General features: G+C 39.1%; 2 protein-coding genes across 5 annotated transcripts; both read left to right on the top strand.

The window, feature by feature from the left end:
- The first annotated feature begins 33541 nt into the window (after window positions 1–33541).
- LOC105032010 (uncharacterized) lies at window positions 33542–44277 on the top strand. 4 transcript variants are annotated; one of them, XM_073256526.1, is made up of 6 exons: window positions 33587–33824; window positions 39797–39915; window positions 40504–40689; window positions 40853–40892; window positions 42469–42536; window positions 44009–44277. In XM_073256526.1, exons 2-5 carry the CDS (start codon window positions 39913–39915, stop codon window positions 42510–42512), a joined length of 273 nt encoding a protein of 90 aa, XP_073112627.1. In that variant the 5' UTR covers window positions 33587–33824; window positions 39797–39912; the 3' UTR covers window positions 42513–42536; window positions 44009–44277. The 4 variants fall into 4 exon arrangements, with proteins under 4 accessions (XP_010904630.1, XP_073112627.1, XP_073112621.1 ...); XM_073256520.1 differs by lacking the exon at window positions 42469–42536 and adding an exon at window positions 40203–40384; XM_010906327.3 differs by lacking the exon at window positions 42469–42536.
- Window positions 44278–46370: 2093 nt separating this feature from the next.
- On the top strand, window positions 46371–66219 carry LOC105032009 (alanine--tRNA ligase-like). Its single transcript, XM_010906326.4, is given in 23 exon segments — window positions 46371–46444; window positions 46446–46899; window positions 47436–47576; window positions 48774–48920; window positions 49046–49198; window positions 49307–49436; window positions 52400–52496; window positions 53847–53967; window positions 54934–54993; window positions 56218–56268; window positions 56372–56467; window positions 58362–58463; window positions 59145–59267; window positions 60433–60576; window positions 60675–60746; window positions 60824–60899; window positions 60976–61118; window positions 61243–61351; window positions 61430–61617; window positions 64691–64780; window positions 64910–65092; window positions 65601–65771; window positions 65874–66219. Coding segments are annotated over 23 exon segments (2985 nt in total). The 5' UTR covers window positions 46371–46385; the 3' UTR covers window positions 65949–66219.
- Window positions 66220–72089: the final 5870 nt, after the last annotated feature.

The raw sequence follows: 72089 nt of genomic DNA, 5'->3' as shown, positions 1-72089 counted from the left end.
AATCGCTTAATTCTTAATTAAGTTTTGGGCTGATATGAGTTTGGATTCGGTGTTTGAAAATAGTTTTCAATTTTACAAAATATTTTTACAATCAATCATCTAATGATCAAAACTTTAATTTTAGATCTAATATACATTATTTTAGATCTAAAATAAAATTTTAAAATTTTTTTCGTTGTTCATCATCATGGAAAAGACTGTCCAGCATCCCTACACACCATAAGAGATCCCATCAAATGGATAAATAGGATAGTAAAATTTTGATTTCTCCTATGATCGGATGGCTACGAGGATCTATCCAATCAGAATACAATACTACTTAGATTCAAAATTAACTATTTAGATCTAATCTAAATAATTAAAATCAGATTATATGTAAAAAATTTACGTCATAAGAAATCTTGCTCTGATACCATCTGAAGAAAAAATGGATAGTTCAAAGCATGTATTTTTAAAATAATAAAAAATATACTTTTAGATATACCTTAGATATTTTAATCTTTTAAATGATAAAAATTAAATATTTTAATCTTTTAAATATACCTTAAATAAGATCTAAACTACTATTAAGGATCTATAATATAAAAAATTTATATATAAAATTTAAAATAAAATAAAAAACTACATCGATCACATCGATGCCCTGAATTTGATTTAACCTTTAGATTATGTCAGTAGAGTTCAGAACTCATCATTTTTTCATGGGTTGATGATCTTCACTACTGATAAATATGGTATGAAGCTCTCGCTAATGTTGACCAGCCGCACAAACATCCGATCTCTACGGATGGTCCATACGAAGCTTCTCGGATCGATCAGCCCTCCGTGGGAGTGCTAGCTCGCGCAGTTGGCTTCTGATGGCAGATCTAACTTGATCTCCTTCTTCAATCATCTCGAACCATTTTAATGTTGAAGATAGATTAGAGAAGGATGCTAGATGGTAGAGAAAAATCAGATGAAGGCTCTCTTCTCTTTGATTTTTTTCTCATCCAAAAATCTAGAATAGTTCTAAGTCTCTCATCCAAGAGGAGAACGGTCTCCTCTTTTGTTCACACCAAGGAGGAAGGAAACCCACCCAATCCTCACATCCTAAAAAGGTATTTTCGACCCTCTTTCTATCTGATATCTCATGGTGAAAAACTCTTCTCTATTAGTGCACAAAATTATGGTTTTTTTATGGTTGTCGCACAAACCAAATAAAACAGGATAAGGGTTGGAGTTTGTTATAATTCAAACTCTTTTGAATTTCAATTTGACTCCAATTTTTTCTCACCCTTATCCAACTTAAAGAGGAAATTAACAAAGAAAATTAGGCATAAAAATCAATTGAAAAGATCTCTTTTTTTCATACACAATAGACCCCTTCAAAAGAAGCCAACGTGTGGAAGGATATAGATAAGGTTTTAAGTTAAAATTCAAACTAATTTGAATTCAAATCAAAACCAACCAATTTCTATCTAGATAATAAAAAAAGATTTTTTTTTATTTTCTCACATATAAATTAATTTTATGCGGTGAGAAAAGATGTGAGACAATTTAGGGGGTGTAAGAGATAGAGTCCTATTCATTTAGGACACTAAGGTTTAACCAATTAAACCCAATCCAATTAGATCCAAATAAAATATAATAAACTTTATCTAATTAGACTCCTATAATCGCAATTAAACTTGATCAAATCAATAAATTAATTGAGCTATAGATCCGATCAAATCAGGATCATTTCTCCCTTATCGATTAGGTCATTTCATAACCTATTCATACTTGACTTGATTGAATCAAATTCAATTAGACTTGATCCAGACTTTAATACTCAATCAAATTGAGCTAATTAGTGATCTAATCACTAATTAATCCTTCATTAATGATAGAGTCTAAGTCTAGTGGGACTCTTCTCTAGAGTCCCCGTCTAGTGAGACTCTTCACCAGAGTTTTCGTTGATTGAGACTCTTCAGATTATCCATGTGATCGGAGAGAAACTTCTAATGTATGTGACCTCATAGGTTCGAACCTAAGTCGGTAGCATAGAAACTGATTTCTGTACCAATTGGAGTAACCATCTAGCAATAATACCCGACGTCCGGATAGATCGAATGTATGCTAAGCAACACTCAAGAATCTATTTGAATATAGTTACCATATAATTTATCCCTTTGACCCAAATACTTAAGGTGACCTAGGGTTTAACTGCCAACCCTGATATGGTCATCCACATTGTATTTTAATTTTTAAAATCAATCACATAGATTACTCCGATCAAGATTTTACTGAATTGAAACACACTAATATGTTAACTCCTACTTATTTGGAGGGGTCAATTCCATCTTGACTCATACTGACTTTACAAGTACTTGACTATGCCCAAAAACTTTTCATCACTAAATTAGAAATTCAGATAATCCGGTACCAAAGCATAGTGAGTTGCTTGTAAGTCACCGTGATAATCTCATGTCGGAGGGACATTTATACCATATCCCTTTGGAGTGACTCTTGACAGCAAAGTACTTCGAAGTTGGTCACATTCAGTGAAATATACTCCTATATTTTATCTGCATGCCATACCAATGTCTCCACACTCCTTGGTTAAGAGGACAACCAACATATTATTGGGAATAGTGTCCCAAAGCCAATCGTCAGTCTATTGGCGGTTGTGCTCATTTTTATATTTGTACATAAATTATGAATTAATAAAAATTATTTTGATATTTTTCATCACAAAATATTTCATCTTTTAATGAACTCCTATGTTGTGGTGAAGTCCTTAAGACTATTTAGACTCGACAAAGGAGGATTTGTCGTTTAGTCCTTAAATCTGTTCGTGACCAAATGATATGTTGTTATCAAGGATGACAATGTTTATCAAGCATAGGTCGTTGTGTGCCATATAGGTTGGTTGTCCTCTTAACCAATAAGTGTGGAGACACTGGTATGGCATACAGGTGAGATGTAAGGGTACATCTGCACTGAACGTGACCGACTCTGGAGCTATTTCTGCTGTCAAGATTTGCTCCGATGGAATATGGATATAAATATACCTCTGATCTGAGACCGCCACGGTGACTTGCAAGCAACTCACTGCACTTAGGTACTGGACTACCTAAATTTTTAATTCAGTGACGGAAGGCTGCTGGGTGTAGTCAAGTACTTGACTTGTCGGTGCGTGTGTCAAGATGGGATTGACCACTCCAGTTTAGGAGCTGTGTACAGTCGTATTTCAATTTAGCAAAATCTTGGTCAGGGTAATCCTTGTGAGGAGTCACAGGACTATTTGAGTTGAGCACGATTCGGATGATCTGATCAGGGTTGACAGTTTAACCCTGAGTCGTCCTAAACACAGGGGTCACAAGGATGAATTATACAGTAACCATATTCATGTAGGTTCTGAGGGTTGCGATTGTGACTATTCGACCTATCTGAATGTTGGGTACCATTGCTAGATGGTCACTTCAATTAGTACAGGAATTGGTTCCTGTGCTACCGGCTTAGGTTCGAACTTATGGGGTCACACACATTAGAGGTTCCTATCTGATCTGATGGCTGATGTAGAATCCTATATGTTTGAGACTCAGTGATCGAGAATCAAGATTCTCTGATCACAAGTTTCATACATTATGGGTACCAGGGTCAAGAGTCCCACTGGTTGGGATTTTTCGATCAGGGTTACATATCGATGAATTCTGATGCCTGATTGTCCATCGGATTTGGACTCAGTATTTATGAGAGGTTTAATTAATGATTTAATCACTAATTAACTTAATTTGATTGAGTAATTATTTTTGGATCAAGTCCAATTGAATTGGATTCAGTTGGGTTTGACCCGATTAGGTTAAGAGTTGATCTAATCGTCGAGATGGTTTGGTCTCTGATTTGATCAGGGGTTGGGCTTAATCAATTCCTGATGTGATTAAGATTTTATTAAGCTTAATTAAGCCTAATTTAGTTGGATTTAAATTAGTCTAATTGGACCTAACTTATTTGGTTCAATTAGGTTGGTTTAAATAATTAAACCACCTTGACCCAATCTTCATGCACCACCTCACTTCCATTGCACCCATTTGAATTCATGAGAAGAAACTTCTCATGAATTTTTTTCTCACGCCAAGCCCTCTCTAAGCCCCACTTTAATGTGCCATATGAATGGATAAGGATGATTGGTTGGTCATTCAAATTCAAAATAAAGTTTGAATTTGAATGGGCAATCAATCTTTGCACCTTATCCCTTTTTTTACGCCCCATTTATTACATGAGAAAAGATTTCTCATGAAATCACTCCATGCATAATTTAAACCATGCCTCATGCCTTTAGTGGATAAGGGATGAGTTGGTGTCTATTTGAATTCAAAATTTGATTTGAATTCAAATGTGCAATTACTCATCCTTATCCTTTCTTTTGGATAAGATGTTTGACGTTGTTATAAAATGAGGAGAAGAGTGGGGCGTGCAAGAAAAAGATTTTTGAAAAAAAATTTAGGGGCATTAGAAGTCTTGTGCGTGAGAAGAAAGTCCATATCCTTCCAAGAGAAAAAGAAAGAAAAGAAAGAAAAGTGGATGCAAGGTTTTCGATGAGTTCCTTTAGCCTGGGGTTCGGGAAGTGAGAAAGTGAGCTACGAGTGTCGTGAGCCCACAAAATCTCAGAGAGATCTTCAACACCCTCTCAAGCATGTCTGTTGATAATCCAGAGTATTCAAAGAATCGACAGACATCGATCGAAGGAGTTCGATCAGCATCGACCATCAAAAGGGCTCTACAATGAGCTAGCACTCGTGAGGAGTCGATCAGATCGAGAGCTTCGTGTGGACGATCCACAGAGACCAGACATGCTGTGTGGCCACATCACAATGATCAGACTCTCCTGACGGTGATCTGATTACGGCGATCTACTACCCGCATAAAGGTATTGTGTTCTGAACACATTATAATAAAATATTTATTATTCAAATTTGAATTTTAAATTTAAATGAATGCATGCTATATATCATATTTAGATTCTAGTGTAAAATAAATTTATATTAATTAATTAGATTAATTAATAATTTTCACTGTAAAATAGTGATTTTAAAAAAATTTTAAAATTACCATTTTACCCCTGTACTAAATTTTGCTTCAAATGGTATCAGAGCGGGTTCTTAGATATGATATATATATTAGTATGCGTAGATTAAGTTGTAATCTAAAAATTTAAATTTAAAATTTAAATTTTAAAAGTTATTCAAAATTTAAAATTCAAAAATTTAAAATTTAAAATTTGAATTTTGAATTTTGAAAGTTATTCAAAATTCAAAATTCAAAAACTTTGAAATTCAAAATTCAAAATTTGAAATTTATAATTCAAAATTCAAAATTCAAAAATTTGAAATTCAAAATTTAAAATTTGAAATTTAAAATTTGGGTGAAATTTTAAATTTGAAATTCAAAATTTAAAATTCAAAATTTGAAATTCAAAATTTAAAATTCAAAAATTTGAAATTTGTCTAAAATTTAAAATTCAAAATTTAAAATTTGAAATTTAAAATTTAAATTTTAAAATTGGTATATTTAGATATACTTGATCCAAGTAGCAAGTAATCGAATTGGGTTGATTACCATGGCCGTCCGATCATAGGAGAAAAGTAGGGTTTAAAGGCCCTCTCCTCCCATTCGATGGGGTCTCCTATGGCGGTAGGGGTGCCGCTGCAATTATATCCCATGTAGATGAAGCAGCAAAAGGAATTAAGATGTAAATGTTCAATTGTAAAATTTATCATGAATGTATTAGATTAGATCTAAAGGAATATTCATGATTTATTTTGATTAAGTTATTTTCTGTTATGTAATTACCAATAGGATTGCTATTTATGAAATGTGCTGATCTATTTGTGAAATGAGTCAACATATTTGGTGAATAAAAAATAAAATCTTTCAAATTTAAAAATTATTTTTGAAATGCCAAACTCTGACCCATCAGTCCTGTTGGTGCAAAAATCCGTCTGCATCGGAGAAGCTGGAGTCAAGGGAGTCGCTGTCGCTGTTGGGATCTGCAAAAGAAGTCTAAATCGGAGGTGGGGTTACTCCGGCAAGACCCTCCGACGCTCAAGTCAGTTCTCTGCCTCAACAAGAATGGAGTGCTCGAACAAAAATTTTAGTAGAGTTTCTAGGTAAAAAATGAGAGCTTAGAGAATAACGTATCTGGGGTCCCCCTTTTATAGGCGGAGGGAGCAACAGACTGATAATGATATTTGTAACCATCCGACAGTGGGCTGTCCATGGTCAGGAGGAGTTTGTTGTGAAGAGTAGTGGAGTGGAATCATGGCTATCACCGGGACGTGCCACGTGGAGTCTGTCGCGGGGGGTGGAGCGGCGTCCGTTGTCGCGACTTGCCAGAGGATGGAGAAATCACGTGGTATCCATCACAGGAAGTGGGACAGGATCGTAGCCATTATTGCGGTCTGCCAGGGAGTGATGGAGCCACGCGAAATCCATCGCAGGAAGTGGAGCAGAGTCGTGGCCGTTGCTGTGGCCTGCTAGAGGGTCCAGGCCTGTCGGTCGAAGTCCAGTTGGAGTGTCTGGCAGGGAGGGGTGGCTAGTTGCCCATCTGAGAGGAGCTCGGAGTCCGGCTCTCATGGGAGTTCAGACGAAGTCTTCCTTCGGTTGAAGTCAGGGATGAGGTCCGGCTCCCGCGGGAGTCCGGACGGAGTCTTCCAGTAGCTGGAGTCGGAGACGAGATCTGGCTCCCGTAGGAACCCGGGCGAAGTCCACCTGCAATCAAAGTCGGGGGCGAAGTCCGGCACCCTTAGGAGTCTGGACGAAGTTACCAGCAGTCGGGGTCGAGGACGGAGCCCGGCTCCCGTAGGAGTCCGGGCGAAGTCCACCTGCAATCAAAGTCGGGGGCGAAGTCCAGCTCCCTTAGGAGTTCGGACGAAGTTTACCAACAGTCGGGGTCGAGGACGGAGCCCAGCTCCCGTAGGAGTCCGGGCGAAGCCTTCCAGCAGTTGAGGTCGAGGATGAAGTCCGGACGGAGTCTTCCTTCGACCGGAGTCGGAGACGAGATCCGGCTCCCGTAGGAGTCTGGGCTGAGTCTTCCTACAATTGGAGTTGTGGGTGAAGTCTGGCTCCCGTAGGAGTCCGGATGAAGTTTACCTGTAAGTGAAGTCGTGGGCGGAGCCCGGCTCCCGTAGGAGTCCAGACGAAGCCTTCCAGCAGTCGAGGTCGGGGATGAAGTCCGGACGGAGTCTTCCTTCGGTCAGAGTCGGAGATGAGATCCGGCTCTCGTAGGAGTCTGAGCTGAGTCTTCCTACAATTGGAGTTGTGGGTGAAGTTCGGCTCCCGTAGGAGTCTGGATAAAGTTTACCTGTAAGTGAAGTCGTGGGTGGAGCCCGGCTCCCGTAGGAGTCCAGGCGAAGCCTTCCAGAAGTCGAGGTTGGGGACGAAGTCCGGCTCCCATAGGAGTCCGGGCGGAGTCTGGTGGTTGTAGGAATCTACCGTTGGAGAAGTTTAGCCATTGACGAAGTCTGGGGTAGTTCGGATTGGAGTTGAACCTCGCTGGAAGAAGTCTGGAAGGGATTCGAAGAATAGCTGATAGTCGTAGAAAGTCGGCTGGCGGCGGAGCTCAGTGAGCACTTGGGGTGGCTTAATAGATGACTAGGGGAACTCATGTTGAAGGAGCTCGGATGGTGCAGTGGGAGTTCGTCCGTCAGGAGAATTCAGTCAGCACTGTGGGAATCCGGCTGTTGGAGAAGTCCGGAGAGATACCATCTGTGGTCGAAAGCCGAAGGAGTCCTGGGAGGGTCAATCCTGTCAAGAACTTCGGCTGAGGATATTTTATACCCAACACCAGTCCCCCTACTTTCGAGTTCGAATTTTGAATGAAGGAAGTACAGAGAGATTGTCACAGCCGAAGTTGCTCCCTTGATGTCCGTGCGCAATCGTCCTCAGATATTTTGGCATTCAATACGCATGCGCTGGAGTCTCTTCAAATCGAGGTGATCCAAAGAGGCTCTTTTGGAACCTGCAGCGGAACGGTGCTCAAGGTGTGGTGCAATAAAGGCTCTGTCAGCCATTCGCCACTTTTTAACCGCCCGCCGTGGTGAGTGGGACACGCGGCGAAAAGAGATCGGATATAGGAGATTCACAATCATCATTATGCCGGATCTCGGGGCCTATTTAAACCCGCACTCCTCCTCCAAGAGTCCCGCTCTATCCGACGGTCTCGTTCTGGCGCCCTTCTTCTCCCTGAGAATCTCGATTTTTCTCAGCGCCCTTTCCAGCCTTAGGCATTCCTCGAGCCATCCCCATTTCCACACCTTCGCACCTCTCTGAATCGCTTAGGTTAGTCTCGAAACTCCTTCCTCTTTTTGTTCTTCCTTTTGCCATTCGATCTTTCTTCCTCTTGCTCTGCACATCAGTCCCTCGAGACCTTGTCCGCGATTTTCTCCAATTTTTAGGGATTTCGCCTCTGTAAGTGGCCTTCGTGTGATTCTAGATGTATTCCAGGGCTTCTTCTTCTAGCGGCTTTAGGAGTTCGTCTGCCTCGGTCTCTCAGAGTCCTCAGGCGGTAGATGAATCGGTAGCTAGAGCTGAACCTCGTCCGATTTTTGCATCGGACGCCATTCCTTATTCTCTGACTCCGGACGAACTCCAACTGATAAGAGTTCAGTATGGGGTTCCTCTGGAGTACGAACTGGAACTTTCTGGTCCGTCCGATCAGGCTAGTGTCCCTCCCACCGACTGCTTCTGCCTGTACCAGGAAGCCTTTCGTGTCGGACTTCGACTTCCTCTTCCGCCTTTTGTCATTGCTCTTTTTCAATTTTTGGACATTTCTCTGGCTTCGGTTGCACCGAACTCCTTTAGGTTTTTGATAGGATTTCTCTCTCTTTGTCATATAGTCGAAGTCTAGCCCATCCTTTCCTTGTTTAGATACTTCTACACCTTCAAGCGTCATCCCACGACGAAAGATTGATGGTACTTCTCCCCATAGTTCAGTAGAAAGAGGTTGCTGAAAGATGCCCCCTCTTCTATCCATAACTGGAAGGGGAAGTTTCTTTATATTCGATGCCCGATCTTGAGGCTAGAGTTGCCCCCTTGGGGCTCTCCGAAGGACTCCGTCCGCCAGGCACCCAGCTTGGGGGGGGACGATCATCAAGCCTCTCAAAAACTCCTCAAATATCCAACTCTTTCTTTTCCCAACCTCCTGAAGGAGCAGTTTCTATTCAACATCGGCTTGAGCCCCCTGGATCCCGTCAGTATTTCATCTCTCCTTTTCTTTTCTTCTTTTCTTTTCCTTTCCTTTCCTCTCTTTCTCCTACATCTCTTCTTTTCTTCTTTTTCATGCCCTCTTCTCTCTCTTTTTCTCTTTTTTTTTTTTTTTTTTAGGTATGGACGCCGAAGAAGCACAGATGCTTGCCAGGGGCCTGAAGGCTCTCAAAAGAAAGGGCACCGCGACCTCCGAACCGACGAAGAAGACCAGAGTGGAGGGGATGAGTTTGGCCGCGCCCGCCCAAGCGACCTGAGCTGCCGACGTCCTTGCAGACACTGAGCTTCCAGCCGTCCGTGCTTCCTCGAGGGGTTTGAGTTCTCCTACCGAGGTCCCCGCTTCGGAGATCCGCCCTGAGGAGGTGCCAGGGGGTGAGAGAAGGAAGAGGAGGAAGATCTTGGCCCGCAGGGTCGGCAGTCGTCGGGCTGCCACTGAAGAATCCTGCGGCTCTGAAGAGGAGCAGGGGGATGATCCCTTTAGTGACAGGGGGATGATCCCTTTAAAAAAGCTGGTAGACGGGTGCTCATTGCCCGAAGTCGTCCAGAGGATCGTCCGCGTCGATCCTGCACAACGAGTTTGGGACTCGCTGGGGGCCTTCCTCGAGGTAAGCAGATTCATCCTCTTTTCTTCCTTTCGCTTCTTCATTTAATTAACTTCTCAGCTCCCATTCTGACCCTCCAGTCGTCCTTGCAGCTCAGGCACCAACTCCTCGCCAACATCGAGACGACAAACAAGGCGGTGGAAGGTCAGCAGGCCGAGGCTGTCCGCCTTAAGGAAATGGCCCTCGAGGCGGCCGATCTCCGAGAGGTGCTTGAGAGAGAGAGACAGACCTCGACGGAACAGAAGGCCGCCTTGGAGGAGATGGTGAGGAGGGCGGAGGCTGAGGTTGCCAACATGGCGGAATAGATCCCGACCCTGGTCTCGGAGGCCAGGGGTCAAGCGGTGGAGGAGTTCAAGGCTTCCACTGAAATGAAGAAGTTGAAGGTTGAGTTCGGCCAAGCCGCATTCAATAAAGGGTTTGAGCTCTGCCAGGAGAAGATGGTCATGAAATTCTCTGAGCACGACCTTAGCTTCTTGGATGAGGCGTCCGAGGATGAAGCCGGACCCTCCACCGCCGTCGCAGCCACCGCGGACCACCCCCCAGAGGTGCCGAGTCCCCCCGTTGATCCAGAGGTCCGAGACCTCTAATCTTGTATTCTTCCTTTATTGCCATTTTTCTTCTTTCTTTTGTCTTCAAGAAACGTTCAGTCAATAAAATTGGTCTCCTCCTTGTGGGGGATTTTTTTTCTCTTCTTTTTCTTTCTTTTTTTCTTCTTCTTTGTAATAAGCTGCGTCTTAACGCGTTGACCTCCCGATGGCAGTGCCCTGCCGAAGTGCTTCCCTTGCCTCAGGAGATTCCGCTGAAGTCCACGATCCAGCGCCTGAAGAAGGAGGTTCTTCATTTGACGAAAAGGTCGAAGAAGATGGAAGGCGAACTCCGCAGGTTGAGGGAGAGCCACTCTGAAGCCATCGCAGAGGTCACCCACTTTCGGAATCTCCACGTGAAGGGGATCATGGAGTACAGTTGGAGGAAGACGAACTTTGAGAAGGAGCTTGAGGAACACAAGAAGCGCGCCAGCGATCAAATTTGGGCTCAAGCTGCCAAGATCAGTTCTCTCAGGGTGGAACTGTCGGCTGCCCAGGAGAGGATTAGCCAGCTGGAGGGGAGTTCATCCTGGCTTTTGACTCGGGCTGACAGCAACCGAGAGTGGTCGAAGAAGGTCTCCGACCTCCAGCAACAGCTCCAGGATGCCGAGGCGAGCTATGACGCGTACCGGACCGGCTGGCGCAAGCAGGTGGATGAATACAGGGGGAGGCTCCGGATGGCAACCGACGAGGTTGCCCGCCTTTGAAGGCAGCTAATTGAGGGGGCTCAATCTACCTCCGCTCGAGATTCTGACGAACTCCAATCCCTGAGGAGGACCGCAGAAAAACTATCCATCGCTCTTGGGGAGGGAAAGGCCGAGCTGCAGCAATTGAAGATCCAGCTGGTACGCGAGCAGCAGGCCGTCAAGATCGCGGAGGCGGAATCCGAGGTCCTGAGAAAAAGGCATCGAGAGGTGGAGAACGAAAGCCGGCGATTTCACCATAGATACATGGAGATATTAATGAGAGAGAGGAAATTGGAAGCAGAAGTCTAAAGTTTAAGGTGCTCCCTGGCGAGGGTCGAAGCTGAGAGTTCGAGATCGGAGGAAGCCGGGCCCCTTTAGGGCTCTTTTTGCCTTCCGTCTTCCCATGTATATATTTTTTCTTTTGTTGTTTTGTCTTGTTCTTGTTGTTTTGCTTTTCTTCCTTTAGCCTGCTGGGTTTTGTACTATATATTTTGTGAATGAAATGAAAAGGAGATTTTGTGTTACCTCGTCCACGCATTGCATTAAATCATCGTCCGTCGAACTTCTTTTGTCTCTTGACTTGTTCGACGTCGGTGTCGTTCGGAGGTGCCCAGTCGTTGCCACGTTGATTTGCTTTTCTTGTCGTCCATGGCCATAGGCTCGAGCTCGTGGTCTGAACTTCGCATTACCTTGAAGGAGTCATTATTTTCTTGTCCCGTGTCGAGAGTCTTCTTAGAGACCGGGGATGTTCGGTAGGAGCTCCCGTCTTTGTTGAGATGAAGTTCCTTATGTTTTTGGTGTAGTTTATTTTTCATCTGTTGCCGATGTAGTTCATTGCTTTCTTTTTTAATTTTTCTCCTATTTTCTGAGTGAGGATCCTCCCTTTGCTTTTCACGGGGTCGCGTAGAGGTGTAGAGGTGCCGTTGAGGAGACTTTTTCCCTTTATCCGATCATGTTGGGCGATCGGGTTTTTGTCATCGTCAGGATGAGGTTCTCCTTCTATTCTTGACGTAGTCAATCTCAGCTCAAGTTAGGACGAGATTCTCCTTCTGTTTCCAACGGGGCTGTGGGGGCACATAAAGGTCGTTGCAAGGGCCTCTCCCTCCATCCGGTCTAAAAGAATCGGATCTTCGACTTTGCTCATGTCAGGATGAGATTTTCTTCCTGTTTCTAACATGGCTGTGGGGGCACATAAGGGCGTTGTAGGGCCTCTCCCCCCATCCGATCTAAAAGAACTGGACCTTTGACTTTGCTCATGTTAGGGCGAGGTTCTCCTCCTGTCCCTAACATGGCTGTGGGGGTGCATAAGGGCGTGTAGGGCCTCTCCCCCCATCCAGTCTAAAAGAACCGGACCTTTGACTTTGCTCGTGTTAGGACGAGGTTCTCCTCCTGTCCCTAACATGGCTGTGGAGGTGCATAAGGGCGTTGTAGGGCCTCTCCCTCCATCCGGTCTAAAAGAACCGGGCCTTCGACTTTGTTCATGTCAGGACGAGATTTTTCTCCTGTTCCTAACATGGCTGTGGGGGCACATAAGGGCGTTGTAGGGCCTCTCCCCCGATCCGATCTTAAAATAATCAGACTTTCGTTTTGCTCATGTTAGGATGAGATTCTCCTCCTGTTTCTAACATGACCATGGAGGCACTTAAGGACCGTTATATGGGCCTCTCCCCCGATCCGATCTTAAAATAATCGGACTTTCATTTTGCTCATGTTAGGACGAGATTCTCCTCATGTTCCTAACATAACCATGGGGGCACTTAAGGACCGTTATATGGGCCTCTCTCCCGATCCGATCTTAAAATAATCGGATTTTCATTTTGCTCATGTTAGGACGAGGTTCTCCTCCTGTTCTTAACATGGCCTTGTTTTGATTATTTGAAGGGGTTATCCCCAGTCGTAACAAGTCTATACCAAAAGGGAAAGACATGCAAAGTTGAAAGGAATTTTGATTCAAAGCAAAAGTCGTTAGTAGTACATTTACGGGTTCCTCGAGTCCCATGGTCGTGGAAGGTCTGCTCCTCCTTGAGGTCCTCCGGTGATGGAGTTAATGGTCCCGATTGGAGGCCGATCTCCGGGCTGCTCTTCCCTCCTTGACGGTTCAGGTTGCGGCAGGGCCCTTGGCCGATCCTCTCTGCCTTCAGGTCAGCGTCGAATGAACCTATCGAGCCAACCTCGTCTGATGAGCTCTTCGATCTCGTTCTGGAGCTGAATGCACTCCTCTGTATCGTGGCCGTGGTCATGATGGTAGAGACAAAATTTGTTAGGATTGCACTTCTCAGGGTGTGTGCGCATCCTTTCCGGCCTTGGCAGCTGCTCCCTGACCTCCATCAGTATTTGAGTTTTCGAGGCATTAAGGGGGGCATAGTTGCAGAATCTTCCTGGTGGAGAACCCCGCCGAACTCCACGGTCCGAACTTCTCTACCTGCGTACCCAGAGAGGAGTATGGACATGCTTGTGCCCGGGAGGAGTTTGAGAACATGGCCGAGCTTCTCTCGGCCCTTTTTCGACTGCGGGCTTACTCGAGTCTCCCGCCTGTCGCTCTCTCGCAGTCTCCTCTCCTTCATTCTGAAAGCTTCTTCTGCCCGAGCGTACCCTTCGGCCCGAGCCAACAGATCAGCAAAATTCTTGGGGTACTTCTTCTCCAGGGAGAACAAAAGGTCATTCTTCTGAAGGCCGCCCTTCAAAGCGGCCATCGCTACCGACTGGTCCAAGTTCCGGACCTCCAGCACGGCGATATTGAAACGGTTGATGTAGGCCCGAATGGACTCCCCCTCCCTCTGCTTGATATTGATGAGGGACTCCGAACCCTTCCGGGGGCGTCGGCTGCTGACAAAATGGGCCACAAATTGGTGGCTCATCTGTTCGAAGGAAAAGATGGTACCCGACTTCAGGGCCGAGTACCAGTTTCTCACCGCTCCCTTCAAGATGGATGGGAAGGCTCGGTATAGAATGGCGTCGAGTGCGCCATGAAGCAGCATCATCATCCGAAAGGCCTCTAGGTGGTCAACCGGGTCCAAAGTCCCGTCGTAGCTTTCAAATTGGGGGAGTTTGAAGTTTGGCGGGATCGGTTCCTGCATGATCATTTGGAAAAAGGAAGGGTCAGTACAAATATCCTCACCATAAGCGGAGGGTGCATGGCGGAGTTCTTCGATCCGTCGATTCATCTCCTGGAGCCTCCAGTCTAGAAAATTTTCTCGACTACGGGTCTCGAGGGTCCTCTGGTAGAATGGGGGTAGAGATCTTTCAGGGGTGGAATCGTGATCCGACAGAGGGCTCTCCACCCTCGGATTCATCTTTCCGAGAAAGACGGGGCGGCTGGCCTAAGTGGCTCGCCCTACCGTCGGATTCTGGTGTTCCGGTGCGCTCTTTCCAGGCGCACCGATGCCTGTGGCTGCTGCTGCTGCTGTATGGCCTGCACAGCTTCAGTGAGGCCTCTGACCTGCTGTGCCAGCAGGTCAAATTGCTCCGCACCAACCGCCATTATCGGAGGAGGAGGAGGAGGCTGGAAAACTGGAGGTGAGGCCGGAGCCTGAGATCTGGCTGCGGAGGCCGTGGATCGTCGCGTGGATTCCTTGTGGGGAGGCATCGGGCAAAGACCTGATGGAGGAAGGAGGAGAGGATGCCGAAGAAGATGCCCGGGGGCGGTCCCGTTGAGCGCTCCTTTAAGAACAAGGGTACTGCAAAGACACAGGCCCCTTCCTCTAGCGCCAATCCTATTGGTGCAAAAATCTGCCTGCATCGGAGAAGCGGAGTCGAGGGAGTCGCGGTCGCCGCTGGGACCTGCAAAAGAAGTCTAAACCGGAGGTGGGGTTGCTCCGGTAAGACCCTCCGACGCTCAAGTCAGTTCTCTGCCTCAACAAGAATGGAGTGCTCGAACGAAAATTTTAGCAGAGTTTCTAGGTAAAAAATGAGAGCTTAGAGAATAACGTATCTGGGATCCCCCTTCTATAGGCGAAGGGAGCAACAGACTGATAGCGACGTTTGTAACCGTCCGACAGTGGGCTGCCCATGGTTAGAAGGAGTTTGTTGCGAAGAGTAGTGGAGTGGAATCGTGGCTATCATCGGGACGTGCCACATGGAGTCAGTCGCGGGGGGTGGAGCGACGTCCGTTGTCGCGACTTGCTAGAGGATGGAGGAATCGCATGGTATCCATCGTAGGAAGTGGGGCAAGATCGTGGCCATTATTGCGGTCTGTCAGGGAGTGATGGAGCCACGCAAAATCCATCGCAGGAAGTGGAACAGAGTCGTGGCCATTGCTGTGGCATGCTAGAGGGTCCAGGCCTGTCGGCCAAAGTCCGACTGGAGTGTCTGGCAGGGAGGGGTGGCTAGTTGCCCGTCTGAGAGGAGCTCGGAGTCTGGCTCTCATGGGAGTTCGGACGAAGTCTTCCTTCGATTGAAGTCGGGGATGAGGTCCGGCTCCCGCGAGAGTTCGGACGGAGTCTTCCAGTAGCTGGAGTCGGAGACGAGATCTGGCTCCCGTAGGAACCCGGGCGAAGTCCACCTGCAATCAAAGTCGGGGGCAAAGTCCGGCTCCCTTAGGAGTCCGGACGAAGTTTACCAGCAGTCAGGGTCGAGGATGGAGCCCGGCTCCCGTAGGAGTCCGGGTGAAGTCCACCTGTAATCAAAGTCGGGGGCGAAGTCCGGCTCCCTTAGGAGTCCAGACGAAGTTTACCAATAGTCGGGGTCGAGGACGGAGCCCGGCTCCCGTAGGAGTCCGGGCGAAGCCTTCCAGCAGTCGAGGTCGGAGACGAAGTTCGGACGGAGTCTTCCTTCGGCTGGAGTCAGAGACGAGATCCGGCTCCCGTAGGAGTCCGGGCTGAGTCTTCCTGCAATTGGAGTTGTGGGTGAAGTCTGGCTCCCGTAGGAGTCCAGACGAAGTTTACCTGTAAGTGAAGTCGTGGGCGGAGCCCGGCTCCCGTAGGAGTCCGGGCGAAGCCTTCCAGCAGTCGAGGTCGGAGATGAAGTCCGGATGGAGTCTTCCTTCGATCGGAGTCAGAGATGAGATCCGGCTCCCGTAGGAGTTCGGGCTGAGTCTTCCTGCAATTGGAGTTGTGGGTGAAGTCTGGCTCCCGTAAGAGTCCGGACGAAGTTTACCTGTAAGTGAAGTCGTGAGCAGAGCCCGGCTCCTGTAGGAGTCTGGGCGAAGCCTTCCAGCAGTCGAGGTCGGGGACGAAGTCCGGCTCCCGTAGGAGTCCGGGCGGAGTCTGGTGGTTGTAGGAATCTACCGTTGGAGAAGTTCAGCCGTTGACAAAGTTCGGGGTAGTTCGGATTGGAGTTGAACCTCGCTGGAAGAAGTCTGGAAGGAATTCGGGGAACAGCTGATAGTCATAGAAAGTCGGCTGGCGGCGGAGCTCAGTGAGCACTTGGGGCGGCTTAATAGATGACTGGGAGAACTCATGTTGAAGGAGCTCGGATGGTGCAGTGGGAGTTCGTCCGTCAGGAGAATTCAGTCAGCACTGTGGGAATCCAGCTGTTGGAGAAGTCCGAAGAGATACCATCTGCGGTCGAAAATCGGAGGAGTCCTGGGAGGGTCAATCCTGTCAAGAACTTCGGCTGAGGGTATTTTATACCCAACAAGTCCAAATACTTAATTAAAAGAATTAAGTGTTGTCTAGTAGGTCTAGAATTGTGAATTAAGACCTAAGACAATTGCATAAACTTGTGGGTCAATGGGTTAGATGGATTAGGTCCATAATTGGGTTAGACCTAAGGTTAGCTTAAAGAAATGGACTAAATTAGAGTAATTGGTCAAATCTAATCAAAAGTTGAATTAGATTAGGTCAAGGATACTCTAGACTCAACTCCAATAGTTGTAGTTGAATGGGTCCATGTCTTTAACTAGACCAAGATGGACTTAATTCATGGCTACGCGGTGGAAACCTATTTACTAAGTTGATCAAATTAAAACTAATGAACCGGTTGGTGTCTAAGGTAAGTTTGGCAGTTTGACCAGTGATTTTTAAGCGGGAGCTACTCGCAGTGATTCGATCTCTGACGAGTTAATGGCTTATCCCCACCACTGATCTCACTTACCTGGCCAACCTAGTGAATTAGATTTTAATTAGATCACTTGGTGATTAGGGCTCACCCATGTCATTAGGTAAATCAGTTTGACTGATTTAGGTGCTCCTAATACCAGCTTTAATTAAATCTTTTTTAATCTGACTTGGTGAAGTCAGTGGGAGGATTGAAATTGGCTGGATATTTTCTTCTCATGAATTCTTTAATAAAATCCTAAAAAATTATTAGATCCCTAAAAATGATTAAGTTATATTGATAACTAAGTCATAGCCTCCCATTAAGTGAGTGATAATGAGTCCATTAGTTTAATAATCATTGGAGGCCCAAAGGCCTGGTGCTTATTGACTAATGGAATTATCATTCATAATATGATAATTTGGTTTGAGTCTTTCTGATGGTGATCAGGTTGGTCGGCCAAAGTCGGGTCTGATCATTTATTGGTCTGATTCACCAAATCAAATCATGTTAATGATTGGACCTAAGCAGATCTTTTCAGTGGAGGCCAAAGCCTACTGATTAGATTCTAGGGCAAAATCAATTACTAGAAGTTGTTTAAAGAAACAACTGGTTATGAACCTACCCATAGATGCACATGGGTTGACCAACCAAAGTTGGGCTCGTATGTAGTTTGTGTGAATTCTAGTACCCACTAAGGAATTAAAGTAATTCTTCGAATTGGAGGTTGAGGCTACCAGTTCGTAAAAATACTGGGAGAGACTTTAGACTAAAGTCCAAGTCTTTAGTATTTATAATTTATGTACTAATAGAGGTCTAGTTTTTTTTTATGCAGCTATGGCCACTACCCTGTCCCTCCGGTCATTATTAGATAATGACAAGCTCATGGGACCTAATTTCGATAGCTGGTATCGAAAATTAAAAATCGTCCTTGAGCATGAGTGGATCCTTTATGTAGTAACGGATCTGGCACCTGAGGAGCCAGCCCCGAATGTTAGAGGGATGGTCCGAGACACTTATCAGAAGTGGCTCAACGATTGTACCACCGTTCGGTGCATTATGCTGGCGGTAATAAATGATGAGTTCAGCCGCAGGTTCGAGAATGCCCAACCACAGGAGATGCTTCAAATGTTGAACGACTCCTTTGGCACGCCTGACGATGTTGAAAGGCACAAAATTAGTTGTGCCATTTTCAATGCTCGAATAAGGGATGGAGCCTCAGTCATTGATCATGTACTGTACATGATCGAAATGATTGAGCACCTAAGTAAACTGGGCTTTCTCCTGCACAAGCAGCTTGGTAAGGATGCGATCCTTAATTCTCGGCCAAGGTCCTACCTTCCCTTCCTTACTCATTTTCAAATGACAAAGCCTGCAGTGAACTACCACGGCTTGTTGGGGTTGCTGCAGAACTTTGAGAAGGACCACCAGCTCCATAAGGAGTCGGTAAATATTGTGGGAGGGTCTTCTTCTGGTCGTCGACCCTTTAAGAAAGGGAAGAAGAACAAGAAGAAAAAGAATAAGAAGGTGCAACCGTATACTGGGATGTCTGCACATGGTCAGACCAAGAAGTGCAAGCCCGACCAGAGCTAGGCGGAGTGCTTCTTTTGCAAGAAGCAGGGGCACTGGAAGAGGAATTGTCTTCTATACATTGCCTCACTGGACCCGAACAGGCCGAAGAAGAAGCAAGGTACTTGTATGATAACACCTTGTAACTTTTTCATTTGTGATACTACTGCCTGGGTATTGGATATCGGAAGCTCTTATCATATTTGCAATTCGATGCAGGGTCTACAGGTCAGTAAGAGATTTGATGAAGGTGAGAGATTCCTGAACGTTGGAGATGGAAGCAAAGTTCCAGTTCTAGCATTAGGAATCATGAACCTTGTAATCAATTCTCGAAATATTATTTTGAGTGAATGTCACTATTGTCCAAGCTTTTTATTAAATATTATTTTTGTAGGTCTTTTGGCCATGAACGGTTATCAATTTTTAATAAAAGGAAATGTTTGCAATATCATTTTGAATGGTGTTACAATGTTTATTGGACAACTTAATAATGGAATTTACTTTCTACCACAACCTGTTAATATGGTTCAAACCTCTGGTAAATACCCTAGAATAGATAATGTGTCAGAAGTCTACCTTTGGCACTGTAGGCTAGGTCATATCAATAAGAACAGGATAAACAGGTTGGCTCAAGAAGGAATTCTTGAAGTAGGTGATTGTGAATCACTTCCAACCTGTGAGTCCTATCTTCTTGGTAAAATGACCAAATCACCTTTTACTGAAAAAGGTGAGCGAGCCAGTGAACTCTTGGCTCTGGTACATTCTGATGTATGTGGACCCATGAGCTCAAGTGCAAGAGGTGGATATTTCTACTTCATAACCTTCACAGACGACCTATCGAGGTATTGGTATGTCTATTTAATGAAGCATAAATCAGAGTCGTTTGAAATGTTCAAACTATTCCGAAATGAGGTAGAAAAATAAACTGAAAAGTATATTAAAACTCTTCGATCTAATCGAGGAGGTGAATACCTTTCCAATAATTTTCTGACATATCTTGGGAAGAATGGGATTCTCTCTCAGTGGACTCCTCCTGGAACACCACAACATAATGGTGTATCTGAAAGGAGGAATCGGACCTTGTTGGATATGGTTCGATCCATGATGGGGTTTGCTGGTCTGCCGATCTTCCTCTGGGGATATGCGCTCAAATCGACTTGTTACCTTCTAAATAGAGTTCCGAGTAAGTCTGTAACTAAAACGCCATATGAGATATGGATAGGACGTAAGCCAGTACTCTTGCACCTTAGGATTTGGGGGTGTCTGGCTTATGTTAAACATTTAATTATAGACAAGCTTGGATCTAGATCTGACAAGTATAATTTTATAGGGTACCCAAAAGAGACCAAAGGGTATTACTTCTACCTAGTTGATGAGCAAAAAGTGTTTGTTAGCCTTAAGACAATCTTTTTGGAAAAGGAGTTCCTTGGTGAAGGGACTGTTGCCTCTAAGATCGAACATGACGAAGTTCGGCAGGTGAAAAAACCGACACAAGTTGCTGAACCTGAATCGGATTTGGTTAGATCAGATCCGGAGCCCATTGTTCAAGCACCCTTAAGGCGATCTGGTAGAGTATCACGTCAACCGGACAGATACTATGATTTCTTGATCCGGGATGATGATCCTATCGAACTTGATGAAAACGATAAGGATCCGATCACCTACATGGATGCAATGCAGAGACCCGACTCTGAGAAATGGCTAGAGGCCATGAAATCTGAAATGGAGTCCATGAAGGTCAACGATGTGTGGACATTGGTTGACCCACCTGAAGGAGTAAAACCCATAGGGTGTAAGTGGGTCTTCAAGAGGAAGAGAGGTGCAGACGGAAAGGTGGAAACCTATAAAGCCCGTCTGGTTGCTAAGGGATATCATCAATGTTATGGTATAGACTATGACAAGATATTTTCTCTGGTGGCAATGCTCAAATCCATTCGGATCATGCTTGCGATAGCTGCCCATCTGGACTATGAAATCTGGCAGATGGATGTGAAGACAGCTTTCCTAAATGGAGAGCTGGATGAAGAGGTGTATATGATACAACCTGAAGGATTCACATCCACAGATGAGTCTAAGGTGTGCAGGCTACAGAGGTCCATTTATGGACTTAAGCAGGCATCACGGAGTTGGAACATACGTTTTGATAAGACGATCAAGACGTATGGCTTCGTTAAGAACGGAGAAGAGCCATGCATTTATAAGTGGGCTAATGGTCCAGTAGTAGTATTTCTTGTATTGTATGTGGATGACATTCTCTTAATCGAGAATGATGTCCCTGCATTACAGGAAATAAAGATTTGGCTGTCGTCACAATTCTCCATGAAGGATCTGGGAGAAGCTTCCTACATCCTAGGGATGATGATCTATAGGGATAGATCTAAAAGGTTGCTTGGTTTATCTCAGTCCACGTACATTGATACTATGCTGAAGAGGTTCAACATGGAGAATTTCAAAAAAGGCTATCTTCTGATAGGCCATAGAATTTTTCTCTCGAAGAGGGATTGTCCGACAACACCTCAAGAGAGAGAGCGTATGGGTAGAATTTCATATGCTTCGGCAGTGGGATCTATCATGTATGCCATGACATGTACACGACCAGATATGGCATACTCACTAGGGATAGTGAGTAGATACCAATTTGATCCAGGGGAGAATCACTGGAAGGTTGTTAAAACCATCCTGAAGTATTTAAGAAATACTAAGGACCAGTGGCTTGTTTATGGTGAATCAGACTTGAGACTTATAGGGTTTACAGACTCTAGTTTCCAGTCTGATCACGATGACAGCAAAAGTATGTCGGGATTTATTTTTACCCTTAATGGTGGGGCTATCTGCTGGAAAAGTTTCAAGCAGCACACAGTGGCTGATTCAGTTTGCAAGGCGGAGTATGTCGCCGCATCAGATGCTGCCAAAGAAGCAGTGTGGCTGAAGAAATTCATCATCGAGCTCAGAGTAAAACCCTCCCTTGTTGGTCTAGTTCTGCTCTACTGTGATAGCTCTGGAGCCATTGCTCAGGTGAAGGAACCAAAGGCACACCAGCAGACGAAGCATATTCTGACCGCTACCATCTCATCCAAAAAATTATGGATCGAGGTGACGTCGATCTTCAGAAGATCGATGGGAAGGAGAATCTGGCTGACCCATTCACTAAAGCCATTGTGGTGAAGGAGTTCGACAACTACAAGTCGAAGATGGGTATTAGATACTGCACCGATTGGCTTTAGGCCAAGTGGGAGATTGTTGGGAATAGTATCCTAAAGCCAATCGTCAGTCTGTTGACGGTTGTGCTCATTTTTATATTTGTACATAAATTATGAATTAATAAAAATTATTTTGATATTTTTCATCACAAAATATTTCATCTTCTAATGAACTCCTATGTTGTGGTGAAGTCCTTAGGACTATTTAGACTCGACAAAGGAAGATTTGTCGTTTAGTCCTTAAATCTATTCGCAACCAAATGATACGTTGTTACCAAGGACGACAACGTTTATCAAGCATAGGTCGTTGTGTGCCATATAGGTTGGTTGTCTTCTTAACCAATGAGTGTGGAGACACTGGTATGGCATACAGGTGAGATGTAAGGATACATCTGCACTGAATGTGACTGACTCCGGAGCTATTTCTGCTGTCAAGATTTGCTCCGATGGAATATGGGTATAAATATCCCTCCGACCTGAGACCGCCACGGTGACTTGCAAGCAACTCACTGCACTTAGGCACTGGACTACCTGAATTTTTAATTCAGTGACGGAAGGCTGCTGGGTGTAGTCAAGTACTTGACTTGTCGGTGCGTGTGTCAAGATGGGATTGACCACTCTAATTTAGGAGCTGTGTACAGTCGTATTTCAATTTAGCAAAACTTTGGCTAGGGTAGTCCTTGTGAGGAGTCACACGACTGTTTGAGTTGAGCATGATTCGGATGATCTGATCAGGGTTGACAGTTTAACCCTGAGTCGTCCTAAACACAGGGGTCAAAAGGATGAATTATACAGTAACCATATTCATGTAGGTTCTGAGTGTTGCGATTGTGACTATTCGACCTATCCGGACGTCGAGTACCATTACTAGATGGTCACTTCGATTAGTACAAGAATTGGTTCCTATGCTACCGGCTTAGGTTCGAACCTGCGGGGTCACACACATTAGAGATTCCTATCTGATCTGATGGCTGATGTAGAATCCTACATGTTTGAGACTCAGTGATCAAGAATCAGAATTCTCTGATCACGAGTTTCACACATTATGGGTACCGGGGTCAAGAGTCTCACTGGTTGGGACTTTTCGATCAGGGTTATATATCGATGAATTCTGATGCCCATCGGATTTGGACTCAGTATTTATGAGAGGTTTAATTAGTGATTTGATTGCTAATTAACTCAATTTGATTGAGTAATTATTTTTGGATCAAGTCCAATTGAATTAGATTCAGTTGGGTTTGACCCGATTAGGTTAAGAGTTGATCTAATCGTCGAGATGGTTTGGTCCCTGATTTGATCAGGGGTTGGACTTAATCAATTTTTGATTTGATTAGGATTTTATTGAGCCTAATTAAGCCTAATTTAGTTGGATTTAAATTAGTCTAATTGGACCTAACTTATTTGGTTCAATTAGGTTGGTTTAAATAATTAAACCTCCTTGACCCAATCTCCATGCGCCACCTCACTTCCATTGCACCCATTTGAATTCATGAGAAGAAACTTTTCATGAATTTTTTCCTCACGCCAAGCCCTCTCCATGCCCCACTTTAATGTGGCATATGAATGGATAAGGATGATTGGTTGGCCATTCAAATTCAAAATAAAGTTTGAATTTGAATGGGCAATCAATCTTTGCACCTTATCTCTTTTTTTACACCCCATTTATTATATGAGAAAAGGTTTCTCATGAAATCACTCCATGCACAATTTAAGCTACGCCTCACGCCTTTAGTAGATAAGAGATGAGTTGGTATCCATTTAAATTCAAAATTTGATTTGAATTCAAATGTGCAATTACTCATCTTTATCCTTTCTTTTGGATAAGACGTTTGACGTTGTTATAAAAGGAGGAGAAGAGTGGGGTGTGCAAGAAAAAAATATTTGAAAAAAAATTTTGGGGTGTGAGAAGCCTTGTGCGTGAGAAGGAAGTCCATATCCTTCCAAGAGAAAAAGAAAGAAAAAAAAAAAGTGGGTGCAAGGTTTTCGGTGAGTTCCCTAGAGTTTTAGTCTGGGGTTCGAAAAGTGAGAAAGTGAGCTACGAGTATCGTGAGCCCACAAAATCTCAGAGAGATCTTCAACATCTTCTCAAGCACGTCTGTTGATGATTCAGAGTATCCAAAGAATCGATAGACATCGATCGAAAGAGTTCAATCAGCATCGACCGTCAAAAGAGCTCTACAATGAGCTAGCACTCATGAGGAGTCGATCAGATCGAAAGCTTCATGTGGATGATCCGCAGAGGTCAGACATACTGTGTGACTGCATCGCAATGATCAGACTCTTCCGACGGTGATCTGATTGCGATGATCTACTATCCGCACAAAGGTATTGTGTTCTGAACACATTACAATAAAGTGTTTATTGTTCAAATTTAAATTTTAAATTTAAATGAATGCATGCTATATATCATATTTAGATCCTAGTGTAGGATAAATTTATGTTAATTAATTAGATTAATTAATAATTTTCACTGTAAAATAATGATTTTGAAAATTTTTAAAATTATCATTTTACCCCTGCATTGAATTTCACTTCACATATATGGCACACAATGACCTACACTTGATATGTTTATCATTCTAGTAATAGTATATTATTTGGTCACAAACTCATTGAAGGACTAAACGATATATCCTCCTATATCGAATGAAATAGTTCTAAAAATTTCATCATATAACAAGAGTTCAAAATGAGATGTACACAGTGATGAAAAAATTAAATAATATTTATTAATTTAATAATTCATATATAATTACAATGATAAGCACAACCATCAATAGGCTAACGATTGGCTTTGGGACACAATTCCTAACAGCTCACCCCGACATGGGCAAGAAATCCAAGAAAATATTTTAGGTACCATCGAGACCATAAACACAATATAAAGAAATGCTGGCAGCTCAGGGAGGAGATTAAAGCACTCATCAGATGTAGATGCCTTCGTCGGTATATTGATGAATGAAGGATCCCAAAAAATTCACACGGTGAGCCTCCTTGATAAGAAGATCTCCACAAAGACCAACCAGTAGCAAAAAAGATCCACATGATCTCTGGGGGGCAGTCTGATCATGATACCTCTGAATCGAGTCGAGCTAAAGACAAGGAGCCAAAGAAGAGGAAGATCGACGATGAGATCACCTTCTTTGAAGTCGATCTACATGGAATAAAATGTCTACACGACGATCTTGTAGTTGTTTCTTTGAATATTGCTAATTATGATATACATCGAGTCCTAATTGATAATAGAAGTTCAGTCGATATTTGTTTTACGGTGTATTTGTTCGTATGAACTTGAATTCTAGTTGTTGATGAAGAGAAATACACCTTTGATTGGGTTCTCGAGTAGCATAGTCCCTGTGGAAGGAACCATTCCCCTGACCATGATAGCTGTACGAGTTCCAAAATAGGCGGTCACCAAAGTAAATTATTTGTGGTGAAGAGCTTGCCGTCTAAAATGTCATCTTAGGTCAGTCTGGACTGAACATCCTCCGAGCCATAGTGTCAACCTACCACTTAATGGTGAAATTTTCTATTCCATATGGGGTCAGTGAACTACGAGAAACTCAGCAGCTTGCAAAGGAATGCTATATGGCGACCTTATGAGGGGTGACATCCGTGGAATAGCCAACGGATGAGTTGGACATATGGGACAAGCTAACCAAACAAAGAGGTCATCTAGTGGAAGACCTAATCCCAGTGTCTATTGATGAGGATCCAAACAAAGTGTTTAAGATCGGCTCAAATCAATGTGAAGAAGATCGTCGCCACCTTATCTCCTTTTTATAGGCCAATGCAGACATGCTTGCTTGGTCAGCTTCTGATATATCAGCTATCGATCCAGAGGTCATCATTCATCGACTTAATATGGACCTAAAGCATCATTCGATCAGGCAGAAGAAGCGTAACTTTACTTTCGAGCAGTAGAAAGCCATATAAGATGAGGTCAACAAGCTTCTAAAGGCAAGCGAAGAACTTTCAGTGGTCAGACGAGTGTCAAGCCGCATTCGATGATCCAAAAAAATACCTCAGCTCACCACCCCTCCTAAGTAAATCAAAACCTAGAGAAGTGCTATACATATACTTAGCTGTTTCATCCTCGATGATTAGTTCAGTCCTCGTCCGACAGGAGGTCAAGGTGCAAAAGCTGATTTACTATGTCAGTCGAATGCTCCATGATGTCGAGACTAGATATACAAAGCTCGAGAAGGTCACCTATGCTCTTATGATATCTTCTAAAAAGCTATACCGATACTGTCAGGCACATACCATTGCCGTCCTCACCGACCAACCCATCAGATTAATACTCTATAGACCTAATACCTCCAAATGATTAGTTAAGTGGGCGTCGAGCTAGGAGAATTCGATATCAAATACCTACCTCGGCCATTCATCAAAGCTCAGGCATTAGCCAATTTCATCTTGGAGTGCACCATCCTAGATGAAGACCATAATGGTGAGGAGGCAGCTCCAATGGTCAACGAATGCTGGGTTCTCCACATAGATGGTTCTTCAAACACCACAAGCTCGGGAGCTGGATTGATCTTGATCAGTCCAGAGGGAGTGGTCGCAGAGTATTCCTACACTTCGAGTTTTTCATTTCCAATAATGAAGTCGAATATGAGGTGCTGATGTCCGACCTGAGAATGGCGAAAGAATTGGGCATCCAGCACCTCAGAGTTCACAATGATTTACAACTCATCGTCGATCAAATTTAGAGAGAATATGAAGCTCGGGAGTCAAATATGATAAAGTACCTATAAAAGATCAAGGATCTTGCTTCCAACTTCGCCACCATAAATATTTAACAAATATCGAGGATGAAGAATGTACGGACTGATCTTCTCTCATAGCTCACAATACTCGATGCGGCTGACCTAAAGAGAAGCTCATATCTTGAAACTCTTGAGAAGCCAAGCATTGAAGAGTCTCCTATTATGCAAACAAATCCTGAGCTGAGCTAGATAGATCCAATCCTTCAATACTTGCAAGACGGTGTGCTGCCAGTTGATCAGGATGAAGCTAGGAAGTTGAGACATCTCGCACCTCAATATCTTGTATACAATGGGAGACTGTACAAAAGGTCTTTCACTTTACCCTTACTCCAGTGTCTCTATCCCTCGGAAGCTGATTATGTCCTACAGAAAGTTCACGAGGGGATCTGCAGCAATCATTTGGTGATAAGATCCTTGCTCATAAGGTGCCATGATAGGGGTACTTTTGGCCGACCATGCAGAAGGATGTTGCCGATCTGATGAACAAATGCGACCAGTGCCAAAAGACTTCAAACATCCAGCACCGACCTTCAATCCCTTTGACTTCGATCACTATGCCTTGGCCTTTCGCTCAATGGGGATGGATATCTTCGAATCTTTTTCCATCATAGCAGTGCAGAAGAAATTCTTGCTCGTCGTGATTGACTACTTTATTAAGTGGGTAAAAGTAAAAGCACTAACAACCATCATAGAGGTCAAGGTCCGTGACTTCATGTGGAAGTCGGTCATTTGTCGGTTTAGTTTGTCATGAGCCATCATTATTGACAACGGACGACAGTTCGGCAATCCAAAGTTCACAGGGTTCTACAATAGGCTCGATATCTCTCACAGGTTGACCTCAGTAGCTCATCCTCAGAGCAACGGTGAAGCTGAAGTGACAAACAGGACCTTATTGCAGGGGTTAAAGGCCCGACTGGGTCAGGCCAAAGGATTATGGGTTGAAAAATTATACCATGTGCTTTGGGTGTATCATATGACTCAGCGGGTTCCAACCGATGAAACCCCCTTTAAGTTGGCTTTCGGGACTGAGGCTGTCATATCCCTCGAGATCGGCCTGCCTACACTGTAGGTGGAAGAGTTCAACGCAAACAGCAATTTCATTGGGCTAAAAGCTAACCTAGATTTACTGAAAGAAATCTGAGAGTGGGCATGGATTCGGATGGCCAACTATCAATAAAGAATAGCTTGGTACCATAATTCTTGAGTCAAAGAAAAATTTTTTCTGGCCGAACAATTAGTTATTCATCAAGTTGAAGTTTCTTGCCCGACCAAACGATTCAAGCTTGTACTGAATTAGGAACGCTCATACCACATCGTCGAAGTAGTGCAGCCGGAAGTCTATCATGTTTGTCAGCTAGATGGAATTTCGATTCCTAAAACTTGGAATGCCGACAACTTGCATATCTATCATCCTTAAATTATAATTTTTTATCGAATTAAATAATAAAAAGTTATTTTTGTAGATCTACATGTTCTCTTGAAGTAACACACGCTTCTCGACCATGATTGAGGAGTGGTACGTATCTTCATGCGGTTTTCCATCACATGCTCCTCGATCACGATCGAGGAGCGGTATGCATCTCCAAGTATTTTTTATCATACACTCCTTAGCCACGATCGAAGAGCAGTACCCATCTTCATGCAACTCTCCATCGTGTGCTCTTCAACCACAGTCAAAGAGTGGTACGTGTCTTCATGCGATTCTCCATAATGCGCTCCTCGATCACGATCGAAGAGTAGAATGCATCTCTAATCAGTCTCCATTGCATGCTCCTCGATCATGATCGAGGAGCGGTATGCATCTCTATGTGGTTCTCCATCGCGCACTCCTCGGCTACGATCGAGGAGCGGTATGCATCTCCAATCGATCTCCATCACACGCTCCTCGACTATAGCTGAGGAATGGTATGCATCTCCATGCGGTTTTCTTTCACATGCTTCTCAGCTATGATTGAGGAGTGGTACACATATTCAATCGATCTCCATCGTGCACTCCTCGGCCATGGTCGAGGAACGGTACGTGTCTCCATGCAGTTTTTCATCATGCACTCCTCAGCCACGATTGAGGAGCCAATACGCATCTCCAATCGATCTCTATCGTATGCTTCTCAACCATGATCGAGGGATGGTACGTATCTCCATGTGAGTCTCTATCACACGCTCTTCGGCCACGATCAAGAAGCAGTATATGTCTCCAAATCAGCTCTCCATCACATGCTCCTCGGCCCTCCAATCAGCTCTCCATCGTGTGCTCCTCGACCGTCCATTTGTCTCCATCACCTGCTCCTCGGCTACGGTTGAGGAGCGGTATGCATCTCAATTTGGTCTTCAACACATGATCCTCGGCTATAGCTAAGGACTGGATGTCCCCAAGTCCAACCTTCCACTTACCAGACTATGATGGTTGTTTCACTCGGAGATAATTGATTTTTACTGCTAGCAGAAAATGACCTAAAGGTGACGAAGGGCCTCTACAGCATTCGATACAGGTCGGACCCCGAACTCAATTACAACAAGATGATCAATCTCAATAACTTATCAACACAGTACTTGTAAAAATGGTAATTTCATTAAAAAGATTTTTGCAAGACTCTGGTTGGTCCATTATAAAATACCTCAGTACATGCTTAGGTTCCCAAAAGGGACTGACCAATCTTTAAGCTTGGACATGTTTGAGCTAGGATACAAAAAACTTAAGCTCCCTTGAGAGCATGAGACTCCCAGACCTCCACATGGTTGGAGAAGATGATGACAATCGGAGGCAGAGCAAGTGCCACCTCCTCGATTGTTGGTTCCTCATGAACTGGATTGAAGAGGTCCTCGACTCGCAGCCCATCGTCCTCGATCTCACTGACCTCCTCCTCTTTGTCTAGGTCCAGCAGATCGAGGTTAAGATCAGGGAAGCCATTCCTGATCTTCTTCTTGAGATCTTTGATCCCCTGCAGGTAAGAGGCCGAGCTGAACTCTGCTTTGATGTCCTAAAAAGCAGCCGAAGAATAGAAAGCTTCGACTGCGACAACCTTGGCGATCTCCAGCTTCTCCTTGCACTTATTCTTCTCGACGGACAGTCGAGCTTCAGTGTTGGCTCAAGCTTTGGCAAGCTCAAATTTAAGCCGCTTCACCTCGGCTTGCGATGACTTATTCTCTTTCTTGGCCTTCAGCTTGTGTAGTTGGGCGTCATCCACCCTTCGAGTAACTTGAGCGGCCTTTTCCTCAGCCTCTCTCGAAATTCACCGAGCTTCATGAATCATCTCTGGAAAATAATCAAAGTGGTGGATGAGCTACAATATAAAAAAAACAAGAAGAAGAAAGAATAGGTCAATAAAAAGTAGTTGAGAGGAAAGGTCGGAATGAACTGAGGAATGACAATAGATCGTCACGTACCCAAAGAAGAGAGTCTCACAAATCATGGATTCGAAACACCCTGCCTTCAGAGTTGAAGGCTTCAACATCGGCCGGCAGTAAGGCCCACCTAAGTAGAGATCGGGAGAGCCAATAGTCACCAATGGCTTCCTGATGTCTGGGGCCTCGGCATCCACTAGAACTTCCATCGGAGGGGACATCTCGACCTGTAGGTCAGCTGGGCAAGAAGACATGTGCACCAAAATTTGGAGGGAGCCCGAACTTTACTGCAATGAAGATACAGAAGGCTAGGGGGCAGCCCCCCTAGCATGACGTATTGGAGCGGCACCGTCGCCTTTGCTAGCATTGAAAATTCCTTCCTTAGAGTACTACTTGGCCTCGAGGAAGCCCCAACTGCAGGCTAGGCAAGGATAGCCTCAGGTCGGCCTCATTTGGGAGCAGGGGCCACATTTGCTTTCTTCCTCTTCATGGCCTGACGAAGAGCTTCCAAATCCTTGAGATTCATTGCTGTATGAAGGACGAGATTAGTCAAAAGGAAATAAGTCTGAACCAAATAAGTTGCAAAAAATTACTTACCCTTCGGGTTGGCCGGACTCAACTTGACCTTGAATAAAATCTTCTCGATAAGGAGCTTGGACAACGGAGAGGAGTAAGATCTAAGATCTGTCCCAATGCCTCCTCCTTAGCATCTGATCATGTGGGAGCTCTAACCGCCAACCTATGAGGTTGACCCCATGATGTGTTGAAGTCCCACAATTGCTCAGTCGAGATAAAGAAAAAATGCTCCTTCCAGTTATGCACTGAAGAACGAGCACCTCGAAAGAGACGACATCCCTTCTAAAGAGAGATGTACCACCATCCGACCTCTGTAGGATCCTCCTTCAGTGTAAAGTAAGCTCAGAAGAGGTGGAAGGTCGGTTTGACCCCAAGGAGAAGGTAGTGGGTGAAGAAGGCCAAAATTTGATGCCATGAGTTCGGTGCTATGCTACAGGGTCTTATTCTATACAATTTCAAAAATTCTACAACTAAAAAATGGAAGGATAGCCGAAGACCGGCCTTCAGGGATTCCTCATAAAGGCCTACTCGGCCCTGATGAGGAAGAGCTATCCATTTTTTAGGAATGATGACCTCCAGCCTGAACTTGATTGAAATTTGATATTTCAACCAAAGAATCTTCAAGTCCTTAGGGGTGAGGATGGAGTTCATTCTAAATGGACTGAAGTCCGAAACTTCGGGCCTACTCGAAGAATAAGCTATGTCAGACTCAAGGTCCGCACATCTAACATCATCACTCGAGCTCCAGGTGGACAGGGACAAACTAGACACACTCATGATCAATAACAAAAAACTGACCTACAAAGATGACGCGATCGAGCAAACAAGGGGTGAAGATGGGGTCGACATTAGCTCGGCTCCGATCAAGCAGAAGCTCTGAGAAGGTGAAGTGGCAGAGTTCTTCCTCTGAATAGCAAGAGCAGTAAAATAAAAAGTTACAGTGGTCTCTTTTTATAGAAAGTCTGGACGGCTCCGATCTACTGACGATTTACTTGCCCCTAATCGATGTTCGATAAATGGCAACCTCTAATTGGTTAGAGTATGGCTTTCGTAGATCCGAGGAATTACAGTCTAGATTTGAAGACGATTCGTCTCAGAACATCGATCTTCAACATGTGTCAATAGAAGACAGCTTAATGAGATCAGTTTCGACCTCGGATTGGTACTCTTTTCGATCGATCTATTGAAAGCTCAACCTTGAGAGTGGGGGATCATCTATTGTGGATATGTACCTCGACCTCGAGAATAACATTCTCGGCTCTGGCCGAACTATGGAAGATGGGTGTCTATCAAACATACGCATACATGATAGAGATGAAGGTCGTCGGATATACCCCATCTACAGAGGTTCTTTACCTTTCGGCCTTAGATGATCTATTTTAGATCATCCTTAGCTGATCTATTCCAGATCATCTGGGATCAATATGCATTCTACAGTCTCCATGACCTCGGCTTTGGACGATCTATTGTAGCTTGTCCATGGCTAAACTATATTCTCCATCGACAGATCCACCTCTTCTTCTAAATTGAAAAAGTCCAAATAGAGTAAAATTCTTTCACGATCGAGTCTTCCGTAAAAAAAAAATATCTTATCTGAATCAATTTATGTGACAAATTCGGAAGATTATCAGGATTTCAAGATAGATACGACTCCAACTCCTCCCTTAAAAATAAAGAAGCTTCGAGACCCTCAAAGTAAGTTCTCTACTCCTCATTTTCTCTTTCTCATTATTTTCTATCTCCTAACTTGAGCATCAGAGGATCTTCACTAGAGAATACCTCGATGAAGACTTTTTACAGGTACTCGGATGGTGTTCTAGTGACAGTTTTTTTCGACTATCTTCATCTTGGCAGCCGACCTCAGACAGGGAGATTAGAAGCAACACACCTGATGGAGATCAAAGGATTTTTTTTAGGTTTTGATTGGGGTTGTTTCTCGGCCATATGGGATTTTTTGGGAGTTATGGCAATGTGAGTCCGTCCCTTTGAGGTTTTGAGAGCTTACTTTTGTAGAAGCATGATATTTTGTATGGTTTGGAGATTTTTGATGGAATCCTTTCTTCTTTGGCTACAAAATCTTCAATTTAAAAGAGTTATTTCTATGATAATATGGGTATTGAATAAGGGTCAATAGATGGGTTCATACCAGTTGGGTGATGCTTATTTTAAAAGGGACAAATTTGAGATTTTTGGTTAATTTTATAATTGAGTTTGGCTCGGACTGTAAAATTTTAAATGGGTTTTAATACAACTAGGACCGATTTTGTGGGTAGAGAAATTCTTTGTGCACTGCCTGTGGTGTAGAAAATTTGATGTGGAGTGCACCACTTCATCTTATTAGACCACATAGTTACCACTTTTCAACGTATATTTAATATCTATTTAATATTTATAGTTTTACTTTTCGTTTGAAATTTTGAATGACGAAAATGCCTTTCTGTTTTGACAAAATTATAACCTTCAAAATAAAAATTATGACATTATGGGTCAAAATTATGATATTCTGTGATAGGATGTCATAATTTTGATCAAAAATATTATAAGTCATAATTTTGTCAAAATAGAGGAACATTTTCATCCAATAAAATTATCATTTTTTTAAAATTTTGAATGGCAAAAATACTTTTCTGTTTTGACAAAATTATGACATCTAAGGAAAAAATTATGATACTCTGCATCAAAATTATGACATCCTATCATCACAGAATATCATAATTTTATTAAAATAAAAAAAATATTTTTATTATTTAAAATTTTAAATAAAAAAATTATTGATATTAAATATATATTGAAAAGTGATATCCGATAAGATGAAGCAGTGCATTCCACGTCAGATTTTCTGAACAATGCACAGAGTATTTTCCTGCAGCATTATGGTAAAATATTTTTTATTTTTGGATATCAAAAAATATTTTTCATTTCGGCTAAAAATATTTAGACATCCATAACCTAAATTTAAAACATCCCTCAGCACAGTATCATAAACATCCATAACCTAAATTTATTTATAATATCGCTCCTTGGAGTCCAAAATTATTCCGGTATACCGATCTTGGCGACGACGCCGGTTTATTTTGATAGCGAGACCTTTTCTCTCGTCTCTTTCCAAGCTTCCTCCCATCTCTCGGAGGCGACCGATCACCATCGCGGCCTCTCTCCCGTCTATCCCATCATATCGCGAACCCAAGGCCTAGGGTTCCATCTCCAATCTGCTATCTATCCCATCAGATCTCGAACCCTATACCTAGGGTTCCATCTCCTCCAAGCTCACGGGTTCTCCGATCGCTCCAAGGTTTCTCTCGCTCCCGCCCTCGTTTGTATTTCCTTTATCTTTTCCCTTTAATTTTTGCTAACGGTTGCTGGGAAAGTTTGTTATTTTGGCGTACAAAAAGTCTTCCATCTACTTACGTTTGTCGTGGATTACAGTTTTTTTGTTATTTTAAATATTAAAATTTTGTGATAATTGGATATGTTTTGTCGTGCTGATTGTTTTAATTCATCGATATGTTCTGCTGCCATCATTGTTCTTATGATCCCTAAAGATTTATGGTTTACAATTAATACTTGTTTCAAATTCTGACGGTGATTATTTAGCAAAGAGATTGGACGGCGGTTGTTCTTTGTAAGTGGTGGATGGAATCATTATCCTCTCCACCAATTTGCAGTGGTTGGATTGTTTGCCTAGATTTTGGCAATGGCCTTGCTTGCTGCATGGAAGAAGTTGATGTCCATAATTCTTCTCGAAGATTGAGTTCCTTTGAAGAACACAATCCGACAAATCAATGTGGGTTTCTGATGAGCATTGTACTGAATGGTTTAATAATAATAGTAATGGTTGTGTTTATTAAGATTTGAGAATATGGAAGCAACTTTTATTAAACAACAAACATCATCTTTTCATGCGGAAAACTTTGTTGATATGCTTTCAATGTCTGTCTCGATCTGTTGAAGGGCTTATCATACATAAGGTCTCTAAAAGCTGAGCTATCAATCATCTTGTTGGGTGACTGGAATCAAGAGAAACTGAGATCTTGGTTTATCTCAGCTGAGATGGCAGGTGGGGAAATTTGAGAAGGATGGAGATTTTCAGATATATTGGCTGTGATATTCGAACTAGAAAAGGGAAAAAAAAAATGCTGCTCTATTATCTTTCCACTATTTGTGCATGATCCTTATCATAGGAGCCTGCATCATACCTGGTATGATAGCTCTTTGTATAAAATCATGAATGTTGACTGGAGAGATCTTGCTGCGAGGAGAAGTGCAAAACTTGAAGATGTCATTGCAAAAACTATGAGGGTCCAATTCAAAATATCATGTAATGACTACGATCCAGCCTCTTCATCCTCAGTTCCACAAAATTCCCAAAAGTCAAGTTTGAAGATAAGTGTTAGGTTACAAGTGAAATGGAGATAATTCATGTGCTGTGTATTTCCACATACATAGTGGATAAGATGAACTTGAATATGAATTGGGAGACTTTCAGTCAGGAAGCTCAAGTTCCTAATTTCTTTCTTTACTGGGTTGTTAAGCATCAGGTGCTCTGTGATATCATCCCCATGATGACCAGACACCTTTTGTCAAGAAACTTGTGGTTATTTGGTTGAAGTTTGGAACATAATGTGTAAGTGAACACATATACCATACAATGTGAAGGCAGAAAGTATACATGTTTGATGAACAAATTAATTAATCATGAACATGAACTTGAAAATTTTGCTTTGACTTAGAAATCTCCTATGTATCACCAGCAAACGAGATACTTGGACCTTATCCAGGATGGTTAGAGGGGCCACATGTAAATATGATAATCTCAGGCTGAGTTACATGCAACAGTAGTGATGACACAGTCATCTGCAGGAATATCAGAGAAGGCCCATGATCAATCCAAAAGGCCTTAATTTGCTGTTACAATTTAAATTATATATAATTAGAGATCCATTATAATCTTGGTAGATTATAGAAGAAATTTAGTTAAACAAATTAATTTTATTATCTAAAGGATATTAAGAGATACACCCTGATCTTCTCTTTCAAATTTCTTCAATTTTTTTCCTTTTTACTGAGATTCGGAAGAGATTTAGAGATGCCACATATTATTTCTTTGCTTCATAGGAGTCCTTTCTAACAAGTGGTTTGCCACTTTGTGTTATGAAGAGGATAGAGCGGCTACCATGTAAATAGATTGGCAGTTGAAGTTTTCTTTAAGGTTTCAGTGTTACTTTTCTCGTCTCCTCTTCTTTCTAACTTCTTTCTTCTTCCACCATTCTTATTCTTCTTCTTATTGTTTTCAAGCCTTTCCTGAACTTGCCAGCTGTTCTTCATAAACCTGTCAAAAAACCAGGTGATAGTCCCTAAATAAACCCTTGTAGAGGCTCATAAAACAACCTATAAAGGCTAGTTTCATCCCTTACTGACCATGGCCCATAATGAAACAACAAAACATTTTGATGATCCTCAAACAAAAGTTGTACGTCTGTCTATATCTGTCAGTACATTTCTGGACAGCAGACGTATAAAAGTTCCAATAAATCTGGTAATCCAATGTATGAGCCTTAACATCACCTGTAAAATGATTTTGATAGGGTTGAAAATGGTCGGATATATATGACCAAATCCACTGTGGCATCCAATTTGGATCGGATTCAGATAAAATCCTTGAATCTGATTAGATTCGGATACTGATCCGGTATATGCTTTTTTTTTTTTTTTTTTCAGATATTGGATATAGATTCGTACGTTGGGGTTTGTACGAATTCAGATATTAAGATTTTTTTTTTCGGGGATATCGGATATGGATTGGGTATCTGGTTTGAAAAGTCTACAAGCATCTATAATAGGAAAAAAATCTATAAAAATTTATACAAGGGACCAAACCCAAGGCCTCTTGCCTTGTTGCCTACTACTCAATCACCATGGTAGCATTCACTTCTAGTACGTAGTTATGTTTTATTATACTTAATCAAAACTTGTTCATATTATAAAATATGGTATCTCGAATACCTTATGGTACTTGTTTAATGTTTTTAATAATTAATTATTTTCATAAAATTTCAATCTTCTTCTTTTTGTCATAAAATCAAAAATGAATAACTTCATTTTATTTTTTATAATATTTTAATTTTTTTGTTTAAAATATTCAAAAGTATTACTAATTTCATTTAGTCCTATATTCATATATATTTTATTAGAAGTTCTTTAAAATAGATAATTCATGATTCTTTTTATTTATGCTATAATTAGGAAGTAAAAAATGGTAGTTAATGTTGTAAACTTTTAATACTTCATGTTTAATGCAAATTAGGTTGGATTAGTGATCCAAACCCTTGGTCAAATTGGTTTCTATGCAAGTTTAAAATTATGTATTGGACCATTACCTAGTTATAGTGCATTGTTTGTATTCTTGATAGTGAGTTTTGTATCCATCCTTTATACTTATGTCATTTATTTATTTTGTTATCATTGAATTTTACTTGACAAAATCCGATTTATATTTGAATAATATCTGGCTTATATCCATATTTGAATAGAGAAAATATAGAAATATCTAATATTTGACTCGTGTCCATTTCCATTTAGAACAAGTATGGATATGCTTAATATCTGATTTGCATTTGTATTTGTTTAGAAGAAATATGGATAGTATTATTGGTATCTATTTAATATCTGTATCCACGTCTATATTTGTTAAAAAATATGGATACAAATATGGATATATACTAATATCCAATCTGTATCCGATCCAAGATTCTAATCAATAGGAGGTCACATCACATTGTTAGGTTAGTTGTTTATGATAGCTAAGCTGGGCTTTTGGTGCAGTGTTGATGCTGAAGGTTGATTTTAAGCCAAATTGTCAATGTTTTTGTTATATACTTACTCAATGGTGAGATAGATGGATTGCTGTTTATAAAAATGGTCAACTTTAAAGGCAAAAAAAATCATCAATTTAGCTAGTAGTGGATGTATTACTGCCAAGAATGTCTTGCATGACCTATAAGGGTGTGCGATGAAATTGGTCAAACTACAAAACCGATCCGAACCGCTAATTTTGGTTCGGTTTAGGTCGGATTTTTTTTTCCATACTTTAGTTTTGGTTTAAAAGTTTTTTCGGATTCAGTTTTGGTTTAAATTTTGAAAAGCCCAGACTCAAACCAGACCTATATCTATATCTATGTCTATATCCATATCTATATCTATATATAGAACACACACACACACAGACATACATAGATACATATAGATAAATGATAAATCATAAGCTTTCCTATTTGCTCAAAGGAGGTTGTAGTCCTATCCTATCTAGCCTATTTAGCCCATCCCATAAGCTGCCCATTTAGCATGATTAGAAGGTAAAATAGATAGCAGCCCATTTAGCCTATTCCATAAGCTGTCCATTTGACAGAAGTCCAATAGACCACAATCTGATAAACCGAACTGAATTGATTTTTTTTGTATCAATTTGAACTGGTTTTTCGATGTGGTCGGTTCAGTTTTGGTTTTAGGAAATTGTTTCAAGTTGGTTTAGTTTGAAGATTGATTCTAAACCGATCCAAACAGAATCATGCACACCTTATATGGCCTGCATTACTTGTTAAGTGTTTGCCAAAGGTACATTTTGGCAAGAATATGTATTTATAGCAAGTCACTTGCAGAGAATGCAATTCATTTCAAGAAGTAGCCCAAAGAACAAACATCTGGTTATTACTTGCATACCCCCTTTTTCACTTCTATATCTATATGTCCCTATGTAGTTCTTTTGTGTGCATACATATGGCACTTGTAATCCTTTCTATACAGGCAATAATTTGATTAGCTTGTCAAATTATTTAATGTTTTGTACAGGCGGAGATCATTTTTTTTTGTCTCTCATTTTTTTTAAATGATATGTTAATAGTCTATAGGGTTTGCAAAGAATTGTTCTTTGACTTCCCTTCCCATGCCTAAGAAAATAAAATATTTAAACGGGCTTTTTGCATGTATACCCTTTTAAATATTCAAATTTGTATGAATATCTTTTTAAAATTGATATTTATATATATACTCTCATAAAATACTTGTTTTGCATATACACCATTCTTTTTTCTTATTTTTTTGCATATGTACCCACATCATCTAATGCTCTTAAAAAATTAGCGGTTTAAAATTTGAATGACTAAAATATCCCTATGGGTAGATGTGCAAAAAGAAAATTTATAAGGATATATATGCAAATAGTAATTTTACGAGGGTATTCATGCAAATTAAAATGTTTAGAAAGACATACACATAAAAAATTCTAATTTAATTTTTATCTATGTCATATAGATGGATTCGGACCCTCTTAACCTATAATGTAGTAATATATAACATAATATAACAATATGATGATGATATTATATAATATTTTATATATTAAAATACTATATTATATTTTATTTTTAGGCAGGATGGGATGATTATATCCATCTTATAACAACATGATGTATCTTATACATTTCACAAAAATATTTTTGATAAAAATTTTTAAAATAAAATATAATAAGATCACAAATTTTCATTGTTATATAATATCCAAATCCACAACTATGTCCATTTGGTACAAATATACAAGCTATGCATCTAGTATCATATTTAGATACTTTTCTCAGAAGCATATTATTATACATTAGAGAAAACATGGATGGTTACGATCTGTCTATTTTCTAGATAAAATAATTTTGATCTATCATTTGATAAAAATATCTTTTTATCCATATAAGTCAATAAATTAAGTATATTCATTATTTTAATTATGCATATTAATTTTTCTCCATTATAATAAGGAAAGAATTAACAAATCAAGAAAGATGTAGTACATGCAAAAAATTTTAATTTGGATTTTTTGCATGTATATCCTTTTAAATATTCAAATTTGCATGAATACCCTCATAAAATTGCTATTTGCATATATATCCTTATATATATATATTTTTTTTGCACATCTACCCATAAGGGTATTTTAATCATTTTAATTTTAAACTATTAATTTTTAATGGTGTTAGATGATGTGGCTACATATGTAAAATGAAAATATTTTATGAGGGTATACATGCAGATATCAATTTTGAAACGGTATTCGTATAAATTGAAATATTTCGGAGGGTATACACATAAAAAAATCTTATTTAAAAATGATTAGTTATACATATTGTTATAGTTGATTCTCATGTCATCTTGCATCAGTGGAAATAGCATATCATATTAGGGAGGTTTCTCACATATTCTCTAAAATCTACAATGCAGATTTTACATTACTGCTTCTCTAGCAGTAGCCTGACCAGGACAATCAGCTTATCTGTCTCGCTGTTTGCATCAGAAGTCAAAATATATTTAATCTTCATTGCAGCTGTCTTTTGAAAATGGTACCTACTGATCTTCACATGCTCCTATTTTAAATTTTATTTGCTGGCATGTATACTCATGAATCATGATGAATGATTGATGCAGGATATCTTTAATCATGTTCGATATCAGTGTATTCCATGTCTACATTTTACAAACAATACATTTTCTTTCTCAACACTTCTTTGTGTTTATTAAGCCACATGTCACTTTTCTATTGAGCATTCAAAAACTCAACTTTGTAGTGCTTGTTTCTTTCTAAAATGCATATGGCTTATCTTTCTTCCTCTTCTTTCTCTTCCGCAAGGCATAATTTGGGAGAAAAGAGGAACCCACTCGACTAGGTAGGATGTTTTTTTGCTTAAGCTTAAAGAATATGCTGGCTGGGGCTGTTAGTAAACCACTTATTAAATGCTAGGACCAACATGTGGAGCTAGTTGTCTAAGTGCGTGCACACACATGCAGAAATAGTTATCTGACTTTCAGCAGGTCTGCTTGGGCTATTTATTTTATCTCTGTTAATGTAGTTTACTGGCAACATTGGTCTTCTCTATCTAGTATCTTCTCTTTAGCGGTTTCATTATAATGCTATGCTTTATATGATGCAGGCTATGTATATTCGTGTAAAGCGCAACAAGACAACCTACTTTGTGCAGTGTGATCCAACTGAGACAGCTTTAGACATTAAGCAGAAATTGCAAACTTTGATTGATGAACCAAGCACTAATCAGTGTTTAACCTTGGTAGCAACTAATGATGTCTTAGATGATTCAAAGACATTAGCTGAACAGAAGGTAATCATATTCAAAAAAGACAGTCTGACCACACTCCAAATTTGAATGTTTTACAAGCACCCTTTTCTTCCCCAATCAATATTTCATAAATTCATTATTGTTTCGAAGATAAATAACCGGACAAGCAAAGTTTGTTAATTTATTTTTATTGATCTTTTTGTAGGTTGAGAATGATGCTGTTGTGGCATTGACTCTCAGAAAAGGTTTTGTTCTTCTTCTGATCTGTTTGTATTTTTGAGATCTTGATTCAATTGATGTCCAACATTTTCATGTAAAGAATTGCCATGACTAATTTTGATGACCTAACTGCTCTGTTTATCGTGTGAATTTCTTTGTATTTGCTATATGTAATTGCTTGTCATTTTAAACAACAAGATAAAAATTATTACCTATCTTTTCAGCTATTCTCTAGCTATTATATCCTTTATATGAACAGAATTTCCAAGAACCTTCTGCTCCCATATTTAGTTTCTTCTAGGTCTGGGATCCTTGCCCAAGTTTTGTAGAACTCCTTTACTTCAACCTATTAGATCTTCCTTATTACTTGCTGTGTTTTCTATTACTTGACTTTCCCCTGCTGCGTTCAGATCTGTTCGGTAATCATCTCTGTGACAAAAATATTTGGCATCTTTGTTTCCTGCATATGCATGTCAACAGTGCACCCACCTGTCTTACACTCAGGCACCCTCTATTTGCCAAATTTTATGACAACATCCCTGCTTTTATGGGTCCCTTCAGAGATTTATGTCAAGGTGGTCATACAATAGTGCTATTCCCCTCTTTCGATGCAATAAAACTGTTAAAAGCAGGATCTTGACTGATTATCTGGACTTATTGGGCTTTTCAACTTGCAGTAAATTTGCTTTGCTAAGGGTATGAATGACGGCCTAGTATGGCTCTTGTTTAGTTACAAAGACACAAGTTCATTTGTACTAGCAATTTTGATCAGTTGATCTCTTTTATATTTCTCACATGAGATTGATCAACATAAAGGGATTTAGTAATTGTAAACAAGTGTATCTTGCATTTCTTGACTTCAAGGTTTTGTTAGGTTCTCTAGGATGTTTTTTCTAAATCAAGGTTTGGCATACCATATTGAACTGGACGGTACGGAGCGTACCATATTGTACCAGTATGCGGTGCGTGGGACATATCGACACTCAGCATTTTGTACCGGCCCCGTACCGGCATAGTAACATGTTGGCATAGGTACAGGGCCTGATACTAAGACAGTGAATGCTGTTCTGAATTGCTTCAGATTGTTGGACAAGTCAATTTAGTGTAGTTTTATAAGAGTTCTGAAGGATAGGACTCTAGTTGTAGCCTTCAGCCACACAAAAAAAAAAAAAAAAAAAGAAAAGAAAAGGAATGGAAAGAAAAAAAAAAGGGGGGTGATATTGCTGAAGGAATTAGTGCTTTAGGAAGGTTTTCCAACTTTTAGTAAGAGTGTACAGAAAATTAAGGTAGGATGCGTAGCTTCTTACAAGATAGAAGACATTATTTTTGAAGAAAGAATTCAATTTTTAGGAGGCTGTGATAGAAACCATTTGGGCTAGGGTTTGCAACTAACTTGTATGGTTACCTTTGTGCATTTGCCTGCGTATGTAAGTTCTTTGTTGTGAGAGTCAATATCAAGATATTAACTTCATTCTAATATGTAAATATAATTGCATGCTTAAGAGTTTCCCTAAGATAATCTGTGTTAAAGCCTAATATCTTGTTAGATGTTTATCTTTCTTTTTTTTTTTGATCCCTCCGGCAAACTGTTCTTTGATTCAGTGAGTCATTGCAAAGTGCTGCTACTCCTTGTCAAAAAGTCTTGATTGGGTCCACCATGTAGCATATTGGTATGTATTCTTAGTTTAGCAAAACCAAATTAGATATCCATGTTGTAAGATGTAAGGATATGTCATTGGTATTTTATTTGCTTTACTTGACTGTTTTCATTGATAATAATTTGTTCTTAAACCAAATTAGATATCCATGTTGTAAGACATAAGGATGTGTTATTGGTATTTTATTTGCTTTACTTGACTGTTTTCATTGATAAGAATTTGTTCTTCAAAAAAAGCGTTTATCAAATGTTTCCTCTTTAAAAAGAATTCCTGAACATGAGAGATGCCAAAGAAATTGACTTAGTGCTACAGGGCTGGAATACAGTCTGGAATTCTATCCAGAGAAGCTACTTGTATGCAATATCAAGTTACATGGAAGGAACTGCTGGCTATACTTCCCTTTGTAAGATAGTTACAAATTGAATGTCCCGCACTACACATAGCTATCGTTCCTTGTGTGATACTGTAGGATTGGGAGTGCATGTAAGGCCCATGAAAGATGCTGCTATAATAATTTTTCTTAATCCTCGGGAGAGATAAGTTAAATCTATCAGTAATTTAGTCAAAGCTACATTATAAAGCATGGTGTGGTTTCAACCAGGGTGCTGTGTTATTAGCCATGAGTTGTAACTGGTTTAAGAAGATTAACAACCTGCATTTAGACACAAAGATACAACTGATGCTATTTATGGATGCATTTTGCTAAGTTTGTTGCCGTCATATTAGTTTGGGTGCCCAAGAAGAGAAGAGAACAATTCTCTTACAAGTGTCTTTTTAGCTTTCTTCTTGACATGTTAGGAATAAGGACAAAAATAACTCTCAAGTTTTCTTGTTGGATTCTGTTATTTCTGTGAGAGCTTGAGATATTCTAGTTTGCATTAAGGGAAAAGATGACATTAGATTGACAAATGGTTACCATGTATCCCTCTATTCTTTAGTATTCTAAGAGTAACTGAAGATGACAAGATGCTGCATTTCAAACATTTGGTGGAAGTACAATGGTATGACTTACGAGAGTTACCAATTCACAGTTTTTTTTTTTAATATTAATTCTTGTTTCATTCTTTTATTATTTATCTGAAATGCAAGTTCCGAAAAACATATCTCTATGTTGAAAAACATATTCGGAAATGGAGTGAAAGAGGTGAAGCATTATATTTAGAGAATTTTTGTATGCATCATTCTTTGTGCTCGCTGTAGTCAGAAAAAATAGAATGTCAGGTATAAGAAGACGTGGACTTCAGTACTAGTTGGGTAAAACTGTGTATTGTAATGTTTAATAAATGAAGTTCTAGCACATTTGAGATCATCTCTTTTTAAACAAAATAGTGGCCTTTTGGGATTCTTTGATAGCTAGGATAAGACCGAGTGTTTTCCTGCTTCATTTCTTATGTCATTTAAATCTGCAGGTTCTTATTTTGTAGTATACCTTTTCCACGTTTTTTTGTCAACTGTATGTCTAATGATCTGTTTTCTTTTTTCAGATGGCAATGAATTTGAGGAAGTGTACATTGCACAACCAGAAAACTTGAAGTCATTCTCTTGATGCAGAGAATGGCAGACTACCATTTGCTTGAAACTTCTCATATCTGTAATCTCTTAATGCGACATATTAAGTGCACTAGAGACGGGGATCCATTTTCACCTACGTGTAATTTTCCATTGTGCTCTTCTGCGGAGCTACTATGATATACTTAAAGAGTCCTGATGGTATCTGCTATAAAGCGAAGCATAGCAAAGTTCACTTACAGAAGCTGTGTTCTTCCATATTTTGCTGCCATAATTTATTGATTTGCTATTAAGAAATCATGTTGCCTTTTGTGATAATCTATGCATTCAACCAAGTGATATGGACGGTAAGAATATCTAATTTTCCATTATTCTATTGGTTATGGAGATTTTGGTGGGGTGCACGATTAGGAGATGGAAGGGCTGCGAGGGTTCTGCTGTGTATAGGTCTGCTTTATTGTTTGTGTTTGTCGAGGATCTGATACTCGATGATCTTTGCAAATTGCCTGAGATATTTGATTATCACGAGTTACATGATGATCATGTCATCTTGGTGCACTTAGGGAGCTCGCATCCCCTGCTATTAGTCGTAATGTGGTATTGGTGGTTTTCTTGGGCATTTAATAGCAGTGGAAAGTCGAGTCCATTATATTAAATGAAAATTTTTTGTGCACTGCAGGTGGTCTAAAAAATTATATGTGAAGTACATTATTTTGTTCAATTGATTTATGTAGTTATCATTTTTTAATATCTACAGTTTTATTTATTTTATTTAAAATTTTGACTGATGAAAATATTTTTTTTTGAAAAATATTAACATCTTACGTGTTAAATTATGATTTCTCTATGATTTCTCTATGAAGGATGCCATGATATGGATATAAGATATCATAATTTTTTTCAAAAAATAAAAATATTTATATCATTTAAATTTTTAAATAAAAAAATAAAATTATATATATTAAATATGTGTTGAAAAGTAGTTAATATATGGATCAATGAATCAAGATAGTGCATTTCACATTAGATTTTCTACATTGTATGTGGTGCACAAAATTTTTTTTTTATATTAAAATATTTTTATGGTTACAATCTTCAGGAATATCCCAGGCGAAAGCCTAAAACTGAGGTAAGCTGAGGTACGATGATGAACAAGGAAAAATACTCAAGCCTGGGTTTGAAACCTAAATCACCTCAGCCAGGATTACATGCATGTGTATTAAAATTAGATGTGCAACTCGTGCATCTTGGCTGTCAAACTTCTTACCTGCCAAATTTCCTGCAACTTAAATTGTAGAGAATTTGTTGCTCTATGATTTATGAATGATCAAAAAGTGAAGGAGACCGGCCAAGTATTGTTAATATTGCTTAAGAATATACGAAATAAATCAACAAATTTGATATTCACATGGAATCCACCATGTCATGTCCTCTTCCCAAATAGCTTCGATCACGACTGTCACTGCACCAAGGACATGGTGACATGGTGCCTAGTTCAATGTAAAACCGCAGATATCTGAAGCAAAGTAAGTTAAACTTTTCTTTTCCTTTTTTTTATTTTTTATCACTGCCAAACTTATATTCCACGGATCGAAGTCCGTTCCCGTGACAAGAGGTTAGCTAACTTGAACGAGCAATTCTCAACTCCTTTAGCGTTCAATAACAATTTGGAAGTGTTTGATAATGGATTTGTGGTATATTACTTTTCTGATATATCTTAGTGCAGCTTTCGTAAACACAAACAATGCGACGAATTAAAACTCAACGTGACGTAAGTAGAGAGATACAATATATGTGAGATATTGGCGTGCTTACATATTTATCTGTATTATTCTTAATATTAATTTTTCTCACCTCTTTTCCAGCATAAATTATTTAGATTATCAAATTACCTCATAACTGCAAAATAATATTTTTTTTCTAACTAAAGCATGATAAATAAAAAAAAAACAATGAAACATTAATCCGTCACCTATATTATTTGTCCATGCAAAAACTAGTAAAGGACCACCTTATAACAGTAAGGTAATCAATGTGTAGTCCATGAGCAAAATTTAATTCATGATCAAATTAATTTATTATACCAAGAATAATTCAGAATATCATTTGATCATCCAAAAAAAATGAAAATCAAATAACCCGAGATATTTTTTTTGGGTAATAGTTATTTTCTTTTTCTTTTCCCGGTAAGACATGAATAGTTTTTTTAGTCAGAGTATTCTTAAGTGTGCCTCCAATTTGTATGGAGTATTGACCAAGTATTGGTGGGAAGTAGCAGAGGATCTGATTCTATCTCTAGACCAACGAATCTCTCTCCACATATAAATATTCTTTAAATGGCCTTTCTCGGCCATGGTCTTCTTCGCCCTTCTCCCCCCGCTCCGCTTCCTCCTCTTCCAAAGAGGAAGGGTGCTTCAGGGTTAGGGTTTCCTCCACCGCTTCCGCTCTCCATCCGCCGGCAGCAGCGACAAAGGAGGGAACACCACCACCCGCGGCGACGATGGAGTGGCCGGGGAGCAAGGTGAGGGAGACCTTCATCTCGTTCTTTGAGGGGAAGGAGCACGTGAACTGGCGTTCGAGTCCGGTAGTGCCGTTGGACGACCCCACCCTTCTCTTCGCCAACGCCGGGATGAACCAGTTCAAGCCCATCTTCCTCGGGACCGTGAATCCTGCGAACCCCCTCGGCAAGCTCACCCGGGCCTGCAATACCCAGAAGTGCATCCGCGCCGGCGGGAAGCACAACGACCTAGACGACGTCGGCAAGGACACCTACCACCACACCTTCTTCGAGATGCTAGGCAACTGGTCCTTCGGCGACTACTTCAAGCGGGAGGCCGTCTCCTGGGCCTGGGAGCTTCTCACCCAGGTCGATCTCCATCCCCATCTCATGATAATTTTCTGACCAAGATCTCTTTTTTTTTTTGATACTGTTTGCTTCAAGATTTTGTAAATAAGTTAAATTGAGGTTCTACTTTGGGCTCATTCGATGTACTTTTTAAGAAGTTTCCAAATCCGGATCTGTCAATATCAATCCTTTGTTTCAACATTATTCCTGTGAAATTTCTTATATTGTCAAAAAGAAAAACTCCGTTTCTGCTTATCAATCTTCTTAAAATCTTGAGTAAAACTAGTTCTGTGAATTTTCCAGCTTCATTGTTTACACAATTCGAATTTACAGTTCGTTTTCTGCAAAGGAAATGAGCAAAGGATTCCTTTTACTTAATGCAAATACAATGATATCGGGAAGATTTTTTTGTTTTCTTTTTTTTTGTGTACAAGTTTAGAATGTTTCAGTCTTCCCCTTCACTAAATTTGAGAAAATTTTGCAAGCGGATTCTGGTCTGTCTGAGTTTGTCCATATAATTAGCTGACAGTTACTGTTATTTTTTGATTTGTCCTCAGGTGTATAAGTTGCCTACAGACAGGATCTATGCCACCTATTTTGGTGGAGATGAGAAGGCTGGCCTTCCAGCTGATACTGAAGCAAGAGACATATGGCTAAAATTTTTACCCCGTGGACGAGTGTTGCCTTTTGGTAGCAAGGTAAGGGAGACATTTGTCTAGCAATGCACATTCCATGCTATGTTAGGCATAAGGGATGAAACTGACATTTTATAGATATTTATGTTTGCATTGTACCTTCCACTTTACCATTTCTTATTCACTAGCAAATGGAGAGAGATCACTTAATTACTTTGTGTATGAGACCCAAGTTGTATTCTTATAGTATTAGCATCAGTATCACGTTAACAACTGACCAAATATTGATGTTAACTATTGACCTAGGCTTTGATTAGAACCGAGTAGAGAAGTTGCTGTCGGTTTCAAGATATTTTTTTAGGAAACAATCCCTGTTGAAAATGCATGTCTGTGAAACTGGTGGATAATAGATGTAAAGAAAGTCTTGAGAAGGACGTGAAGGTTCAAGGTGTGGTAGACTTTTTGGAGGATTATTAGATGAAGACATGAAGTATGATGAACGGTTGCAAGAGTGATGCACCTCCAGATACAAAATTGGACTGCTGAAGTCTTTCAATGCAGAAACTTGTCCATGTCTGCAACTTTTGCCATTTTCTGCTATGGAATGGGGAAAGTTAGAACTAAAAGGCTTCATTCAAGAGGAATGGAGTGGAAGAAAAGCATAGAGTGAGAAATTAAAGAAGAGAAGAAGTTGAGATAGAAGATAATTGTGAGGAAAAACCTCCATGACTGAATTGATTTCTTTAAAATATTCTGTAATAGATACAAAACTCCTGATCTTCATGGATCTTTGTCTCTGTACAACATTTTAAAACAACCCATAATCGGGTCTGGCTGAAAGTTTGAAGCTGATTTGAATCTCATGTCACTCATGATTGAAAATTTTCACTTCTGGTGTTCCAGATGGAACTTCGAACCATGATAATTTTTGTCTCAAGGTGTTGCATTTCTCTTTTTAATGTTTCTCATGTATTCTTCTCATTATGATTGGCAAGTTTTTGTGGCATCCTTTGGTGATCAGTGGTGCTCATCATCTTCTCTGGCTAATTTCTTCTTTAATGATGATATTAATCTTTACTTTGTTCTATTAGTGACTTCCAGTTAAATTTATTATGCATTTTGATGCTCTTTACTTTGTTTCAGTGCTCTATTTTCTTATTGTTGAATTTGCATTACTGAGATGATAGAATGTTAAATCTTGAATGCACACCTTATATGTATTCATCTTTATTTTCATGTTCTGTTTTGAACTTCAAATAGGACAACTTCTGGGAGATGGGCGATACTGGTCCTTGTGGGCCTTGTACCGAAATTCATTTTGATCGTGTTGGTAACAGAGATGCTGCTTCATTGGTCAATAATGATGATCCTACTTGCATTGAAATCTGGAACCTCGTGTTTATTCAGGTTTACTATCTGACACTGTCTTTCAGTTGTTGTTTGTGTATTGCATGATATTGTTCTTTTTTATGCTTCTTATTGAAGGATTGTTTTGCATTAATGTATTAAAACCTCCAGTGATATTTCTGCAGTTCAATAGGGAAGCTGATGGCAGCCTAAGGTCTTTACCTGCAAAACATGTTGATACTGGAATGGGTTTTGAACGCTTGACTTCAATTCTTCAGAACAAAATGAGCAATTATGACACTGATGTATTCTTGCCTATATTTGATGCTATCCAGCAAGTAAGTTCATAATTTTGATTCAAAACTTGTACTTATTATGTTTAAAAATAAGCATGGGATTTCTTTCTTAAGTATTTCTTTATTTATTGTTTTTACCTATGATTACAGTTGACAGGGGCTCGGCCATACTCTGGAAGAGTTGGGCTAGATGATGTTGACAAAGTTGATATGGCTTACAGAGTGGTTGCTGATCACATAAGGACAGTTTCTTTTGCTATTGCGGATGGTTCTCGTCCTGGTAAATGTTCAGCATGTTATATATTTTTATATTTCTCATGATATGACAATAATATCATTCATTTTATTTTCAATCAAGATTCGTCATCTTGGTACTGGACCCTATATGGGTACCATCCTATTACAATGTCAGTATGCAGTGCGGTACGAGATAGCAAGACATATCAAGTATCAGTGTGGTATGAGACTGTGTATTGGTTTAGTATGGGTATGGTACGATATGTTTGGTATGGTATGGTACTGATCGGTATCGTATGATATCATCTGGTATGGCAAACCTTGGACTTTCAACTTTTACCATACAAGCATACTAAATTGGAAAAACTTTGCTTAGTTTAAACATTATGCTAGACTACGACTTTAGAAAATGAATTATTTCAAGTTTGCAAGAAATCTAAACACTTAAACCATCCAAAATGTTTTCTTTTTGTTTTATTGTTTACCTTGAATCCTTTTGAAGCTTGTAGGCTAGTCATAATTTTCTCCCATGTTTGTATAATTTTTCACTATGCCACCAAATTCAAGATGATAAAGACTAGCATTATGTTGGAAACATTTGTGGGAAGGCCTATTCTATAGTTTCCACCAATCTTGTTTAGCCATCTAGAGTGGCCTAGTCTTAAAGGCACTGGCTATGATGTTTTTGGCATTTTGCTGGATGCTTGTTGTGTCTAACACCCTTCTTGGGTATGCAATGAAAAATAATAGGAAGCACAATTAGAGCAAGAAAAAGAGAAAAAAGAAGAGAAAGGAAGGTGAACCTCACTCCCATTATTTGGATCTACATGAATAGAAAAGAAGAAACTCGACTTTTAGGGCAAAATAGGAAAATAAAAATTACATATGAGGTGTCTCTTTTATTCTTCTCCATTTTATCATCTTTTTGATCCTCTCATTTAACTGTCTAAACCAAGATTTACAGAACTGGTACCCGGATCCATACTAGTTGGCGACTGGTTTGACTCGGTACAGGATGAATCAGATGGTTTAATTCGATTTAACAAATTGAGTTAAATCATTTTTTTTTCTAATTTTTATCTCGGTACATATCAGTATGCTTTGGTTCGGTATGGTATGGGGGCGGTATACCTTAGTATGAGATGGTATGCCATGGTATGGGTAGTTCAGGGTTGGTTTCGGAAAATAGGGCCAAACTGACCCGGCCCTGCACAGCTTCAGCTCGATATGGGGTGAATCGGGTGGTTCGTTTGGTTCAGCAAACCATGTTCTAAATCAAGGTTTGCAATCTTGGTACTGAACTATGTAACCAGTAGCATACCGAATTATACACACCAAAAATATATTGTTTTAAAGATTTTTAAATTTTAAGCTTTCTTTATTTTGTTTTGAGGGGAAAATGTGTTTTTGCAAGTTTGTTTTTAATGTTTAAATGTAATATGATTTAATTTTTTTTTTGTTACATGCCTAAAGAATGGTGTGACTATACAATTTATGTTAAATTAGTTAAGTATAATATTGAAAACACAAATACTTATATTAAGAAATTGGGAATACAGCATTCATGCATTTGTTCAATTCCAAGTTAAGCATTGATGTTATGCATATCCTTTTCACGTTCATAGTTGGGTCCTAGGACTTGATTCTAGCCTTGGTATTGTTCCCACCCATCTATGGGATGTAAAAGAAAAAAAGAAAAGGGAAGAGAAAAATATTGGATCTTGCTCCCCTTCCGCTCTCTCTCTCTCTCTCTCTCTCTCTCCCCTTCTCCTCTTTTTCTTGAAGCAGAGGAAGGAAAAAGGGAGTTAGGCCCTCTCTTCCCCAGTTATTGAGGTCTTAAACTAGTTTGGTGTCCTTACTAAGTTACAGGCAATTCAGCCTGGCAAGGATCGATTCGCACCAGTTGGGACCCAATACCATATTGAGACCATGAAATGTCCAAGTTTGTGATTGATATGTTACAACTTTGACCAAACTGGGTGATTCAGTACAAAATTGTATATCATGGTCTAACATGAGATTCTGACTTCCTATATCCCTGTTCTTATCCTCAATTTTCTCAATCTGAACAGCTTCCAAGTATTTTGGTTTAGGTTTTACAAGAGCCACATTCTGAGAACTTGTGCTACATTGAAATTTATTAGCCTTTTTTGATGTTAGGGAACCTTAAATTGTGTTGTTTATTAGTTTTGATAATTCTTTTCCACTGCATATTTATATTTTAATAGTTAGAAATATCTTGGCAGGACTTGGGGAGGAAGCTAGTAAATGCTTGCAGAATGTTCAAAGAACACTGAGTGGAGTTGTATGAAATATGTAGGTAAATGGCAGGAGATGAAACTAGTTCAATTGTAACGGTTGAATTAAATCACAAATTTAATGTCAAAATTTTCAATACCTCCATTTCCCAATAGTCACATTCTTATGTGAATTCATGGTAAAAATCAAAAGAATAAAGAAATGGGAAGAATAATGTAATGCTTCATCATTTTTGATTATCATCTTGGCATTTGCTTCAAACAATTGCAGAGGTCCATCTAAAATATTGCTTCATAAATCTTGACTTATGAAGCTAATCAGAAACAATAGGGAGAAGGCTCATTTTTTATGGTTATCATCATGCTTAATTGCTGTTATATCCTAATAAGTAGTTTCCTGATTTGTCGAATGTGATTACCTTGAGATCAGGAAGCTGATGTCACATGCTGCTGAAAAGAGATGCTGATGCTACATGTTGACTAATCTGTCAAAAATTCATTTATGAGCTTTTACATACATAGAAATCACTACCTTTTTGGTAACTAAAAATATTAACAGTTGCACTTGAAAACCATTGTTACTATTAATGCTTGCATAATTAATTTGTGCCTTTAGTTTTTTATGTTGATCAACAGTATTCCAATATCTCTGTCATCGCATTATAAGTGTGAATTTGAATTATTCTTGTTTGTTTTGTGAATACAAATCTGTCTCAACGCTGATAGACAAGTACTATTTTATGTTCAGGCAATGAGGGACGGGAGTATGTTCTTAGACGTATTCTTCGACGTGCTGTACGTTATGGCAGGGAAGTTCTAAAGGCACAAGAAGGATTTTTCAATGCGTAGGAATGATAATTTTCTGTCATATCCTTGGGTTCTCAAGAACTATTATTTATCATACATGCCATGCATATTTGACAAAATACAATCTTCTAATACTGCTAAGCTTAATGAGTATTGCAATTGCTGTAGGGTGTTGGGATGTACTCCTGGTAAGGACGTGTTTATTTACTCAATAACTGGGAGCAACTGTTTGTTCCCCTTTCACTTTGTGAAAATTTTGGAAATCAAGTCCCTAGACATGCCCTAAGTGCATTATGGGGATGTTTAGAAGCCTTGTTATAACCTCGTGGAAATTCTGTATATAGAACAGAACACTTAAATTTAAGTTTGGGAAAGCATTTTTCTATCTGGCACGTTTTTTCCGTCTGTGATAGATTTCATGAACCATCGGAGGATGTTAATTGGGTGTCTTTTGGCAGTAATTGAGGAACTTTTGTTGATTTAATTGTGTACATTCATCATAAGGTCAGAGGCGATGATGTTAGGACAATATGATGGTCTGGTTTGGCATGAGGTATTCAATTCTATGAAATGCCTAAATAAAATTGAAGAGACTGATAATGGTGTTAAATATGGTAATTGGAGAAGGTTCACAAGGTTGCCAAGGGAAGTGGGTGCTGCCACATGTAAATGTGAAACAGTGATTGATTTGTCCAAACATAAAATGCTTGAGGTGGACCGAAGAACTGGGACAAAGGTGAAATTGACAGAGCATGCTATCTTTGAGATCTGGTGCATGAAGTCTGTCCTATAGATCTTGCTACAAAATGGTTTATTGCTTTTCTGTGGTATGGGCTTAAAGTATAGCAGAAATGGTTGCTATTAGGAACATCGTATCTTATTTTAATTTGATTGCGGTTCCTCCTGTAAATTGATGCTTTGCGATTGCTGGAGTAACTCTTGATCATTGCAATGAAAATATTATGACAGTGCCATGAGTTTCCAAGCGATGCTTAATCATGTTATTTGCTTTGAAGACTTTTCAAGAGCAACCTTTCAAATGAGTCCACTGGAAGGTGGTTGTGTGTGGGTATCTGACAAGCAGAATATCCTTGGCATTTTATATGATGGATAAATGTTTAAATATGATAAACAATGTTATAAAGGATGTGTTAGTGATTGGGGGTTGGCTAGCTAGCAAAATTGCTAGGAGAATGCTTATTAATATGAAGTCCTGTAATTTGTGATGTAGGTTTTTCATTTTCCATTCTTCTTGTTTCTAGCTTGTCTCTACTCCTGAATTAAGGCTTTTTTCTTAGGTAAGGGAAATTCAACTTTATGTGTATGTTTGTATTGTTGATGGTGATTTTCCTAGTCGCCGATCTCATGATGTGATTGTTGATGTCCAGTCTTGTAGGCATTGTGGTGAAAGTGATGGGTGATGTATTTCCAGAGCTTAAGCAATATGAGGCCAAAATTAAAGAAATTATTGCAGAGGAAGAATCAAGTTTTGGAAAGACATTAGTAAAGGTAATGTTTCTTATCAGGTCTAGATAAATCTTGACACAAATTTAATATTCCAGGTTGTTTTCTCTGTTTGCAAAATATTTGTCTTTGCTACTTTGTTCCTTAAAAGTTTCGTCTGTGCGAACTTTGTAAAGCCGCAACCAGCAAATTCAAATTCTGTGTGCTGCATGGTCAGCCTGATAAAATGTGAGACTTATTTGTAGCTACATAGATTTTCACATGTACCACTGGTTCTTTTTGCAGCACAGGTCATGCTTCCTTAGTCTTCTTAGTTTTAATGAATTAATGCCTGCAGTTTGATATGATGAGTACATAGTTTGATCCCCCAAAAAGGAAACCACCAAAAGGGAAAATTAAAAATGGTTTGAAGTGCCAGCTGTGCCAATCCATGCCTATACTGGTATCTGACACTGTTAGCATAGCACTCACTAAGTCCATCTTTGATATTTTTAAGTAAAGAAAGGGATTTAAGTACTTTATTCTTCAGCATGTGACGTGTCATGCCAGCAGGTGAGCATTATGGATACTGGCACTGTTACCTAAATGATTCTCCAGATTTTTTGTCTTGAATCCTTCAAAATCACTTGCATATTTTTGTCGCATTCTTTTAGTTTTGTTTTCTAAATGCTGTACATGTCATGCATAACAAAATGGAATGCACACGTAAGATGGGAGGGGAGTGCTGTGCCTGTTAAAATCCTTTATCATTTTTCATTTGAATCACATTTTATCCTTGTCAGACCACATCATTGTCAGCAAGGCGGCAAAAATCTTTCGTTAAGGAAATAGACTACCCAGAAAATGAAGGAGAAAGGCAACAGCCATAACATAGTTGAGCCATTCATATTCAAATGCATGCAAACTAGCAACCATGGAGTCAGTTTGTTTTAATTGTCTATACTGATGCAGTTATTCTTATTATTGCTTTGCTCTTTTTGGAATCAAGCTTGATTAATATCTTACATTCAGGGAATTGAGAAGTTTAAGAGGGCTGCTCAGGATGTCCACGGGAGCATATTGAGTGGTCAGGCAAGTCCTTTCTGGTCTCACTGTCACAACATTGTGTTCCTTTCCTAATCATGTATGTGATATACTTTGCTGCAAGCCTGCAACATTTGCTACCAGCTTCTACTTAAACATTCAGTGATTTGTTACCATCCAGTGTGGGTTGGATGACTTCCGCCTTTCTTGTTTGTTTAGTTTGTGTGCCACACAATTTTTATCTTTTTCCCCTTTCTTTTTGGGGGGTTGGGGAGGATGGTGTATTTGGCGGGCATGGGATGCTACTTGGTTTTTGTTTATACATGGTTCCCCATATCTTTCAAAAGGTCTGTCTTCTTGTGTTAAAATAGCCTAGGGAGGTTTTTGGGAAGCCTTTATCATGGAAAGCAGCTCAAGGAATGCTGCCATGGAAGCTTGCTTAAGTGCTTAGGAGTGCCAATGAGTTTGTTTATTTCCTTCTTGGAGATAAAAATGGCTTTATTTAGGAAAGACACTTCATTAGCCTTTGTATCTTAGTTGTCAACCTCTCATGGATCTCCAATGATTATAAGCTAATTTTTAACTTCTTCAGTTTTTCGTCAATGTAATAGATTTTGGCTGAGTTGATTTTCTTTTTATGTTGCTTTAGTTGATACAGTGAATGTGCTGCCATTTGCTCCATATTTTATGTCTATTGGTTGCTTCTTTTAAGTTTAATTCTTTCTTATGGAACCTTTTGTTTCAAAAGGATGCCTTTTCCTTGGTATTTGGATGTTGTGCATTGATATGCATTGTTAGTTGCTGTCCTAGGAGAATGATATGCCAGAGGTTGTCTATTTTGTTATTTCTTGTGTGCTTCCTGACTATGACCCATGCTTCTTTACTTTTTGATTCTTGTGATCAGCATGATTTTCAATATGAGAATAGACTGACTCGTACAGTTAGGGAATCAATACTCGGTATGCCTCCTATGCTGAGTGTTGGTACCAAGTATTGTTTGGTACTGACACCATACGAGTTAGATATTGGTAAGGCTATTGGTATACGAACACTGAAAACCTTGGTGATCAGACTAACAAGAAAAGTTGCCATTTCTTCTTTTTATGCTTTTAGCATTTTTACAGTATTAATCTTTAATGTGCAATTGCATTTGGCTATGTGCTTTTATCAGTTTCTCTTTTCAACATTTTCAGAGTTTTTATAAAGCATTTTCTAGAATATATTTAGCTTTAGGTCATGTCTTGTTATGTGGTGTGATTGCCTTGGATGCAGGATGCCTTTATTTTGTGGGACACCTATGGTTTTCCGATGGATTTAACTGAGGTAATTATGCATTCATTATATGCCTTTGATTCCTGTAGACTTTCTTTTTAACTTGCAATGATTAATCTTTTCCTTCTCTTCTCTCCACTCTCTTCTTTCTCAGCTAATGGCAGAAGAAAGAGGACTAATAGTCGACGTCGAGGGTTTTAATGTTGCGATGGAAGAAGCCAGACAAAAGGCTAGGAGTGCTCGGAACAAGGCATGCTCTTTCCTAATATTTCTCTTCAAACTTGACATTTGTGATTCTGAATTTTATATTAAAGTCATTATTTTTACTGGGCCTTTTTTGTTCCTTCAGAATCTGTATCCAAGTAACCATGTACTCTGAAACTGTGGTGTTTTGTGTGATGCATTCATGGCCATATGCAGGCTTACTATTTTCCTTTAATAACAGTTACCTGTCTGCTATATTATAACATGCCAATTCAGAAAAACGTATTTGGACAGCTCTATTACCAAATTATTATGGGATGGGAATAGGAAGATGATCTAGGACATATGGAGATACTGTGAGCTGCTAGGCAAATTTGAATGTTTCTAAGGTGAACTTAGGGGCTGTTTGGTTGGCCAGTTAAATAATCCTCAGATTACTTCCCACTTAGCTGGTAGTCATGGAAGAGATAAGAACAGACAGAGAGAAAATTAATGGATCACAAAAGACTGAGGGTATCAATATTCCTGAAAATGTTGGATAAGGCACTGCAATAAGAAGATAATCTCCAGTATCCTTGAAAATTAGGATAATGGGTTCCACTCCACCTCTGATTCTTTAAATTTCTTAGACCACTTGCTTATGCTCTCAAGGCTTACTCATGAATGCACTGGTTATCTTAGACACCTTAATCAAACATCCAAAGAGGCCCTTGGTTTCTGGTTTGCTGGAATTCCTTGTCAGTCCTGACATTGAGCTTCTCTTTTGAACCATGAATCTTGAATTTCTGTGGATTGTATGGGATAGTAGCTATTCTTAGGAATAGAATATCTATATGTTTTGCTTATGTCAGACTTTTTAGGGCTTCTTTGGATGCCACATCAGGTTACTGTTCATAACCTCCTTTCATGGGAGGTAGTTAAGGGGCAATAAATATGTGGGGTGAGAATTTGAAGGGACTCAGTAGGCTTTAAACATGAGCAATTGTTAAAAAGGAAATTAGGACCATGAGTTTATATGAGAAATTGATTTTACCTTATTCTGAAATATAGGGTTAAGGGGAACTCTGACAGCCTCCGTCAATACCTCAACCTGTTTGTTTTCTTGCTTTCTTTTCTCTGCCTTTTCCATGCGAGCATAAGATATCACCATTTCCACATCCAAATAGGCTTCTAATATGAGAATGTAAAACCCCAGCACTTGCTAGAGATTGTCTGCAGAACTTCATTTTCCCGAAGGTTTGAAGTAGAACACTAATAAAATTGAATAAAGCCTATTTGATTTGGAAGTAAGGGTTTTTGATTTAGGTTTGTTTATGGTTATTAAAAGGTTTTAGCATATGGAGTTTTAGGGGAAAAATACTATGTAGAAGAAAAAGAAATTTGAAGGATGATTACTGAGGAGTTAGCACCAATTGATTGAAAGAGTTGCTTCCTTTGACCAAACTGCAGATAATTTGACATCTCCCTTTCTAAATGTTGTGTTCTCTCATGTTTGGTGACCACTTTATGATCCAAACTATTTGATCCTGTCCCAGTTTTGATGGGTGTCCATTTGTTCGGAACAATTGGATCTATGCTCTAGTGTTATGAGCCTTTTAATCCACAAATACGTCCATTTTCTAGCACAGGTTCTTCATGCTGTAAATTCATTTTTCTGTCACCATTTTTTATGAATGGTTCACTTCATTTGATGCAGTGATGGATATAACAGAAGCATTTCATGCTATTATGAGTGCCATCAACTATACTCTGCTGTGTCCTGTACAATAAGCTTTTCACTATATTTTAATACCCTTTGTGATCAGATGTATTTTCAATGCTAGAATTTTTTTTCCTGACTTTATTCTTTCATAAAATGAGGGAAATTTACTGGTTTTCAGGAAACATTTATGATATTAATCGTTGCTCTATTGCCACATGCTTATGTGAATGCTTGACAGGCAGTTGGTGACACTATTGTAATGGATGCTGATGCTACATCAGAGTTGCATAGGAAGGGTGTGGCTACAACAGATGACAGTTACAAGTTTATCTGGCACCAGGTTAGGACCACTTGATTTCATTGCTAGCATTTTGTCTTGAATTGTTGGTGTGGACCTCCAAATGATTTCATGCGCTAAAATGTTGCACTAATGTTTTGTAAAACAAATATCTTATCTAGCATAAGTTGGTTGTTCTCTGGTCTTATTTCTTAGTCAAAGTTTGGACGCTCTATCTGGTTGCTAATAAAGTGAAAGAAAGAAAGCAAGTTAGAGAGGTTCTGTTGTTTGATATTGAAGAGGAAAGCCAGAGAGAGAGAGAAAGACACACACAGAGAGAATTAAGGGGCCAAAATTGTATCTAATCTTAGAATTATTATTCTCCAATAAAAGTCAGTTATTTTGAAAGAAAATCATGGATAGGCAAATGGTTCCAGATAAACATATTCTAACCACAACTTTTTCTTTGATTTCCAGTGCTCGACTAAACATGAGAATTTTTTTGCACTTTTTTCACTTTCATTTTCTTAACAACCAAACAAAGCCCTACTTTTCTTATAGAATAATATGATATCATTATTTTATTGTTCAGATAACTTTTTTTGAGGATGCTGGCATGGCTTTGACAATGTGTTAGAGTTTTCCATTTGCACTGCCTCCTTATCATGTCCTATTGCCTGATACCGAATGCCTTGTTTTTATGTTTGGATAGTTTCATCTGTCAAAAATTTTGTCTTCTATTAGGACCATGAAAGTGTGATCAAAGCTATATACACTGGTGCTGAGTTCCTTGAAACTGCCTTGGCTGGAGATGATGTTGGTCTTGTTTTGGAAAGTACAAGCTTCTATGCTGAACAAGGTGGTCAGGTACTGCTACTTTTCTGGCCAGCTCCAATTTGATTAGCTTGTTCATGTCAATTTTACATGGCATCTGAATATTAGATGAATAATTTTCAAAGATGAGTTACTTGTAACTAATCGGAGATTTATAACCAGACTTCCAACATGTAATATTGATTGTTCTCTGAATATGTGCTGTTTTGATGGAAGTTTCCAGAATTTCCTATTGTACTACTATGGGATTTGTTCTTATTCATCCCCTTCCACCCTAGAAACCATGTTAGTGAAACAAATTGATCCAGATATTTACAATTGGCATACATGATGTTCAAAGTCTTTCATAGGCTCTGAAAGAAGATTAATTAGATTGATTTTATTTGAACATGCAACCATGTGATTCTCCATTTGGAAATGTTCAAAATAATGCTATTTGAAAAGAAGGTAGTATATTTGATTCATGAAATCTGGAAGTGTGGAAGTAACTTGAGTTACTTCCATTCACATTTTAGTGCTGCTTCTGATTAAAAGCGATTAGCCTGCATCCGATCCTGAACTTCCGACAAGCTACCTCCTCTACCTTGCTGTTTATTCCCTTCATCGGAGTCCTGCCTTTTTGGTGATGGCAACTTTGCTGCATGTAACCCAACTAGTGTGTGAATGCATACAAATGAAGGGCCAGGTTGGGAATATCTTTTATTAAGCTAAATGTGAAAACTAGAGTGCTAAAAAATTATGTAATTCAAATTTAAAATTTTAGTTGGATGCAAATTCTTACTCTGAATTTTGTTAATAATATTGATGCCATATGTTATGGGTTTGAGGGGATATTTTCTAAGTGGAGTCAACTAAGTGGATTCCTTAGATTTATTTGATACATTCTTTTTCAAATTGTTACAGATGGTACACAAAATAATGTATTATTATTTGCAATAGTGATATTATCGTATTTGGTCTTTTGCGATTTGTCTGTCTGTTTGTCTATCGAGAGAGAGAGAGAGAGCATGTAGGCTCAACATGATTGATTGAGAAAACTTTTACATACACTAGAGAGTATGGTCTCTTGGAATTTCATTTGCTGCATTTTTTTATCTTCTATTCATGTATCTTTCATACTTCATACCGCTGGTCTCATTGATGCCTCAATGAACAAGATCGTTCTGTTTCATGTTTTACTTGAACCTTTTGGCTTCAGATATACGATACCGGGTCAATTGGAGGATTGTTTGGATCATTTCAAGTTAGTAATGTTCAAGTTTATGGAGGTTTTGTACTTCACATAGGCTCAATTGCTGGAGGGGCCAAGGCTTTTTCAGTTGGCGATAAAGTAATATGTAAGGTGAAGTAAATTAAAAACATCAGTTTGTTATTTGCTTTGTTCTTTAGATAGTCTTGAGTACTGATAATTGTCCCTAACTTTCTAACTTGCATCTATAGGTTGACTATGTGCGGCGTACTCTAATTGCTCCTAACCACACATGTACTCACATGCTCAATTTTGCTCTCAGGGTATGAAATGCTTATGCTTTATAAAGTTGGTGTTACCTTTTTACCACTTGTCTTATCTTATTGCCACGAGAATGCAGGAAGTTCTTGGTGATCATGTTGATCAAAAGGGCTCCATCGTTCTCCCCGAAAAGTTGCGTTTTGATTTCTCCCATGGTAATATTTACACTAAGATTCCTTTCATTTAAGTGTATTCAGTTCTTTTCATAAAATTGAGACCTAATTTTAATAGGAAAACCTGTTCATCCTGAAGACTTGAGAAAAATTGAGTCAATTGTGAATCAGCAGATTAAAGATGAATTAGATGTATATGCAAGAGAAGCAAGCCTTGTTGCTGCAAAGCAGATAACTGGACTAAGAGCAGTCTTTGGAGAAGTAAGTTCTTAATGAAGTTTTCATAAGATGTTTTAGTTCGAGTTTGAATTCTTGAAACATCATTTTTGTTCATTATGATAATAACTGCGTGCAATCATTCCTATGCCTGCCTTCGTCTATGTAGATCTATCCTGACCCAGTTAGGGTAGTGTCAATTGGTTGTAAGGTGGAAGATCTTCTTGCAGATCCCGATAATACACAGTGGTTATCCTATTCTACAGAACTATGTGGAGGTCTCTTTTTTAAGCTCCTATTTTGCTTTCTTCAGCGATTTTTTGCTATTTGATCTATTTGATGATTTTTTATGCTAGGGACCCATATATCAAATACTCGAGAAGCTAAGGCATTTGCCCTTCTGTCTGAGGAGGGAATTGCTAAGGGAATTCGGAGAATAACAGCTGTCACAACTGAATGTGCTTTCAAGGCAATTGAGTTGGCATTGACTCTTGCTTCTGAAATTAGCGATGCATCCAAATGTGAAGGAGGCCTGCTTGAGAAGGTAACACGGCTGTCTATATAGCCTGTCACACCATTTACATGTTATGAGCTTAGTTGGCATTCACATGATTTGGGCATAATATAAGTGCTCTTAGTTGATGCCTATGATAGAGTTCTGTCATAAAAAAATGTTAGCAAAATTCTGGAATATTGCTGTCACATTTGCCAGAAAATGTGTAAGTTATAACCCCTGAACTTCAAGACCTGTTCTTCTTGATTGATATGAGATTAGTCACCAGTTGAAATTTTGGAAAGAGCAAAAGAAGTCTCTACCACCACTTACGTTATAAATGGAATTTCTTTAAGAGGGATGGACAATTACAGCGATACTCATTTTTCTAGATAAGCCTGCCCTTCCCTAGCTATCTGCAGTGACGCAGCAAGCAATCTGCATCCAAAAATAATCAAGATTTCATGAAAATGTGAGCCTACAATCAAGTGAGCCTTCAAGGAGCAAATTGTTGCTATTTGTGCTCTGAGCTATCTGTCTGAAGGTTTAAGAAAGTTTTCTTGCTTATCAAAATGTATGAGCAGCATATACAAAGTTTTTCAGTTAACGAACTGGTTGATTATAGATCTTTTAGTATTTTTTTTAATCAGTTTGTTACCAATATTTTGTTAATTGGTATCATATCATAACTCTTAGAGGGAGTTGACAATTGGATCTCAAATGATAAGATTTTCCGGAGTGAAACAACATCAAAATAAGAAGCAGGCAATTAAATTGTGATTTGAATGAATAATAAGAAACCATCATATGATGTCTGATGACACAAAATAGTTATCACATCCAGTAACCAGGATGGTTTTATGGCATCAGGTTGGTCCATATAACATCTTAATTTAAGTTATTTGACCTGAACATAGACAGGTTTATTGAACTAAATCCTTGTATGAGTTAAGAGACTAGAGGAGTCGGATCTTAAAGATGGTTGGAGAGACATGGGGGAAAATCAATTCTAGGTCTTATCTCTAGAGCTACTAAATCTCTTTTATCTGTACTATTAAAAGTTGAAAATTTAAAAACATTGCTAATTTGATGTTTTGGAAGTTTACCAATAATATATTTGTTGGTGTAAAATTCAAAGGAATAATTTTATCATAATGATGGATTTCTTAATAGCTTTTATGGCTTGTTTGGATGCCAAAAGAACTTATTGGTGTGGCAAAATCTTCCAAGCAGGATTTCAGAAGAAAAATACATGATGGAAACGAGGGTAATTTAAAGAGATTGGGAATATAAGGTGATAGATAGTCCTCTTGGTGATAACTAACAATATTTTAAATTCTGCGGGATGGTGTCCCGAGTTCTTTATGGAATGGGACATCTTGCTGTTTCGTCCCATCCCGACAAAAGTTCCAGTGATGCATCCTGATAAATATCCTCCGTCTCTCTTCCCTTCTTTTCTTGCTTTCTTTCTTTTCGCCTTTTTTGCCTCTTTTTTTCCTTCTTTTCTTTGTTATCTTCTCCCTCCCTTTCTTTTTCTTTCCTTTCACTTTTTCCTTTTGTTCATCTTTTCTTCCTTTCCTTCTTATCTCTTTCTTTTTCTCTCTCCATGTGGATGGGTTTCAGTGTCCTAAATCTGTCTTGGTCCCCATTTTCTCCCGGGACACCTCCCATCCCACCGGGATATAAAAGCTTGATAACTAATCTCTTTATCAAGGTGATTTATCATCTATCTAACTATTAGGGAATCAGGGATTACCTGTCAACCCGCTCCCTCAATCTTTTCAAACTTCCTTATTCTGCTGTAATTTTTCAACTAGAGTCCTGCTGTAGAAGATCTTATCACATTGATAAGATCTCGAGGCATCCCAATAGGCCCTTAGTATGTAAAAATGCAACCTAGACCTGGTTCTTACTATCCAAATGATTGTAATATCTTTGCAATCTGGATCTTATGAGCCATAACCATACTAGTTAAGTGATCTGATGTGGATCACTTAAACCATTTTGATTTGGGTCGTTCAATGTGGATCATGGATCATAAAATTGTGAAAATAATGGTAGTTACTTTTCACATTATTGTTGTGCTATTAATTGTGCTACAACACTGCTACGGCACCTTGGTCTAACAAGGGAATTTAGATGCCCCATCTAGGAACTCCATTTATTGACTTAAATTAGGAGGTTTTAGCAAGTTAGTTGAGTCTATATTCTATAAGAAGCCTAGTTGGGCTGGTTGAAGATTTTGTGCATGGTTTATTTTTACAAAAAGGAACAGACTTCTGTTCTTCCTACCCCTCTCCCCTCTTTAGTGTCTCTTGTTCCCTATTTTCACTCTTCTAAACTTCACATTTCTCTTTCTTTCTTTCTTTTTTTTCTTTTTTTTTTTTTTTAATTTGTGCAAGTGATTGTGTAATATCTGTAATCTAATCTTTCTCTAAGACTATACGAGACCAGCACCAATTAATAAATTGTCTTTTGAATTTTTTTGGGACATCTGAAGACCTAATACAGAATTTCTTTAACCTTTATAAATTCTGTAATTGCCCAGCCTTTCTGCCTTGTCTTCTTCACCCAAACTCTACTTTTGCCAAAAATGGCAGAGACACCACCAATACAAACTTGTAGCAACAATGAATATGCTCCGTACATCATCTTTCGTGCGCGGAAAACCCATTCCTCTGTTCAAGCCCTTTGAGTTGTGACTGCTCAAGGAGTTTTCTGACATTACTTTATGATATCTTAAGTCTTAACAAACCAAAATACTGTATTTGTTTTCCTGTAAATATGTCGAAATACAGAAAATCAAGTGAAATGACAGGCTTTGTGCTTTTGAGAATTCATTAGTACCGGTAGATTCTTTATATCATCTCTTCTATTCTTTAAGATGATTTTTTTTCCCTAGTAGAGTTTCAAATGTCCTTGCCAATCAGGAAGCCATGACCCTAATCTGAACTGTCATATTTCTAGTTGCTTTATATTTTATTTATATTGAAAGATCTTCTGTTTGTGTCAGTTGTTGACACCATTTTTGTGTTGGAAATCCACAGTGCAGAACTTAAAACAGCATAAATTTCTTAGTTGGAACATAATGGCTGGTTCTTAATGTTATCTTTCTATTTGTCAGAAAGTTGCTTCTCTGAAAAGTAAGATAGATGCAGCAGCTATTCCAGCAGCCATGAAAGCAGATCTCAGAGCCAAGATCTCCCAGCTGGAGGTATGTTACACATACTGAAATAAATTATTTGTCATGAAAAAATTTGGGGGAAATAGTGGGGGCTGCATTCCTTCTTATTTTTCAACTATTTTCAATAGATTTGAGACTTTATGTATTGACCTATGACAGGATCAAGTTAGAAAGGCAAAAAAGAAGATTGGTGAGGAAAATATCCAGAAAGCAATTCAAGCTGCAACCAAGATTGCAGAAGCTGCTGCTTCTGAAGGAAAGGCTTTCTGCATAAGCCGAGTGGATGTAGGTCTTGACACCACTGCTGTCAGAGAAGCCGTTCTGAAAGTCATGGATCAAAAGGTCATTATCTTCTACCTTTCCCTGATTTATATTCTCTAACTAATGCTGCAGATAGAAAATTACGCCAATTTTTTAAACTCGTTTAGTTGTAGACCTTGCAGGTCTATGGCAGTTATCTTGAGAAATGCATTTATATAGCCAAAGAAGCATATATGTGACCTGGACCGTTGATTCGTAATTTGTGCATACATTTTTTTTCTTTTTCCTGTGCAGATACACTTCTACTTTATCCTTATTCTTTCAACTGCCAGTTATCATCATAATCATGCCTTTCCTGAAGCTTGCAATACCAACATATACATCATACATGTGTACACTTGCATATGTACATACCCACATAAGGTGCATTAATGGCAATGAGTAAATTACAGAAATACCCTCATGCGGGTAAAACTAACTAGCACAATATATGAGGGGTAAAATGGTCATTTACTGGTAGAACCAAATTCTAAACTTTACCTCGTTCGTGTCTGTGCACCGTCTTTCTATTACCTTTAAATAACTGCAGGGATTAGCTACAATGGTGTTCAGCACGGATGAAACACTGAACAAGGCGGTGGTGTATGCTGGAGTGCCTAAATCAAAAGATGGCCTGGGAGTGTTAGAGTGGCTTACTGCTGCTATGGGGCCTCTCAAAGGAAAAGGTGGTGGTGGTAAGAATGGTATTGCTCAGGGCCAGGTGAGTTTTTTTATCCTCCGTCATGCAAATAAATATGCAGAAAGAAAAAGCTCTGATTATAATGAATGTATACTAAGGATACATCATGATCGAACTGTGCAGGGAAGCGATGCTTCTTATGTGGATGAGGCTATGGACGTGGCCTCCAAGTTAGCTTCAATGAAGTTGGGGTCATAAATAGCCTGCTGATAAAGGCTACTAATTAATCTTTGCTTGCTACAATGAATTATTTTTCATTTGTTTTCTGCAACGGTCACCAAATAGAAAAATTTACAGGTCCTTACAGAAGAGAATGGGAAACTGATTTATAGGTTGGATATCTGTGTGATGCCTCAACAAGTTGGGCTCAGCGACATATCTACAGATTGATGGTATTGGACACGGGCAAATTCACTAATATTTAATTCATCTTGAGCTCCAGTTTCGCTGGAGTGGATTTTTAAATTCATTAGACGTTTTGTCTGGTAATATGCCTCGTAATCAAATGATACGAAGCATTTTTTAACCTCATGTTTTCTTTTCTTGTTTTTGATGTCCAATAATCATGCAAAATTGATTTGTCGTTTTAGTTCGGAAGTAATTTTCCTTTTACCAAGTTCCGCCAGTGTTAGATGGTATTTCCGTGTAGTAGCTTTGGCCTCTTGGACCAGGCATCATAACGCGCTTCTCCGTGTACTTGCTCCCTCCAAATCAGCTAAATTTTGCAATGAAATAACTATGTTGACTAAGCTGGCCAAGGGCGTGGTCACAAAGATTGGTTTGGCAACAAATCGGCTGGCTTTTATCGTCTAGATGCCTGAGAAATAGGGGTATGCATCAAAGTTCAGAAAGTTCCTTCCCAACCAAAATAATGACGATGATAATAATAAAAATAAATTTGCTGATGCATTTATGTGCTTATCATTTTAAAACACGAGGTTATTGGAAGGAAAAACAAATCCCTGGACTGCCTGGGAACTGATAGCATCATTAATTTGTTATTCTGGAGTAACGGAACATTTATAGGTTAACTATCATTATCAGTAATTTGCCCCGGTTAATCATGTAAATCCTCCTGTGCCGAGCCTTCCTGTATAGTTTGTTCTATTTCAAGTTTTGTTGTGTTCTTTTTCATAAGTTTCGTTCATGTTACATCGTGGGAGTCTGCTTCCCTAATATGCCCCCCCCCCCCCCCACCCCGCAAAAAAAAAAAAGTCCGAAATGATCTCGAGAGGATTGAAGTACTGCTTCTTATAAGAGCATACAAAGTTCTTTTGTTTTTTTTTTTGGTAGCATACAAAGATTTTTATTACTTACATTATATATTAATTGATTATTTACTAGTTTGCTTTTATCTATTCTACTCTATAACGCCAACTTCTAAAATATCCCTGCATGAGTCAAATCTGAGCATTTTCCTACACTTTTTTCCCATCTACACGTTTCTCACCCTGCCTTTCTCTGCCCCATGTTATATCCGTCCATTCTTCTTGTAGTTGCTAATCGCAACGTCAAAAATTCGTGTCCTCCTAGCATTTGTTATTTACTGAACATGATTTTTATTAAAAGTTAATATAGTACCTGCATCGTACATGCCACATTATATTATTCAACTATTGCAACTCCAATATTCTGATTGTTCATTCTGATCTTCTTAATTTTGCCACACATCCATATCAAAATTCTTCGTGTTTACTTATTCAATTTGTCTTGTTACATCCTCTCTTGACCTAATTTTTTGAGTCATATTTCTATAATCAAGAGCCATTTTTTGGGCTAGAATCTTTAAGTTTTTGGGCTGCAGTTCATGCAGCCTTGGGCTTGGCGTGGCAAATAAAAAAATGTAAGTACTTATACAAACATGAAATTATATATTTTTAAGAATAAAACTCTAGTAATCCTGAAAATGAATTGGTACTTCTGTTCATGTTCATGTCCATTTTTATTTGGTGAATGCAAAGTCAGAAAGAGACAATTAGTTAGATGTTCAAATTTGTATCCATATATATATTTTAAATGGATACAAATATAAATTGGATATGTATGGACATACTTGGATAGCCAAACTCTGTGGCTAGGAGGATATATTATAAACTTTTCCTTTTGTTGTACTGTTTTTTCACTTTGTTATACTCTTAAGAGTTTTCACCAGAAACCCAACATATAATTTAATCTCCCTTTTTAGTCAATCAACTCATAGGATAAGTTTCTGAAAAAAATATTAGTTATTTTTGTTATAGAAAATGCATATATGAGATAAATTTGGAAGACCTATGAGAGAGTGTGAATAATGTGCAAGTGGCAAGAGGTTGTATCATCTAAATTAAATTTCTGTGGTAGTTTTCTAATAAATTTAAAAAGAAAATCTTTTCTTTTCTTTGGTGAAAAGCTAGAAACTGTCTCTATTTTCATACACATAATGAAGTCTAAGAAGGAAGACATACCCAGATTTAGCATATATACAAGGAAAGTAATTCCTTAGTGGACTCGGTGTCTCACTGTAGGATGGGGAAAATCTGCCCAAGGTTTGCATGTCCCCCAGGGACCTGTTAATTCTATAATTATGCATTCTGATAGTATATGCATAGGCTTTCTTCGGTGAAATCGCTGGTGCAATTGGGTCAATTTGACTGGGGCTATGATCCCAACCTGCATCCAAAGCTTTCAATTGGTACATTTAAAAAAAATCTGCATCTTGATGGAAGCCAACATTTTCTGTGACAATTTTTTCATGGATTTACATGGGAGTTTTATTTTTTGTATTGAAGTACGAGGTAGGTGAAGCCATCCTCGATTTATTGATATCACAATATGTACATGGTAACAGATATTTACACAGAAAGTCTGAAATCAATAGAGAGAGACAGCAGTTTTAGTAGTCATAGAGTTCAGAAAATTTAAAGGAAGTTGACACTACATCAAATTCAGAAGGCCAGTTTGTTGTCTATGCCAAGAATTTTAGCTTCTCCCATAGGTGTCCGTGGAGATTTTGAGATTTGCTAGCGTACAAATGTTCCCAGCTTCGAAATGAATGGAGAAACTTCTGAATTGTGGCAAAATTGGATCCATTCTTTTTGAGGAAAACTTTTGCATTGCGTTTACACTAAATCTCCTAACACATAGCAGTTATCTGCCTTTGTAGACAATTTTTGTAGGTTACATTTTTTCTAAACCATTCAAATGTCATACATTGTGTAAGACCTCTCTTTGAGTCCCAACTGGGTTTTTAATGTAAACCGAATAGTTCTAGTAAATATGCACCTTACAAACAAGCGATTTATAGTTTCATTACTAGCACTACAAAGAAAGAGAACAATCAAAACTCACAAACTAACTTTTCTTTGCAAGCACATCATCAGTATGAAGTTTATTCCTCAAAGCCAACCATAAGAACATCCTCATCTTTTCTAGTAATTATTGATTCTCAAATAATTTTATAATAAAGATATCAAAGGCCCCCCAAGTTAATGAAGTTGTAAAACAAGTCAACACTAAAGTTTCTACTTGTATCGAGCTTCCAAATCAGAACATCAGAAATCCTTGAAGGACAAACATTGACAAGAGAAGCATTAAGCATCTGCAAACGATTCATTTCCTGCATTTTCAAAAGGCCTTGGACCATAATATTCCATGCAAAGTGATGAGAACTCTATTGCGAGGCAATTGAAACATTAGTCTTTAGAACTTTTACATAGAAATTCTCAAAAAGATAACAAAAAGGAGTGGAATTTGCCCACACATCTGCTGAAAACTAGATTTTGTCATCTTTGCCCATCTTGAAGGACATAATTCCAAAATGCAGCCTTCCTTGAACTTATATTTTTCCAAATAGGGGATAGGCTCTTCAAACACTTCCTTATTCTTATTCCCATTTTCCTTCTTGAGTAGTACACATTGGATTTGCTTCCACCATGGGTTGTTAGAGCTATATAAGTACTTTCATGCCCACTTCACCAACAAAACTTGATTTACTAGATCAATGTTTTTGATTCCTATCCCTCTCTACTCTTTTATTCTGCAAATTGAATCCCAATTTGTAAGATAATAAAAGCCACTTACAAAATTCTTTCCATAAAAAAGCTTTTTGTAATCTATCAATCCTCTTAATCATCTATTTGGAAGTCTGAACATGGATATGAAATAAGTGGGCAACGCACTCAAAACTGTATTAATAAGGGTCAACCACCGCCCCCACCCCCCCCCAAGATAAGAGATTTCTTTCTCAGATGCCAATCTACTATTCACGTTCTCAATCAATGGCACCCAATGTTGTTTTGGAAGCTTTTTATAGTGGAAAGAAAGTCCTAGATACATAAATGGGAATTCTCCACTTTTGTAGTTCATCATGCATGCAACATTGATGCTTCATCATCATTCATATTCATATGCAAAATAGAGCTTTTGTGAAAATTAACTTTCAAATGTGCCATCCCTTTAAAAGCAAGAAGAATAGCTTTGGTCGCATAAGACTCCTCTCCTTACCAGCACAGAAAAGTAAGGTGTCATCTGTAAACTGTAAACATTTGATACCCCTTCAAAAGCCATATAGGTACTTACATGGGAGTTTTAACATGTCTCATCCTCATGTTAAAATTTTTTATAACTTATTTCATGTTTCCCACGGGCAAGCTTCACCTAAATAAGATGGGCTTTATTAATTAAGAATGGTGGAAGAGTGCCTCTCACAAGAATGATCCCATGGCTTCCCTAGTTGTCAAAATTCAATACCTCCAAAACCAAACTTCATAGGTGGAGTAAAATAACAAGCTTAACATCTCTCAAAGGAAGCAAGAGATCACTTCCATGATAAAGGAGTTAGATTCAGTTGAGGAAATGAGATGTTTAACAATAGAAGAACAAGATGAAAGATAAAGCCTTAAGAAGAACCTGGGATCTATTTTATCATAGGAAGAGATATATTAGAAACAAATATCATGAATTTAGTGACAGCATCAAAGTGATCACAACATAAGGTTTTTCCATTTGAGTGCAAGTATTCAAAGAAGGAAAAATCAGATTTGGGAGATCAATATTAACACAAGGGACATTGGTAGTCAAACAAAAATACAAGAGGCTTTTTACACATACTTTTGATCATTATTAGGCTCTAATATTGACCCTGTAGTTGAATCCTATGTCATTCATTCTAGTGGTGGACATTCTGAATAGAATCCTATATCTAGCTGCTTGTGGAGGTCTAATTCCTGGCATTGGTCGATCAGACATCATCAGATAAATTCAATACTAACAATTTAAGGACGACACCATTGTTTTCTGCGAAGCTTCCAAAGTGTAGATGGACATTCTAAAGTTTATTTTATATTCATTTGAGTGGATAACAAGCCTTAAGATTTACTTCCATAAAACTAAGTTGATCAGGAACAACATACCCTCCGAAAATGCTAGCAATTAATTACACGCACATACTCGGTTGCCAAATGGAACGACCAATCACTTATCTTGGAATACCACTTCACAGCTCAGTCCTGAAGAAAAGTGAATGGAGATTTCTACTAGAAAAAATTGAAAAAAAAATGGCTGTTTGGAAAAGGAATACCCTAATACTCGATGGATATTTAATCTTGATCAACGCTATTTTGCGAGTCATTCCTTTATACTGGATGTCCATCCTTCGCATTCCAGAGGCTATCATACAGTAGATTGATAGAGTATATAGGAATTTTCTGTGGGGAGGCTAGGAGAAATGTAGCAAGGTGAAACACTTGGCTGGTTGGGCATAAATTTGGAGACCAAAAAACTAGGTTGATTAGGCATTTAGTAGGCCACTACCGAAAGGAGTGCCGGGATCCAATTGTAGTGGTGGTTTTGGGCATCGGTCAAGGCTGTGCAAAGTCAAATAGAAAATGCTTGAGAAGAACGTGAACTTTAGAGAAATTCTTTTCGCACTGTGGCAGTGTAGAAAATTCGACGTAAAATGACTTATGTAGTCTCTGATTTCTAATGCACATTTAATACTTGCATATCAACTTTTTCATTCAAAAATTTTATATGATGAAAATATCTCTATCTTTTACAAAAAATTATGACATCGATATTATATTATTCACGTCAGACGTCATAATTTTTCCACAGCATAAAAATATTTTTATCATTTAAAATTTTTAAATGAAAAAATTAATCTGTGGATATTAAATACGTGTTGGAAAGTAGTTGGATAAAAATATTCTTCTCATGTTATGATATCCGAGATGATATTACGACATCCGAGGCAAAATATTACCTTGGATGTCATAATTTTTTATAAAAAATATGGATATTTTTATCATAAAAAATTTTGAATGACGAAAATACTTCTATTCTTTGAGAAAAAATTATAAC

This window comes from Elaeis guineensis, chromosome 1 (assembly GCF_000442705.2).
Source record: "Elaeis guineensis isolate ETL-2024a chromosome 1, EG11, whole genome shotgun sequence".
Lineage (NCBI taxonomy): Eukaryota > Viridiplantae > Streptophyta > Magnoliopsida > Arecales > Arecaceae > Elaeis > Elaeis guineensis.
The sequence above is the reverse complement of the archived record's forward strand: the minus strand, read 5'-3'. Positions and strand labels throughout refer to the sequence as shown.

Excerpts from the sequence above, each read along its gene's own strand:
- LOC105032010 (XM_010906327.3), top strand. Across the intron at positions 40,690-40,852 it reads AGACATTAGCTGAACAGAAG|GTTGAGAATGATGCTGTTGT; the intron begins GTAATCATATTC and ends ATCTTTTTGTAG. Across the intron at positions 40,893-44,008 it reads GGCATTGACTCTCAGAAAAG|ATGGCAATGAATTTGAGGAA; the intron begins GTTTTGTTCTTC and ends TTCTTTTTTCAG.